The following is a 60,702-nucleotide window of genomic DNA, read 5'->3' as shown; positions in this document are numbered from 1 at the left end:
GTGTGTGTTAATGATCGTGTGTTAACAAGTGTGTTAATGATTGTGTTAATGAGTGTTAATAAGTGTGTGTTAATGAATGTGTGTTAATGAGTGTGTAATGATTGTGTTGAGTTCGTTAATGAATGAGTGTTAATGAGTGTGTTAATAATGTGTTAATGATTTTGTGTTCTGAGAGTGTGTTAATGAGTGTGTGTTATGATTGTGTCAATGAGTCTGTTAATGAGTGTGTTAATGAGTGTGTGTTAATGAGTGTGTGTTATGATTGTGTTAATGAGTCTGTTAATGAGTGTGTTAATGAGTGTGTGATTGTGTTAATGAGTCTGTTAATGAGTGTGTGTTATGATTGTGTTAATGAGTCTGTTAATGAGTGTGTGTTATGATTGTGTTAATGAGTCTGTTAATGAGTGTGTTAATGAGTGTGATTGTGTTAATGAGTCTGTTAATGAGTGTGTGTTATGATTGTGTTAATGAGTCTGTTAATGAGTGTGTTAATGAGTGTGATTGTGTTAATGAGTCTGTTAATGAGTGTGTGTTATGATTGTGTTAATGAGTGTTTATGTGGATGTTTGAGTTTTTTAAAGCTGTGTAGCTCTACTGTTAGCTGTTAGCCGTTAGCGTAGCCACAGGCGGTTTGGTTGATGACATCATCATTGGGTCGGACGAGCCCCTGTCGCCGTCGTCCAGTGAGATAAGTAGGATTTGTTTGTTTTTTTAAGATCACATTTATCTGCTGTAGTCTGCGAATCGACCAATCACAGCCCAGGATTGTGTCAGCACCAGAACAATAAAGTTTTATCCTCAAGAACACCTTTGACTCTTTTGTGTTAAAAAGAAGAAGAGGTCTAAGAATGTGATTGGCTGCATGGATGGAGAGTGGGCGGGGCGTGTAGAAACAGAGACAGTGATTGGTTGTCAGATGTATTTATTCACTGATTCATGCTACAACTTCCTGTCACACTTTCAGAATAAATAAAAAACAATCAAGCACAGACCCCGCCCCTTCATGCACCCATAAATACTAAAAATATTTCAGGTAATTGTAATGATCATTGATCGTTAATATAATTGATCAAAATAATTATTGATCATAATATTGATGACAGCAGTCCCACCCACTCCCACAATGCACCACTACAGGATTACATTCATTAGAATTAAAAAAAATAAATAATAAAAACATTCAGGTGAAAACATGTGAGGCGAGCTTTAATGGACAAAATAAATAAATATTTATACGGTGGCCCAAGAGGTCAGATGCAAAACAATTCATGTAACATAGAAAACAAACTAAAAAATATTTGATTAAAAGGAAAATATTCAAAAAAAAAATGTTCACAAGATGAGAAAAATGTCACATAACACTGAAAACATTTCACTCTGCAAAAGTTTCATAGAATTTAATTTCAGTTTCTTTGATTTTTTCAGTGTTATTATTGAACACTTTTTGAATTATAAAATATTTTCTGTTTGGAAAATATTTTATGATTCATTTTCTATTTAAGAAAATATCTATTTGCTATTTTCTCTTTGTTTTTAGAAGTATTTTTGTTTTTCTCCAAATCTTTTTTTTAGCGTGAACATTTTTTGAGTTTCATGAAATATTTTCATTAAATATTTCCTGAAAGGAAAATATTTTTTTATTTCATTAAAAAATTCATGTTTGTAAAATTTTTCTGTTTTAGTGAAGAGAAAAATGTAATAAACGCTCCCCATAAAAAATATATGTACGGATTAAAAAAAAATTGCATAATTCACAAAAACACTGAACATTTTTTGCATTTTCTCTCTTTTTTTTTTTTTTTTACATTTTCATTAAATGCTTTCATGGAAGAAAACATTTTATAATTTATACCTGTCTTCATTTTGTGTACTTTTTGGTTTTTGCATTTGTGAAATGTTTAAAAAAAAAATTTGTTTAGAAACTTTTAGTGAATCCTAAAATTTTCTTTTTCAAGAATTATTTGTTGTCCAGATATCTTTTAGTGTGAACATTTTGAGTTTCACTAAATATTTTTATCATTAGATATTTTTTTCTAATTGATACACTCCTCGGTTTTACATTTAAATATTCATATTTGTGATTTTTTTTGTTTTGTTTTTTTTCATTTCATGGAATATTCCTCAGTTTCCTCTATGACTTTTTAAAAACGTTTTTTTGTCATGAAAATTTTTGTCCCATTTAATATTTTTACCTTAGGTTAACTGTTTTTGTAGATGTCCCTCAGGGCCACCGTACTACACAGAACAGTGAAATCTGTGTTTAGAGATAATAAATCAAAAACATTTGAACAGGAAGTGATGTCATCATGAAGTATGAATTGGTCCAATAGAGCTCAGCAGTGACGGCCTGTTCACACAATCAATCAGAAAATCAATAATGTTTTTAATCATTGATCTGAGCCAATCAGCTACCTGAACACTCAGACAGAGGAAAGGCTGGACAGGTCTTAATACTGGGAGAGACTGAACTACACATCCCATAATCCTCTGGGATTCCCTTCATTCATATCTAATTATAGTAACCCTCCCCACACTCGTCTTTATCCTGTCATTAATTATCTTTCAGTCTCGTTTGTGTAAAGTTAAAATTCATCAACAGCTGAGGTTCACAGGTGAACGTTTCCATGGTAACCAGCCGAGACACTCTGGGATTATGGGTACTGTAGTTGTTTCTCATACATCCTTAATAAACCAGGTTTTTTTCCTTGTAACCAGGCTGATTCTCACTAAAATCAGCACGCTGGTGGTCAGTCTACCGTCAATGGTTATGACATCACAGCGAACACTCAGATCCAATGATAAACGGTATGTTTACTGCGGCGACCTCGCTGATGAGCTCTATTCAAAGGCACAGAAAACTTTGGCTTGAATTGACCCCGCCCCCTTTTACGAGTCTTTATGACAGAGCCTGAAAAATGATCTGAAAACATTTCAAAGAAAAAGTCCAACTGTTAAAAAAAAAAAAATTAAAAAAATCTGTTTGCCATTCGAAGGGTTAATGTTAGAGATTCTACGGATGCCCGGAGGGGTCACATTCATTTTTCTCTGACCAGTTTCCTCATGAAGACTAAATAGAGGAATAATAAAGCTCAATGTTTGATAAAGTGAAGAACAGATCCATGTTGGATTTAAATGAGATCATATTTATACAGATAAAGGAGGATAAACTAAAACAACAAAACTAAAATAAAGAGAGCTCAGCCTCAGACGTGAACAGAGCGGTGGGACCAGACATGGCGATCTGATTGGACAGTATAAATACATTCATGAGTTAGAAACCCTCCCACCATAAAGAACACAGCACTAGAAATAAAAAACAGTTTGAACTCAGTGGAAATTCTACAAAAGAATCTGAAACCAGTTTAAACGACCCTGACACCACCAAGACGAACACCAAAAACCCAGAAAATAAGGCACACAAGTTCTCAGACAGGAAATCAAAACCAACGAAGAAGAACTGAACAAACCAAAGATTTCAGTCGATTGACAGCGGCAGGAAGTGCCGATGGGAAAGGCACGGCGCTGAGGAGGAAAAGGGTTTGAACTTAGCACTGAGGTCAGACGACACGCTGTAACCATGGTAATAATCACGGTAATAACCACGGTTATAAACACGCTATAACCACGGTAATAACCACAGTAATAACCACGGTAATAACCACGGTTATAAACACGCTGTAACCATGGTTATGACAAAAGTTATAACCGCGCTGTAACCACAGTAATAACCACAGTAATAACCACGGTTATAAACACGCTGTACCGCGCTGTAACCACAGTAATAACCACAGTAATAACCACAGTTATAAACACGCTGTAACCATGGTTATGACAAAAGTTATAACCGCGCTGTAACCACAGTAATAACCACGGTTATAACCACGGTTATAAACACGCTGTAACCACAGTAATAACCACGGTAATAACCACAGTTATAAACACGCTGTAACCATGGTTATAACTAAAGTTATAACTGCGCTGTAACCACGGTAACAAACATGTTGTAACCATGGTTATAACTAAAGTTATAAACGCGCCATAAACATGGTAAAGACAAAAGGTATAAATGCGCTATAACCACGGTAATAACAAAAGTTATAAACATGTTATAACCAATGTTATAAAAGCACTATAACCATGGTAATAACCATTGTAAAAAACAAACATTGGTCGTGTAAATAAACAGACGTTTATAATCAAACGTTGGTCATGTAAATAAACAGAGGCATTTATAAACAAACATTGGTCATGTAAATAAACAGAGGCATTTATAAACAAACGTCGGTCTTGTAAATAAACAGATATTTATAAACAAACGTCGGTCTTGTAAATAAACAGATGTTTATAAACAAACGTCGGTCTTGTAAATGAACAGAGGCGTTTATAAACAAACGGTCATGTGAATAAACAGACGTTTATAAACAAACGTTAGTCTTGTAAATAAACAGACGTTTATAAACAAACGTTAGTCTTGTAAATAAACAGATGTTTATAAACAAACGTTAGTCTTGTAAATAAACAGATGTTTATAAACAAACGTCGGTCTTGTAAATAAACAGAGGCATTTATAAACAAACGTTGGTCGTGTAAATAAACAGACGTTTATAAACAAACGTCGGTCTTGTAAATAAACAGAGGTGTTTATAAACAAACGGTCGTGTGAATAAACAGACGTTTATAAACAAACGTTAGTCTTGTAAATAAACAGACGTTTATAAACAAACGTCGGTCTTGTAAATAAACAGAGGCGTTTATAAACAAACGTTGGTCGTGTAATAAACAGACGTTTATAAACAAACATTAGTCGTGTAAATAAACAGAGGCGTCGGTCTTGTAAATAAACAGACATTTATAAACAAACGTTAGTCGTGTAAATAAACAGACGTTTATAAACAAACGTCGGTCTTGTAAATAAACAGAGGCGTTTATAAACAAACGTTGGTCGTGTAATAAACAGACGTTTATAAACAAACATTAGTCGTGTAAATAAACAGAGGCGTCGGTCTTGTAAATAAACAGACATTTATAAACAAACGTTAGTCGTGTAATAAACAGACGTTTATAAACAAAGGTTGGTCGTGTAAATAAACAGATGTTTATAAACAAATGTTGGTCGTGTAATAAACAGACGTTTATAAACAAACTTTAGTCGTGTAAATAAACAGACATTTATAAACAAACGTTAGTCGTGTAATAAACAGACGTTTATAAACAAAGGTTGGTCGTGTAAATAAACAGACATTTATAAACAAACGTTAGTCGTGTAAATAAACAGACATTTATAAACAAACGTTGGTCGTGTAAATAAACAGACGTTTATAAACAAACGTTAGTCGTGTAATAAACAGACGTTTATAAACAAATGTTGGTCGTGTAATAAACAGACGTTTATAAACAAACTTTAGTCGTGTAAATAAACAGACATTTATAAACAAACGTTAGTCGTGTAAATAAACAGACGTTTATAAACAAACGTCGGTCTTGTAAATAAACAGAGGCGTTTATAAACAAACGTTGGTCGTGTAATAAACAGACGTTTATAAACAAACAGTTGTTTGGAGAATTTTTAAATATAAAAAAATTAAATATCAAATCTCTTCATCATTTCAGAAAAAAAAAATCTGTTACATTTTAAAAGTTCTTCAAATGTAAAAACTGTTTTTCGTTTCCACTCACATTAACTTCCTGCTGGATTCCACTACCCACAATGCACCACCAGGTCTGCTCAGGAATGTGCTCTGTAACCTGTGTTGCCATGGAGACAGCCCGGCTATGTTATCTCCTGTCGCTGTTATGCCAGAGTGTCTGTAGGCACAGAGAGCTCTCCCATTGGACCGTTCCTCCAGGGTCAGATGGTGGACTTGGAGAAGGAGACTCGGAGGTGCTGGTTATGGTCGAGTCGGTGGTCGTGCAGAACGACCAGTGCCTCGATGGCTTCCTCAACAGACGCCAGCTGCATCAGCGCCATCTTCCTGTCTTTCCTGTGAGGGAGGAAGTGACATCATCAGACAGAGGACCACACTGATCAGATATAAATGTAGAGTCCAGAACTGGTACAGAGCAGAAGAGAGCATGGAACCAATGGAAGGAGGTTTCACCACCTGCCTTCAGCGTCTCAGCCTTCAGCCTGGATCCCTCCTACACCTGGAGCTTTCCCAGCCTTCAGCCTGGATCCCTCCTACACCTGGAGCTTTCCCAGCCTTCAGCCTGGATTCCTCCTACACCTGGAGCTTTCCCAGCCTTCAGCCTGGATCCCTCCTACACCTGGAGCGTTTCCAGCCTTCAGCCTGGATCCCTCCTACACCTGGAGCGTTTCCAGCCTTCAGCCTGGATCCCTCCTACACCTGGAGCATTTCCAGCCTTCAGCCTGGATCCCTCCTACACCTGGAGCATTTCCAGCCTTCAGCCTGGATCCCTCCTACACCTGGAGCATTTCCAGCCTTCAGCCTGGATCCCTCCTACACCTGGAGCTTTCCCAGCCTTCAGCCTGGATCCCTCCTACACCTGGAGCTTTCCCAGCCTTCAGCCTGGATCCCTCCTACACCTGGAGCGTTTCCAGCCTTCAGCCTGGATCCCTCCTACACCTGGAGCTTTCCCAGCCTTCAGCCTGGATCCCTCCTACACCTGGAGCGTTTCCAGCCTTTAGCCTGGATCCCTCCTACACCTGGAGCGTTTCCAGCCTTCAGCCTGGATCCCTCCTACACCTGGAGCTTTCCCAGCCTTCAGCCTGGATCCCTCCTACACCTGGAGCGTTTCCAGCCTTTAGCCTGGATCCCTCCTACACCTGGAGCGTTTCCAGCCTTTAGCCTGGATCCCTCCTACACCTGGAGCGTTTCCAGCCTTCAGCCTGGATCCCTCCTACACCTGGAGCTTTCCCAGCCTTCAGCCTGGATCCCTCCTACACCTGGAGCGTTTCCAGCCTTTAGCCTGGATCCCTCCTACACCTGGAGCATTTCCAGCCTTCAGCCTGGATCCCTCCTACACCTGGAGCGTTTCCAGCCTTCAGCCTGGATCCCTCCTACACCTGGAGCATTTCCAGCCTTCAGCCTGGATCCCTCCTACACCTGGAGCGTTTCCACCCTTTAGCCTGGATCCCTCCTACACCTGGAGCATTTCCAGCCTTCAGCCTGGATCCCTCCTACACCTGGAGCTTTCCCAGCCTTCAGCCTGGATCCCTCCTACACCTGGAGCATTTCCAGCCTTCAGCCTGGATCCCTCCTACACCTGGAGCTTTCCCAGCCTTAAGCCTGGATCCCTCCTAGACCTGGAGCGAATCCAGCATTAAGACTGGATCCTCCTACACCTGGAGCTTTCCCAGCCTTCAGCCTGGATCCCTCCTACACCTGGAGCGCGTTTCCAGCCTTTAGCCTGGATCCCTCCTACACCTGGAGCATTTCCAGCCTTCAGCCTGGATCCCTCCTACACCTGGAGCGTTTCCAGCCTTTAGCCTGGATCCCTCCTACACCTGGAGCATTTCCAGCCTTCAGCCTGGATCCCTCCTACACCTGGAGCTTTCCCAGCCTTCAGCCTGGATCCCTCCTACACCTGGAGCTTTTCCAGCCTTCAGCCTGGATCCCTCCTACACCTGGAGCGTTTCCAGCCTTCAGCCTGGATCCCTCCTACACCTGGAGCTTTCCCAGCCTTCAGCCTGGATCCCTCCTACACCTGGAGCGTTTCCAGCCTTTAGCCTGGATCCCTCCTACACCTGGAGCATTTCCAGCCTTCAGCCTGGATCCCTCCTACACCTGGAGCGTTTCCAGCCTTTAGCCTGGATCCCTCCTACACCTGGAGCATTTCCAGCCTTCAGCCTGGATCCCTCCTACACCTGGAGCTTTCCCAGCCTTCAGCCTGGATCCCTCCTACACCTGGAGCTTTCCCAGCCTTCAGCCTGGATTCCTCCTACACCTGGAGCTTTCCCAGCCTTCAGCCTGGATCCCTCCTACACCTGGAGCATTTCCAGCCTTCAGCCTGGATCCCTCCTACACCTGGAGCTTTCCCAGCCTTCAGCCTGGATCCCTCCTACACCTGGAGCTTTCCCAGCCTTCAGCCTGGATCCCTCCTACACCTGGAGCGTTTCCAGCCTTCAGCCTGGATCCCTCCTACACCTGGAGCTTTCCCAGCCTTCAGCCTGGATCCCTCCTACACCTGGAGCGTTTCTAGCCTTTAGCCTGGATCCCTCCTACACCTGGAGCGTTTCCAGCCTTCAGCCTGGATCCCTCCTACACCTGGAGCTTTCCCAGCCTTCAGCCTGGATCCCTCCTACACCTGGAGCGTTTCCAGCCTTTAGCCTGGATCCCTCCTACACCTGGAGCGTTTCCAGCCTTTAGCCTGGATCCCTCCTACACCTGGAGCGTTTCCAGCCTTCAGCCTGGATCCCTCCTACACCTGGAGCTTTCCCAGCCTTCAGCCTGGATCCCTCCTACACCTGGAGCTTTCCCAGCCTTCAGCCTGGATCCCTCCTACACCTGGAGCTTTCCCAGCCTTCAGCCTGGATCCCTCCTACACCTGGAGCTTTCCCAGCCTTCAGCCTGGATCCCTCCTACACCTGGAGCTTTCCCAGCCTTCAGCCTGGATCCCTCCTACACCTGGAGCGTTTCCAGCCTTCAGCCTGGATCCCTCCTACACCTGGAGCTTTCCCAGCCTTCAGCCTGGATCCCTCCTACACCTGGAGCGTTTCCAGCCTTTAGCCTGGATCCCTCCTACACCTGGAGCGTTTCCAGCCTTCAGCCTGGATCCCTCCTACACCTGGAGCGTTTCCAGCCTTTAGCCTGGATCCCTCCTACACCTGGAGCGTTTCCAGCCTTCAGCCTGGATCCCTCCTACACCTGGAGCTTTCCCAGCCTTCAGCCTGGATCCCTCCTACACCTGGAGCTTTTCCAGCCTTCAGCCTGGATCCCTCCTACACCTGGAGCGTTTCCAGCCTTCAGCCTGGATCCCTCCTACACCTGGAGCTTTCCCAGCCTTCAGCCTGGATCCCTCCTACACCTGGAGCGTTTCCAGCCTTTAGCCTGGATCCCTCCTACACCTGGAGCATTTCCAGCCTTCAGCCTGGATCCCTCCTACACCTGGAGCGTTTCCAGCCTTCAGCCTGGATCCCTCCTACACCTGGAGCTTTCCCAGCCTTCAGCCTGGATCCCTCCTACACCTGGAGCGTTTCCAGCCTTCAGCCTGGATCCCTCCTACACCTGGAGCTTTCCCAGCCTTCAGCCTGGATCCCTCCTACACCTGGAGCATTTCCAGCCTTCAGCCTGGATCCCTCCTACACCTGGAGCTTTCCCAGCCTTCAGCCTGGATCCCTCCTACACCTGGAGCTTTTCCAGCCTTCAGCCTGGATCCCTCCTACACCTGGAGCTTTCCCAGCCTTCAGCCTGGATCCCTCCTACACCTGGAGCTTTCCCAGCCTTCAGCCTGGATCCCTCCTACACCTGGAGCTTTCCCAGCCTTCAGCCTGGATCCCTCCTACACCTGGAGCGTTTCCAGCCTTCAGCCTGGATCCCTCCTACACCTGGAGCATTTCCAGCCTTCAGCCTGGATCCCTCCTACACCTGGAGCTTTCCCAGCCTTCAGCCTGGATCCCTCCTACACCTGGAGCGTTTCCAGCCTTCAGCCTGGATCCCTCCTACACCTGGAGCTTTCCCAGCCTTCAGCCTGGATCCCTCCTACACCTGGAGCATTTCCAGCCTTCAGCCTGGATCCCTCCTACACCTGGAGCTTTCCCAGCCTTCAGCCTGGATCCCTCCTACACCTGGAGCATTTCCAGCCTTCAGCCTGGATCCCTCCTACACCTGGAGCTTTTCCAGCCTTCAGCCTGGATCCCTCCTACACCTGGAGCGTTTCCAGCCTTCAGCCTGGATCCCTCCTACACCTGGAGCTTTCCCAGCCTTCAGCCTGGATCCCTCCTACACCTGGAGCTTTCCAGCCTTCAGCCTGGATCCCTCCTACACCTGGAGCTTTTCCAGCCTTCAGCCTGGATCCCTCCTACACCTGGAGCGTTTCCAGCCTTCAGCCTGGATCCCTCCTACACCTGGAGCTTTCCCAGCCTTCAGCCTGGATCCCTCCTACACCTGGAGCGTTTCCAGCCTTTAGCCTGGATCCCTCCTACACCTGGAGCATTTCCAGCCTTCAGCCTGGATCCCTCCTACACCTGGAGCATTTCCAGCCTTCAGCCTGGATCCCTCCTACACCTGGAGCTTTCCCAGCCTTCAGCCTGGATCCCTCCTACACCTGGAGCGTTTCCAGCCTTTAGCCTGGATCCCTCCTACACCTGGAGCATTTCCAGCCTTCAGCCTGGATCCCTCCTACACCTGGAGCGTTTCCAGCCTTTAGCCTGGATCCCTCCTACACCTGGAGCGTTTCCAGCCTTCAGCCTGGATCCCTCCTACACCTGGAGCTTTCCCAGCCTTCAGCCTGGATCCCTCCTACACCTGGAGCATTTCCAGCCTTCAGCCTGGATCCCTCCTACACCTGGAGCTTTCCCAGCCTTCAGCCTGGATCCCTCCTACACCTGGAGCTTTCCCAGCCTTCAGCCTGGTCTGGTGAGTCCCAACAGTTGGTGGATCTCAGCCTACAGGTGAGTCCACAGTCACTGAGTCTTCAGCATCCATCTGGAGATCAGCACTGGCCCACATGCCTAGCCCACACGCCTGTGCATCATCTGGCTGAAGGCCACCAACATCCAATCAGATTGGACCAGAGTCTGCCTTCCTGGGAACCTTCGCTGCAATTTCAGGGTTGGGACCAGAAGCCGATGGTCACTACTTAAGAACCAAGCACTCCTGAAAACCCTGTGGTCCCTCAGCAGCCTCCAGCATCTGTTTATAAGTACATGGTCATTCTCCTTCTTTAACATTAGAATACCAAGCGTGAATCAGGTCTACAGAACCACGATCTAGCAATCATCAAGCTCCAACTGCTGACAAACTCAAGGAGCACTGGGGGGCTCCAGAGCCGGGAGGACCAACCATAGCCCTCCCTGTCAGCGCCAGTGGTAGCATCAAAGTCAGGACCAGGGCATCACCCCTGGGAACAGAATCTACCACCAAGTGGAGTCTGTGTCCAATGCTTACAGAGAGTTCCCTCTCCCCTGTTTGAGCGTAGACCCTGATGAACGAGACCGAGCCCACTGAATGGGGTCTGGCATGTAGTAAACGGTCACTGAACGGCCTGACCTCCAATACCAAGAGGGCCAGTTGGCTCAGAACCACCAGTGCCACCCTCAGCATGGCTAGACCAGGAGTAGGAGTGTCCACCAACACTAGTCTCACCTGAGCCAGGGAGCCTCACCTCAGACAAGGCAGGGAAGATGGTCCCAAGCCTAGTCCGGCTCCCTCCGAGTCCTCCTGAAGAGAAGTCCCGTTCCAGGACCCAGAGAGATCTGCAGCTTTATTATAAACCGTTTTACATTTCCTGACAGACCCACCAGGAGCAGTTTTTTCAGAAAAGTCCCTGAATTCTCTAGATCACTGACCGCCTTAGGAGGGCTGCTTTTGCTGTTTTCTACTCCAGTGTTTTTATTTTTTATTTTATTTAACCAGGAAAGCCTCATTGAAATCAAAAATCTCATTTACAAGCGTGTCCAGGACAAGAAGGGCAGCAGCACCATGAACAGAGTTACAGACATGAAATATTAGAGTTATAAACACGGGTCAAACAGATCGCCGATCACAGAGCACAAAGTCAAAACACCTACAACTTGAAGCATCATCCTCCAACGCCTTCAGTCGACTTTTAAAAAGATTTAAAGAGACCAGCTCCCCAGACATGGAGTCTGCTACAGTAGATTCCAGGCTGCTGAAACTCCTTTTGCCCATGTCAAGACGGACTTTGGGAACAGAAAGATAAGTCAGTAAGAAAAATAAGAGTTGTGACTGAGTCACAGAGTGAAGACTGTAACTTCCAGAACTTTTCACATGAATAAGATCACACAAATATGATGGGAGCAGATTAAGTAAAGCCGTATAAATAAAGACATGCCAATGGTTTAGCCTATGCTGTGATAAAGAAGGCCAGCCAACGCCATCATACAGGGTACAAGGATGAGTTAAAGATTAAGGATGGTTATAAACCTCAGCACTCCATGGTGCACACTATCCAAGGATTTAAGGCATTGAGAAGATGCATGCATGTTTAAATCACCATAATCAGAAACAAGCCTTTTCTTAGCAGTAAATGAAAAACAAGACTTATTTCTGCACCTTTAACTTCTTCACAAGTTGCTCAATGTGAAGCTTAAAAGTCAAAGAATCATCAATCAAGAATCCAAGATATTTATAAGAAGGCACAACCTCAGTCACATCACCCTGAGGCGTGGAACAGACGGCAGGTTCAGGGATTTTCTCTTTGAGTTTGAGAACATCAGTTTGGTTGTTTCAGGATTCAGAACCATTTTAACTCGCAGAGTGTCCTGTACGATATCAGAAGCCCCCTGTAGGCCACAGAGAGCCTGATGCTGTAGGAGCAGAGCAATAAATGACAGTGTCATCAGCATATAAATGAACATTTGAACATTTTGACCCATACTGTTGATATAAAGATTAAACAACAGCAGTCCCAGGACTGAGCTCTGATGCACTCCATTTTTAACTTCAAGATATTTAGAGGTAAATCCCTCAGCCTGCACACACTGGTTTCTGTCTGATAAATCATTTCCAAACCAACAAAGAGAATGTTCAGACAGACCAGTACAGCAGTCTATCTTTCAGACGTGGTCCACAGTACCAAAAGTCTTCCACAGATCAATAAGAAACGCTGCACAGTGCTCCTTATTGTCCAAGGACTCAACATCATTCCCTACTTTCAAGGCAGCAATGGTTGTACTGTGCTTCTTTCTAAAACCTGACTGATAATCAGCTAAGACTGTTAGTGTTAAAAATTCTTTCAGTTGGTCGCTTACTAAAGATTCCAAGGTCTTCGCTAAGACTGAGAGTTTAGAGATCGGCCTGTAATTGTTCCCAAGGGTCAGCCCCTTTAACAGGGGAGAACAAAGGCAGACTTCCAAACATAGGGAATGTTGGTCCAGACCAAGGACAGGTTAGAAAGATAAGCAAAGGTTTAGCAATAAAATCAGCTGCCAGGTTTGGCAGGCCCGCCGGTTTCCCAACATTTAACAGTCTGAGGGCTCGATGCACCTCGCCAACAGGAAACGGCCTAAAAGTAAACATCTTAAAGAGCGAGACCAGCGGCCTGATGTGCAGAACTGATAGATGTTTTTGATGCCAATGATTTATACACAGGACACCCAGGACCAAGAGTGATCCTGAGGCAATAAAATGATCATTAAACAAATTTAACATTGTGGCTTTATCAGTGATTGCTTTAGAATCAAGAACAATACAGGGGGGCAACTCACGACCTTTCTTATTCCCAGAGAGGGATTTTATAGACTTCCAGAAAAGCCTTGGATTGTTCAGGCTGTCTGAAAGTGCTCCGCTTTAGCATTTCTAATCACCCCGCTCCATTTGTTCCTCAGACGTCTAAAATGCATTTAGTCCAGAACCCCTGGCTCTAGCCCAGGCTGCATCTATGTCAGGTCCAAACCCCGGAGTCTCACCTCCTGTTACTCTGAGCTTCTTGAAGGGAGCATGTTTATCAAAAATACCATGGAAACCATCATAAAAATACTTCCATGCACATTCAACACCTTCGATTAGGCCTGCTCAACAAAACGCTTCATATTTCTCCTTAAACGATGCGTGGCTTTGAGGAAGTTTTGTGTTCCTCACTGTGGCGATCATGCAACGATCACTCAGGTCATCTGGAAAGGTCAAAACAGGAGAATCCTTATGAGGAACATTAGTTATTATCAGATCAAGATGATTTCTCAGGACATTTCATATTTGGTCTGGTAGCCTTTTCAACAATTTCATTATAATTCAATTTAGACAAAAATCGGGTCTACAGGGGGCGCTAGGGAGCCAGCGGTAGCTCAGTGATGGAGCGTTCGGACGTAGCTGCTGGTTCCTGTCTGTTACTCACTGGAAAAACTTGAAGGCTTTGACGGTGAATCCAGAGGAGGAGAACAGATCCTTCAGAGCGTCCTCGCCGACCGTGGATCTGCAGAGAGAAGATAAACACGGTCAGACGTGAGGCGATGCGTGTCACCATCAACACAGAGACGGGCTCAGGTGGCGGGGCTTACGGGATGTTGGACAGGTGCAGCGTCGCCGACGGAGGGAAGATGTTGTTAAAGTTTTTGGACCCGGGTTTTTTGAAGCGGTGGAGGGCGGAGCCTGAGAAGTCTCTGGTCAGTACCTGCTCTTCTTGCCCCGCCCCCCCACGAGGGAGCTGGACCACAGGATGTTTGGACAGAGTCACCCGGATCACGTTTCCATGGAGACGCTGGCCGTTCAGGTGACTCATCGCTGTGACAGAAATAGAAAGAGGTGATAAAAACATTTTATTCCATTCAGTTAAAATCATTCCTAATGAAGTCTGAGTTCTCTCAACCTGATGAAGAACATTTAGATTTTCTTGTTTCCTGTCAAACAGCTGAGGTAAAGATTTCAAAATAAAAGCACAGAGAGGTTTCAGACCGAGTTGAGCCTGCGTGGCGTCGCTCATCTGAACCAGAGCGTTTTCCTTCTTATTGAAGAGGATTTTAACTCTCTGAACGTCGCCGTAGACTCCTGGAAACACAGACACGTTCATAACAACACTTTATTTTAACTCTATTAGAACAGTTTTTAAGATATTTAAATGTTTAACAGTGATGGAGATTTCTCACCAAACAGGATGAAGAGGCAGTGAGGGGAGACGCTCTGTGGAGACAAACCGTGTCAATAAAGTTAGTGCAAAAAGCCACGCTCTGATTGGTCGGTTACTGTACGACTGTGTGAAAGAGAGACCTCTGGGTTCAGGTTGGACACCAGCAGCACCGAGTGGACACCAGGGGGCGCTACCTGCAGCGAGACACGAGGAGGAGACAACAACGAGCCGGGGACCGCCGCCATTGACAGACCTGAGGGGAAAAAACTTTATTTAAAACAGACACAGGACAAGAATAAAATAAAGTCTTACACTGAAAACCTTTAAAGTGTACCTGTTTAACCAGGACCGTCCCATTTAACCAGGACCATCCCATTCGACCAGGACCATCCCAATTAACCAGGGCTGTCCCGTTCAACCAAGACTGTCCCGTTCAACCAGGACCGTCCCATTTAACCAGGACTGTCCCATTTAACCTGGACTGTCCCATTCAACCAGGACCATCCCATTTAACCAGGGCTGTCCCATTTAACCTGGACGTCCCATTCAACCAGGACCATCCCATTTAACCAGGGCTGTCCCATTTAACCTGGACATCCCATTCAACCAGGACCGTCCCATTTAACCAGGGCTGTTCCGTTCAACCAGGACCGTCCCATTCTACCAGGACTGTCCCATTTAACCAGGGCCGTCCCGTTCATCCAGGACCGTCCCATTTAACCAGGACTGTCCCATTTAACCAGGACCGTCCCATTTAACCAGGACGTCCCATTCAACCAGGACCATCCCATTTAATCAGGGCTGTCCCATTTAACCTGGACGTCCCATTCAACAAGGACCATCCCATTTAACCAGGGCTGTCCCATTTAACCTGGACATCCCATTCAACTAGGACCGTCCCATTTAACCAGGGCTGTTCCGTTCAACCAAGACCGTCCCATTCAACCAGGACTGTCCCATTTAACCAGGGCTGTCCCGTTCATCCAGGACTGTCCCATTCAACCAGGACCGTCCCATTTAACCAGGACTGTCCCATTTAACCAGGACCGTCCCATTTAACCAGGGCTGTCCCGTTCAACCAGGACCGTCCCATTTAACCAGGACTGTCCCATTTAACCTGGACGTCCCATTCAACCAGGACCATCCCATTTAACCAGGACTGTCCCATTTAACCTGGACGTCCCATTCAACCAGGACCATCCCGTTCAACCAGGACCGTCCCATTCAACCAGGACTGTCCCATTTAACCAGGGCTGTCCCGTTCATCCAGGACTGTCCCATTCAACCAGGACCATCCCATTTAACCAGGACTGTCCCATTTAACCAGGACCGTCCCATTTAACCAGGGCTGTCCCGTTCATCCAGGACTGTCCCATTCAACCAGGACCGTCCCATTTAACCAGGACTGTCCCATTCAACCAGGACGTCCCGTTCAACCAGGACTGTCCTATTTAACCAGGGCTGTCCCATTCAACCAGGACTGTCCCATTCAACCAGGACCGTCCCATTTAACCAGGGCTGTCCCGTTCATCCAGGACTGTCCCATTCAACCAGGACCGTCCCATTTAACCAGGACTGTCCCATTCAACCAGGACGTCCCGTTCAACCAGGACTGTCCTATTTAACCAGGGCTGTCCCATTCAACCAGGACTGTCCCATTCAACCAGGACCGTCCCATTTAACCAGGGCTGTCCCGTTCATCCAGGACTGTCCCATTCAACCAGGGCTGTCCCGTTCAACAAGGACTGTCCCATTTAACCAGGGCTGTCCCATTTAACCTGGACATCCCATTCAACCAGGACCATCCCATTTAACCAGGGCTGTCCCATTCAACCTGGACATCCCATTCAACTAGGACCGTCCCATTTAACCAGGGCTGTCCCGTTCATCCAGGACCGTCCCATTTAACCAGGACTGTCCCATTTAACCAGGACCGTCCCATTCAACCAGGACTGTCCCATTGAACCAGGACCGTCCCATTTAACCAGGACTGTCCCATTTAACCAGGACGTCCCGTTCATCCAGGACTGTCCCATTCAACCAGGACTGTCCCATTTAACCAGGGCTGTCCCGTTCATCCAGGACTGTCCCATTCAACCAGGGCTGTCCCGTTCAACAAGGACTGTCCCATTTAACCAGGGCTGTCCCGTTCAACCAGGACTGTCCTATTTAACCAGGGCTGTCCCATTTAACCAGGACCATCCTATTCAACCAGGACCATCCCAATTAACCAGGGCTGTCCCGTTTAACCAGGACTGTCCCATTTAACCAGGACCGCCCCATTTAACCAGGGCTGTCCCGTTCAACCAGGACCGTCCCATTTAACCAGGACTGTCCAATTTAACCTGGACATCCCATTCAACCAGGACCATCCCATTTAACCAGGGCTGTCCCATTTAACCTGGACGTCCCATTCAACCAGGACCATCCCATTTAACCAGGGCTGTCCCATTTAACCTGGACATCCCATTCAACTAGGACCGTCCCATTTAACCAGGGCTGTCCCGTTCAACCAGGACCGTCCCATTCAACCAGGACTGTCCCATTTAACCAGGGCTGTCCCGTTCATCCAGGACTGTCCCATTCAACCAGGACCATCCCATTTAACCAGGACTGTCCCATTTAACCAGGACCGTCCCATTTAACCAGGGCTGTCCCGTTCAACCAGGGCTGTCCCGTTCAACCAGGACAGTCCCATTTAACCAGGACTGTCCCATTTAACCTGGACGTCCCATTCAACCAGGACCATCCCATTTAACCAGGGCTGTCCCATTTAACCAGGGCTGTCCCGTTCAACCAGGCCTGTCCCATTCAACCAGGACCGTCCCATTTAACCAGGGCTGTCCCGTTCATCCAGGACTGTCCCATTCAACCAGGACCGTCCCATTTAACCAGGACTGTCCCATTTAACCAGGACGTCCCGTTCGACCAGGACTGTCCTATTTAACCAGGGCTGTCCCATTCAACCAGGACTGTCCCATTCAACCAGGACCGTCCCATTTAACCAGGACTGTCCCATTTAACCAGGACGTCCCGTTCAACCAGGACTGTCCCATTTAACCAGGGCTGTCCCGTTCATCCAGGACTGTCCCATTCAACCAGGGCTGTCCCGTTCAACAAGGACTGTCCCATTTAACCAGGGCTGTCCCGTTCATCCAGGACTGTCCCATTCAACCAGGACTGTCCCATTCAACCAGGACCGTCCCATTTAACCAGGGCTGTCCCGTTCATCCAGGACTGTCCCATTCAACCAGGACTGTCCCATTTAACCAGGGCTGTCCCGTTCATCCAGGACTGTCCCATTCAACCAGGGCTGTCCCGTTCAACAAGGACTGTCCCATTTAACCAGGGCTGTCCCATTTAACCAGGACCATCCTATTCAACCAGGACCATCCCAATTAACCAGGGCTGTCCCGTTTAACCAGGACTGTCCCATATAACCAGGACCGCCCCATTTAACCAGGGCTGTCCCGTTCAACCAGGACCGTCCCATTTAACCAGGACTGTCCAATTTAACCTGGACATCCCATTCAACCAGGACCATCCCATTTAACCAGGGCTGTCCCATTTAACCTGGACGTCCCATTCAACCAGGACCATCCCATTTAACCAGGGCTGTCCCATTTAACCTGGACATCCCATTCAACTAGGACCGTCCCATTTAACCAGGGCTGTCCCGTTCAACCAGGACCGTCCCATTCAACCAGGACTGTCCCATTTAACCAGGGCTGTCCCGTTCATCCAGGACTGTCCCATTCAACCAGGACCATCCCATTTAACCAGGACTGTCCCATTTAACCAGGACCGTCCCATTTAACCAGGGCTGTCCCGTTCAACCAGGGCTGTCCCGTTCAACCAGGACAGTCCCATTTAACCAGGACTGTCCCATTTAACCTGGACGTCCCATTCAACCAGGACCATCCCATTTAACCAGGGCTGTCCCATTTAACCCGGACGTCCCATTTAACCTGGACGTCCCATTTAACCAGTGCTGTCCCATTTAACCTGGACGTCCCATTCAACCAGGACCGTCCCATTTAACCAGGGCTGTCCCATTCAACCAGGACTGTCCCATTCAACCAGGACGTCCCATTTAACCTGGACGTCCCATTTAACCAGGGCTGTCCCATTTAACCTGGACGTCCCATTCAACCAGGACCGTCCCATTTAACCAGGAGTGTCCCATTTAACCTGGACGTCCCGTTCAACCAGGACCGTCCCATTCAACCAGGGCTGTCCCGTTCAACCAGGACCGTCCCATTTAACCAGGGCTGTCCCGTTCAACCAGGACTGTCCTATTTAACCAGGGCTGCCCTTTTCAACCAGGACCATCCCATTCAACCAGGACCGTCCCATTCAACCTGGACTGTCCCATTTAACCAGGGCTGTCCCATTTAACCTGGACGTCCCATTAGTGATGCATGATAACTATTTTTTTGAACCGATAACCGATAATTTCCTACTCCTGATGGTCGATAACCGATAATAACCGATATATTTTTTTTCAATTGTTGATTTAACAAAATAAGTTTATCTGATGTGTTTATGCACATCTGGGGGTAAGAAGGGGTTAATATGTAGAGAGCAAAGATATTTATGCCTAATTTTAACTGATATCACTCATGTTTTTCAAAAAACAAAGAACTATTCTGACTTTATAACTGTTATTGTAGTTCACTTTTCTTAGTTAAACATTTGTGTACCAAGTACAGCAGACACAAACAGCTGACAGACGGTTTTCCCCCATAAAAACAAATGATAACAGGCTGTTATGAACAAATGGAGATTTTTGGGGGTCTGGTTTTTTGCTTAAGCCAGAATTAAAGCGAGCTGATGTTTGACATAAAGATTAAAAATACACACTGCCATCAGTCATATCAGAGATAGGTTAAGGATGTGAAATCCACCGTGGTCTGTGGCTAACTTCTGTTCCTAACGTGGATCAGACTGAATGAAACCACGTCAACCAGAGCAGGCAGGTCTACGTCTATGAAAGCAGCGATGGATCAGGGGCCTGTCAGACTGATTTTGTTATTATAGCGTTGGGCCTTTTGGCTCTGGCAAACTTTCTGCAGTTTTCAATGCCTGCTAATGCCCGCTGAGGCTAGTGGCTGCTGCCGTTTTCACGTCGTTAGGATGATGACTATCAGTGACTCATAAGATCCGTCGAGGACTTCTTTCTACTCTGCAACCTTTGCAGGGCAGATTCTACACACACGGTCGTGTTATCCTCCCCGTAAATACTGAATAACGCCACCGTGTTGTTAGCATTTTAGCACAGGGGCTGCTACTTCCTCTTCTTCTTTGGTGCTTTAATAGCAGGTCGTGTACTGCGGCGCCACCTGCTGTTTGGGAATGTGTAGTCTCCTGAGAAAGAAAACAAACGCCAGCACTGCCGTGCTGACAAAAATATAGATGTTATCGGGGCTCGTCGCAATGATATCGGACCGATAAGAATGACGTAATAATTTCCTGTTATCAGCCCGATAGTTATCGTGCACCCCTACGTCCCATTCAACCAGGACCGTCCCATTTAACCAGGACCGTCCCATTCAACCAGGACCGTCCCATTCAACCAGGACCGTCCCATTTAACCAGGATCGTCCCATTCAACCAGGACCGTCCCATTTAACCAGGACCGTCCCATTTAACCAGGACCGTCCCATTCAACCAGGACCGTCCCATTCAACCAGGACCGTCCCATTTAACCAGGACTGTCCCATTCAACCAGGACCATCCCATTTAACCAGGACCGTCCCATTCAACCAGGACCGTCCCATTTAACCAGGACCGTCCCATTCAACCAGGACCGTCTATTTAACCAGGACTGTCCCATTCAACCAGTACCGTCCCATTTAACCAGGACCTTCCCATTTAACCAGGACGTGCCCCTTTCATGATAACAGCAGTCTAACATGTAGGTGAGAATGAGTCAGGCAGTGTTAATGATGCTGTGAAGAAATAAGATGACACACTCATGTCTGCTAGAATGACGCTTAGACACACACACCCACCCACACACCCCCACACACACACACACACCCCAGCAGGTCAGCTGATCTGGAGGAGCCACCACTACAGTGAGGGAAAGGTTAACAAAACCAGACTGCTGCTGCCCCCTAGTGGAGGCAGATCCAGTCTGACGTGTTCTGTCATGAGTGAGGGAGGCTCTCTAGAGAAGGGTGAGAGATCCCCTCTAGTCTGACATCAGAAACACTGCTGCTCATTTTGTTTTCTCCTCTGGTCTCATGCTGTTATCTAAAACCTCCTTCAGGATCAGGATTAAAGTCTGAAGCAGCACCAGCCGGTGACTCTGCAGTCTTTAGTCCATTTTAAGTCACCAGCGCTGGAATTAGAGACACACAACGCCGTTTTAACACGAGTAGACACAAACGCTGATTACAGACAGGAAGTAGGACTGATGGGGGCGGGCTTAATGAGGGGAGATATGACCAATAAACCCTCATGATCCTGGTCACTGGTCTATCCAGCATTAAAGGTGTCTGACTCACCTGTGTGTTGGTGGAAGGTTGGCGGGAAAGCAGCAGCTCCATAGGGAGGAAGAGCCACACCTGAAACACAACCATAAACCACCATCATCATCTTCATCATCATCTTCATCTTCATCACCACCATCATCACCATCACCATCATCATCATCTTCATCACCATCACATCATCATTATCATCATCATCATCACCATCATCACCATCATCATCATCTTCATCAGTGAGTATGGTGTCTAAGCTTCATGTCAGCAGGTGAGTCTGACTGAGATCAGAGATCTGTTAAAGGGACTGAGGATGGGTCCAGGGGCCTCATTCATAAACGCTGCGTCCGCACAAAAGAAAGCGTTCGCCACTTGTAAGCAACATTTTGGATTTATAAAAAACAAACTTGAAGGGAGAATGAGCGCACCTCCATGGCAGGTCTGACCCTGCCGTACGCACAAATTCTGGAGACGGGAAACTGCGATCCCAAGAGTAAGGATGAAATTAAAGACTGCTTTGTGAAATTGATACATTTGTGTGAAATAATCGAATATTTCACATTTCACAACGCATATCATATATAAAGGAGATATTTGCAAAAACAAAGAAAGAGGAAAAATCTACATTGATGCCCCAGGGAGTGTGCGAACACACGCACGTGCATGCGCGCCTACATACAGTAGCCTGTATTATTGAATCAAACATGTTCTGTCATTGTGAAACAAACCCGAGCTACATGTAATTATGACACCATTCACATAAACAATAAGGCGGACAGTAACCGTGTTCCCAAAATGTGCCATACAAATAAAGTTTTACATTTATAATAATTGTAATCAAAATGACAGGATCATTGTGCAAAACTGCTGATCAATTAGGCTATTCAACTTTAAATAAACTATTGTGAATTACGCTCCACATGTGTTTGTGTTGTATGTTCATTTTGCCTCTTTAACAAGAGAATACAACTACCTTCATCTGGTGCTTCTGCCGCATTTGGTGCATCCGTGTCCCCCTCCGCCTCCCCTCCGTCACCACACCGTTCAGGAGGGATTCCCTAATGATCCCTGTGGGGGTGAGCTCCGGTGTGCCCTTTCCCCCACCTGTCACACGGACACTCTTTCTATGGAGAGCGATAACGCCTTTTCACCTCCACTTTTATGTCGGACCATTTCTTTTTACTTCAGCCACAGTCCGACCCTCTGAGGAACGTTATTTACAGCTTCAGGCACATTAATATAGTTTTATAAATGAGGCTTCAGGACAGGAGCAGAAAACCTAAAACCCTAAAACCCCCCTCCAGTCAGACAAACTGCACAGCATCAAACAGGGGGCGGGATCCACCCTTCAAGGTTAGAAAGAGGAGAGGTGGTCCTAGAGTCAGTCTTAGTGACTGAGGACCAGCGGTCCCCCTGAGGGTCAGCTAGGACAGAGACTTCTCTGACTTTAAAGTCTGACGGGAATATCTGAGGTAAGAACTGAGCTGGGGTTAGCATTAGCATTAGCATTAGCATTAGCGTTAGCTGCTCTCACCGAAGGCAGCCGTGGGGTCCAGCTCTCCCGTGGGCAGGTCGGCGCGGGTGAAGTCTCGGCTCTTGTCGTTGTTGTACTTGACGTTGAGCGTGCTCAGTTTGGAGAAGTCGATCCTCAGCGTGCAGCAGCCGTTATAGATGTTCTGACCGTCCAATGACTGAAAGACACAGAGACAGAGCTGACGTCTGATTGGCTCAGAGCTTCAGCGGGGTGTGGTCGGGCTGTCATGGTGTCTAAGCTCTAACCACGGACGTCAGAAACTCCCTGGTTTTAGTGTGGATCATCTAAAGATGGAGGGAAACTCCTGCCTGTGGGCGTGCATGTGACTCACCGCCTTGGCGTGCTGAGCGTGCACGGCGTCGCTGAACTGCAGCAGAGCCTGAAACTGATTGTTTTTGGTGAATGTGATGATTTTCAACACCGAGCCGAACTTACTGAAGATCTGAAACCAAGAGAAATTCAACACAGAAAAATCAGAAAAACAAATACAACACAGAGCTAGAATCAATAACAGATCAATAAAAGCTAGAACATATCAATAACTGATCAATAAAAAGCTAGAACGCATCAATAACAGATCAATAAAAAGCTAGAACGCATCAATAACAGATCAATAAAAGCTAGAACATATCAATAACTGATCAATAAAAAGCTAGAACGCATCAATAACAGATCAATAAAAGCTAGAACGCATCAATAACAGATCAATAAAAGCTAGAACGCATCAATAACAGATCAATAAAAAGCTAGAACGCATCAATAACAGATCAATAAAAGCTAGAACGCATCAATAACAGATCAATAAAAAGCTAGAACGCATCAATAACAGATCAATAAAAGCTAGAACGCATCAATAACAGATCAATAAAAAGCTAGAACGCATCAATAACAGATCAATAAAAGCTAGAACGCATCAATAACAGATCAATAAAAAGCTAGAACGCATCAATAACAGATCAATAAAAAGCTAGAACACATCAATAACAGATCAATAAAAAGCTAGAACGCATCAATAACAGATCAATAAAAGCTAGAACGCATCAATAACAGATCAATAAAAGCTAGAACGCATCAATAACAGATCAATAAAAAGCTAGAACGCATCAATAACAGATCAATAAAAGCTAGAACGCATCAATAACAGATCAATAAAAGCTAGAACGCATCAATAACAGATCAATAAAAAGCTAGAACGCATCAATAACAGATCAATAAAAGCTAGAACATATCAATAACTGATCAATAAAAAGCTAGAACGCATCAATAACAGATCAATAAAAAGCTAGAACGCATCAATAACAGATCAATAAAAAGCTAGAACGCATCAATAACAGATCAATAAAAGCTAGAACGCATCAATAACAGATCAATAAAAAGCTAGAACGCATCAATAACAGATCAATAAAAGCTAGAACGCATCAATAACAGATCAATAAAAGCTAGAACGCATCAATAACAGATCAATAAAAAGCTAGAACGCATCAATAACAGATCAATAAAAGCTAGAACATATCAATAACTGATCAATAAAAAGCTAGAACGCATCAATAACAGATCAATAAAAGCTAGAACGCATCAATAACAGATCAATAAAAAGCTAGAACGCATCAATAACAGATCAATAAAAAGCTAGAACACATCAATAACAGATCAATAAAAAGCTAGAACGCATCAATAACAGATCAATAAAAGCTAGAACGCATCAATAACAGATCAATAAAAGCTAGAACGCATCAATAACAGATCAATAAAAAGCTAGAACGCATCAATAACAGATCAATAAAAGCTAGAACGCATCAATAACAGATCAATAAAAGCTAGAACGCATCAATAACAGATCAATAAAAAGCTAGAACGCATCAATAACAGATCAATAAAAGCTAGAACATATCAATAACTGATCAATAAAAAGCTAGAACGCATCAATAACAGATCAATAAAAAGCTAGAACGCATCAATAACAGATCAATAAAAGCTAGAACGCATCAATAACAGATCAATAAAAAGCTAGAACGCATCAATAACAGATCAATAAAAAGCTAGAACGCATCAATAACAGATCAATAAAAGCTAGAACGCATCAATAACAGATCAATAAAAGCTAGAACGCATCAATAACAGATCAATAAAAGCTAGAACGCATCAATAACAGATCAATAAAAGCTAGAACGCATCAATAACAGATCAATAAAAGCTAGAACGCATCAATAACAAATCAATAAAAAGCTAGAACGCATCAATAACAGATCAATAAAAAGCTAGAACGCATCAATAACAGATCAATAAAAAGCTAGAACGCATCAATAACAGATCAATAAAAGCTAGAACGCATCAATAACAGATCAATAAAAGCTAGAACGCATCAATAACAGATCAATAAAAGCTAGAACGCATCAATAACAGATCAATAAAAGCTAGAACGCATCAATAACAGATCAATAAAAAAATAGAACGCATCAATAACAGATCAATAAAAGCTAGAACATATCAATAACTGATCAATAAAAAGCTAGAACGCATCAATAACAGATCAATAAAAAGCTAGAACGCATCAATAACAGATCAATAAAAGCTAGAACATATCAATAACTGATCAATAAAAAGCTAGAACGCATCAATAACAGATCAATAAAAAGCTAGAACGCATCAATAACAGATCAATAAAAGCTAGAACATATCAATAACTGATCAATAAAAAGCTAGAACGCATCAATAACAGATCAATAAAAAGCTAGAACGCATCAATAACAGATCAATAAAAGCTAGAACGCATCAATAACAGATCAATAAAAGCTAGAACGCATCAATAACAGATCAATAAAAGCTAGAACGCATCAATAACAGATCAATAAAAGCTAGAACGCATCAATAACAGATCAATAAAAAGCTAGAACGCATCAATAACAGATCAATAAAAAGCTAGAACGCATCAATAACAGATCAATAAAAGCTAGAACGCATCAATAACAGATCAATAAAAGCTAGAACGCATCAATAACAGATCAATAAAAGCTAGAACACATCAATAACAGATCAATAAAAGCTAGAACGCATCAATAACAGATCAATAAAAGCTAGAACGCATCAATAACAGATCAATAAAAGCTAGAACGCATCAATAACAGATCAATAAAAAGCTAGAACGCATCAATAACAGATCAATAAAAGCTAGAACGCATCAATAACAGATCAATAAAAGCTAGAACGCATCAATAACAGTTAAATTAATACAAAGAAGGCATAAATAACAGAACCATAAAAGCTCGAACATATCAATAACTGATCAATAAAAGCTAGAACGCATCAATAAAATATCAATAAAAAGCTAGAACGCATCAATAACAGATCAATAAAAAGCTAGAACGCATCAATAACAGATCAATAAAAGCTAGAACGCATCAATAACAGATCAATAAAAAGCTAGAACGCATCAATAACAGATCAATAAAAGCTAGAACGCATCAATAACAGATCAATAAAAGCTAGAACGCATCAATAACAGATCAATAAAAAGCTAGAACGCATCAATAACAGATCAATAAAAGCTAGAACATATCAATAACTGATCAATAAAAGCTAGAACGCATCAATAACAGATCAATAAAAGCTAGAACGCATCAATAACAGATCAATAAAAGCTAGAACGCATCAATAACAGATCAATAAAAGCTAGAACACATCAATAACAGATCAATAAAAAGCTAGAACGCATCAATAACAGATCAATAAAAGCTAGAACGCATCAATAACAGATCAATAAAAGCTAGAACGCATCAATAACAGATCAATAAAAAGCTAGAACGCATCAATAACAGATCAATAAAAGCTAGAACGCATCAATAACAGATCAATAAAAGCTAGAACGCATCAATAACAGATCAATAAAAAGCTAGAACGCATCAATAACAGATCAATAAAAGCTAGAACATATCAATAACTGATCAATAAAAAGCTAGAACGCATCAATAACAGATCAATAAAAAGCTAGAACGCATCAATAACAGATCAATAAAAGCTAGAACGCATCAATAACAGATCAATAAAAAGCTAGAACGCATCAATAACAGATCAATAAAAAGCTAGAACGCATCAATAACAGATCAATAAAAGCTAGAACGCATCAATAACAGATCAATAAAAGCTAGAACGCATCAATAACAGATCAATAAAAGCTAGAACGCATCAATAACAGATCAATAAAAGCTAGAACGCATCAATAACAGATCAATAAAAGCTAGAACGCATCAATAACAAATCAATAAAAAGCTAGAACGCATCAATAACAGATCAATAAAAAGCTAGAACGCATCAATAACAGATCAATAAAAGCTAGAACGCATCAATAACAGATCAATAAAAGCTAGAACGCATCAATAACAGATCAATAAAAGCTAGAACGCATCAATAACAGATCAATAAAAGCTAGAACGCATAAATAAAAGATCAATAAAAAATAGAACGATCAATAACAGATCAATAAAAGCTAGAACATATCAATAACTGATCAATAAAAAGCTAGAACGCATCAATAACAGATCAATAAAAAGCTAGAACGCATCAATAACAGATCAATAAAAGCTAGAACATATCAATAACTGATCAATAAAAAGCTAGAACGCATCAATAACAGATCAATAAAAGCTAGAACGCATCAATAACAGATCAATAAAAGCTAGAACGCATCAATAACAGATCAATAAAAGCTAGAACGCATCAATAACAGATCAATAAAAAGCTAGAACGCATCAATAACAGATCAATAAAAGCTAGAACGCATCAATAACAGATCAATAAAAAGCTAGAACGCATCAATAACAGATCAATAAAAGCTAGAACGCATCAATAACAGATCAATAAAAGCTAGAACATATCAATAACTGATCAATAAAAAGCTAGAACGCATCAATAACAGATCAATAAAAAGCTAGAACGCATCAATAACAGATCAATAAAAGCTAGAACGCATCAATAACAGATCAATAAAAGCTAGAACGCATCAATAACAGATCAATAAAAGCTAGAACGCATCAATAACAGATCAATAAAAGCTAGAACACATCAATAACAGATCAATAAAAAGCTAGAACGCATCAACAACAGATCAATAAAAGCTAGAACGCATCAATAACAGATCAATAAAAGCTAGAACGCATCAATAACAGATCAATAAAAAGCTAGAACGCATCAATAACAGATCAATAAAAGTTAGAACGCATCAATAACAGATCAATAAAAAGCTAGAACGCATCAATAACAGATCAATAAAAGCTAGAACGCATCAATAACAGATCAATAAAAGCTAGAACGCATCAATGACAGATCAATAAAAAGCTAGAACGCATCAATAACAGATCAATAAAAGCTAGAACATATCAATAACTGATCAATAAAAAGCTAGAACGCATCAATAACAGATCAATAAAAAGCTAGAACGCATCAATAACAGATCAATAAAAGCTAGAACATATCAATAACTGATCAATAAAAAGCTAGAACGCATCAATAACAAATCAATAAAAAGCTAGAACGCATCAATAACAGATCAATAAAAGCTAGAACGCATCAATAACAGATCAATAAAAGCTAGAACCTATCAATAACTGATCAATAAAAAGCTAGAACGTATCAATAACAGATCAATAAAAAGCTAGAACGCATCAATAACAGATCAATAAAAGCTAGAACACATCAATAACTGATCAATAAAATGCTAGAACGCATCAATAACAGATCAATAAAAAGCTAGAACGCATCAATAACAGATCAATAAAAGCTAGAACCTATCAATAACAGATCAATAAAAAGCTAGAACGCATCAATAACAGATCAATAAAAGCTAGAACGCATCAATAACAGATCAATAAAAGCTAGAACGCATCAATAACAGATCAATAAAAAGCTAGAACGCATCAATAACAGATCAATAAAAAGCTAGAACGCATCAATAACAGATCAATAAAAAGCTAGAACGCATCAATAACAGATCAATAAAAGCTAGAACATATCAATAACTGATCAATAAAAAGCTAGAACGCATCAATAACAGATCAATAAAAAGCTAGAACGCATCAATAACAGATCAATAAAAGCTAGAACGCATCAATAACAGATCAATAAAAGCTAGAACATATCAATAACTGATCAATAAAAAGCTAGAACGCATCAATAACAGATCAATAAAAAGCTAGAACGCATCAATAACAGATCAATAAAAGCTAGAACATATCAATAACTGATCAATAAAAAGCTAGAACGCATCAATAACAGATCAATAAAAAGCTAGAACGCATCAATAACAGATCAATAAAAAGCTAGAACGCATCAATAACAGATCAATAAAAAGCTAGAACGCATCAATAACAGATCAATAAAAGCTAGAACATATCAATAACAGATCAATAAAAAGCTAGAACGCATCAATAACAGATCAATAAAAGCTAGAACGCATCAATAACAGATCAATAAAAGCTAGAACATATCAATAACTGATCAATAAAAGCTATAACCCATCAATAACAGATAAATAAAAGCTAGAACGAATAAATAACAGATAAATAAAAGCTAGAACGCATCAATAACAGATCAATAAAAGCTAGAACGCATCAATAACAGATCAATAAAAGCTAGAACACATCAATAACAGATCAATAAAAAGCTAGAACGCATCAACAACAGATCAATAAAAGCTAGAACGCATCAATAACAGATCAATAAAAGCTAGAACGCATCAATAACAGATCAATAAAAGCTAAAAACCATCAATAACAGTTCAATAAAAGATTGAACTCATCAATAACAGATCAATAAAAAGCTAGAACGCATCAATAACAGATCAATAAAAGCTAGAACGCATCAATAACAGATCAATAAAAGCTAGAACGCATCAATGACAGATCAATAAAAAGCTAGAACGCATCAATAACAGATCAATAAAAGCTAGAACATATCAATAACTGATCAATAAAAAGCTAGAACGCATCAATAACAGATCAATAAAAAGCTAGAACGCATCAATAACAGATCAATAAAAGCTAGAACATATCAATAACTGATCAATAAAAAGCTAGAACGCATCAATAACAGATCAATAAAAAGCTAGAACGCATCAATAACAGATCAATAAAAGCTAGAACGCATCAATAACAGATCAATAAAAGCTAGAACCTATCAATAACTGATCAATAAAAAGCTAGAACGTATCAATAACAGATCAATAAAAAGCTAGAACGCATCAATAACAGATCAATAAAAGCTAGAACACATCAATAACTGATCAATAAAATGCTAGAACGCATCAATAACAGATCAATAAAAAGCTAGAACGCATCAATAACAGATCAATAAAAGCTAGAACCTATCAATAACAGATCAATAAAAAGCTAGAACGCATCAATAACAGATCAATAAAAGCTAGAACCTATCAATAACAGATCAATAAAAAGCTAGAACGCATCAATAACAGATCAATAAAATGCTAGAACGCATCAATAACAGATCAATAAAAGCTAGAACCTATCAATAACTGATCAATAAAATGCTAGAACGCATCAATAACAGATCAATAAAAAGCTAGAACACATCAATAACAGATCAATAAAAGCTAGAACGCATCAATAACAGATCAATAAAAGCTAGAACATATCAATAACTGATCAATAAAATGCTAGAACGCATCAATAACAAATCAATAAAAAGCTAGAACGCATCAATAACAGATCAATAAAAAGCTAGAACGCATCAATAACAGATCAATAAAAGCTAGAACCTATCAATAACTGATCGATAAAAAGCTAGAACGTATCAATAACAGATCAATAAAAAGCTAGAACATATCAATAACTGATCAATAAAAAGCTAGAACGCATCAATAACAGATCAATAAAAAGCTAGAACGCATCAATAACAGATCAATAAAAGCTAGAACCTATCAATAACTGATCGATAAAAAGCTAGAACGTATCAATAAAAAGCTAGAACGCATCAATAACAGATCAATAAAAAGCTAGAACGCATCAATAACAGATCAATAAAAGCTAGAACCTATCAATAACTGATCAATAAAATGCTAGAACGCATCAATAACAGATCAATAAAAAGCTAGAACGCATCAATAACAGATCAATAAAAGCTAGAACCTATCAATAACAGATCAATAAAAAGTTAGAACGCATCAATAACAGATCAATAAAAGCTAGAACGCATCAATAACAGATCAATAAAAGCTAGAACCTATCAATAACTGATCAATAAAATGCTAGAACGCATCAATAACAGATCAATAAAAAGCTAGAACACATCAATAACAGATCAATAAAAGCTAGAACGCATCAATAACAGATCAATAAAAAGCTAGAACGTATCTATAACAGATCAATTAAAAGCTAGAACCTATCAACAACTGATCAATAAAATGCTAGAACGCATCAATAACAGATCAATAAAAGCTAGAACGCATCAATAACAGATCAATAAAAGCTAATAACGATCAATAAACTCACAATTAAAAGCTAGAACGCATCAATAACAGATCAATAAAAGCTAGAACGCATAGATCAATAAAAAGCTAGAACGCATCAATAACAGATCAATAAAAGCTAGAACGCATCAATAACAGATCAATAAAAGCTAGAACCGATAAATAACAGATCAATAAAAAGCTAGAACGCATCAATAACAGATCAATAAAAGCTAGAACGCATCAATAACAGATCAATAAAAGCTAGAACGCATCAATAACAGATCAATAAAAAGCTAGAACGCATCAATAACAGATCAATAAAAGCTAGAACATATCAATAACTGATCAATAAAAAGCTAGAACGCATCAATAACAGATCAATAAAAAGCTAGAACGCATCAATAACAGATCAATAAAAAGCTAGAACGCATCAATAACAGATCAATAAAAAGCTAGAACACATCAATAACAGATCAATAAAAGCTAGAACGCATCAATAACAGATCAATAAAAAGCTAGAACGTATCTATAACAGATCAATTAAAAGCTAGAACCTATCAACAACTGATCAATAAAATGCTAGAACGCATCAATAACAGATCAATAAAAGCTAGAACGCATCAATAACAGATCAATAAAAGCTAGAACGCATCAATAACAGATCAATAAAAAGCTAGAACGCATCAATAACAGATCAATAAAAGCTAGAACGCATCAATAACAGATCAATAAAAGCTAGAACGCATCAATAACAGATCAATAAAAAGCTAGAACGCATCAATAACAGATCAATAAAAGCTAGAACGCATCAATAACAGATCAATAAAAGCTAGAACGCATCAATAACAGATCAATAAAAGCTAGAACGCATCAATAACAGATCAATAAAAAGCTAGAACGCATCAATAACAGATCAATAAAAGCTAGAACATATCAATAACTGATCAATAAAAAGCTAGAACGCATCAATAACAGATCAATAAAAAGCTAGAACGCATCAATAACAGATCAATAAAAAGCTAGAACGCATCAATAACAGATCAATAACATGATAAAACAGAGGTTTTATGCCTTAATAATAAAATTTTAAAAAATCAATAAATCATGAATCTGTAACACAGAAATAACATATATATGACACAATAAACACAGCACTATAACACAGTAATAACACAGTAATAACAGTAATAACACAGTAATAACACAGTTATAACAGTAATAACACAGTAATAACACAGTTATAACAGTAATAACACAGTAATAACAGTAATAACAGTAAAAACACAGTAATAACAGTAATAACACAGTAATAACACAGTAATAACAGTAATAACACAGTAATAACACAGTAATAACAGTAATAACACAGTAAAAACACAGTAATAACAGTAATAACACAGTAATAACACAGTAATAACAGTAATAACAGTAATAACACAGTAATAACAGTAATAACACAGTAATAACAGTAATAACAAGTAATAACACAGTAATAACACAGTAATAACAGTAATAACAGTAATAACAGTAATAACACAGTAATAACACAGTTATAACAGTAATATCAGTAATAACACAGTAATAACAGTAATAACACAGTAATAACACAGTTATAACAGTAATAACACAGTAATAACACAGTAATAACAGTAATAACAGTAATAACACAGTAATAACAGTAATAACAGTAATAACAGTAAAAACACAGTAATAACAGTAATAACACAGTTATAACAGTAATAACACAGTAATAACACAGTAATAACAGTAATAACAGTAAAAACACAGTAATAACACAGTAATAACAGTAATAACACAGTTATAACAGTAATAACACAGTAATAACACAGTAATAACAGTAATAACAGTAAAAACACAGTAATAACACAGTAATAACAGTAATAACACAGTTATAACAGTAATAACACAGTAATAACACAGTAATAACAGTAATAACAGTAAAAACACAGTAATAACACAGTAATAACACAGTAATAACAGTAATAACAGTAATAACACAGTAATAACACAGTAATAACACAGTAATAACAGTAATAACACAGTAATAACAGTAATAACACAGTAATAACAGTAATAACACAGTAATAACAGTAATAACAGTAATAACACAGTAATAACACAGTAATAACAGTAAAAACACAGTAATAACAGTAATAACACAGTAATAACACAGTAATTACAGTAATAACAGTAATAACACAGTAATAACACAGTAATAACACAGTAATAACACAGTAATAACAGTAATAACACAGTAATAACAGTAATAACACAGTAATAACAGTAATAACAGTAATAACACAGTAATAACACAGTAATAACAGTAAAAACACAGTAATAACAGTAATAACACAGTAATAACACAGTAATTACAGTAATAACAGTAATAACACAGTAATAACAGTAATAACAGTAATAACACAATAATTACAGTAATAACACGGTAATAACACAGTAATAACAGTAATAACAAGTAATAACACAGTAATAACACAGTAATAACAGTAATAACACAGTAATAACAGTAATAACACAGTAATAACAGTAATAACAAGTAATAACACAGTAATAACACAGTAATAACAGTAATAACACAGTAATAACAGTAATAACAAGTAATAACACAGTTATAACACAGTAATAACAGTAAAAACACAGTAATAACAGTAATAACAGTAATAACACAGTAATAACAGTAATAACAGTTATAACACAGTTATAACACAGTAATAACACAGTAATAGCTAATCTAAAAAACAATAAAAAACCTCAGGATGACAGCAATAAAACAGAAACTATCACACAGAGATCCAAAATCAATAAATCAATAATCAGCTATAACTCAGAGCATTAAACAGTTAAACCAGCCCACCTGCTGCAGGACCTCCAGTGTCACCGGGTAAAATAAATTCTCTACGATGATTCTCAGGACAGGACTCTGACTAAGAATTAAGCCCCTCCCCTCTCCTCCTGACGCCATGTTCCCAGAATGCATTGTTGCTGTACTGATGGCCTGCAGCGCTGCTCTCTGTCAAAAAAAAAAAACCTTTATTAATTTAGTGAATAAAATGAAAAATTAGTGGCAGAAAATGGAAAATCCCACTTAAACCACATAAAAGTCTCTAATCTTTATTCAGATGTTTGTAGTAAAAATTAAGGAAACACTTTCTCTCTCATACTTTAACACACTAAATTTTGGACTTTTTAAAAAATAATTTCCAAACAAATTCATGTCAACATTAAATTTTCATAATAAAATAATTTCTATATGAAAGTGTTAATGTGGGCGGGGTTAAGGCTGCTTTTTGTCACCTGATTGGTCAGATTGTCAGTCTTGAGCTCGCGGTGATTTGAATACTGAATATAGATTGGCTGGTTCCTGACGGTGGGCGGGACTGAAGTGTAGTAGTTCACCATGGTAACAGCTGCTTCCTCTGACATCATTTCTAGAAACGCCTGAAAGCCAATCAGACGGATGTGACGGTTATTTTTATTCCATCATAACTAAAGAAACTGTTTTCTGATGTCAGAGCTGGTGACCAAACATGGGCGTATATCCTGGTAGAACGTCTCTTTAACAAAATCTTTCTTTATATTTTTGATAGCATGAAGTGTAAACAGGCGGAGGCTCTGCTACCCCTCTCCAAGATGGCGGCTGGCTACCTGGTTTTTAGTCTTCAGCGTGATCAGCTTACTAACTCGTCCAAAAGGAAGCGCCACAGCAAGCACTTCCTGTTCAGAAACGTCAGGAGGAAGCTGACGCAGATGAAGAACCCGGGAAGGGATGCACTGAGCACGCTCAGAAACACACAGCCTATCAGTGCCATCCACTGTGGAGAGAAACAAACAGACACACCGTTAGCGTGTACAGCTCTCCATGTTAACAGATGGCAAAAAATATATAACATTAAAATGACTTTAAATAAAGTACACAATAAAATTAATCAATACAAATATAACATTAACCCTCCTCTACTGATCCCCTCAGCTACCAGCTGAGCTGCTGGATCGCTCAGTGGGTTACCCTGCTGGGAGGTCTGGGAGGTTAATGGTTCAAATCCTAGTCAAGGTCTAATCTTTGGATAAAAGTGTCTGTAGTACCAGGAGTACTGCATCCATTTCCTGAGAGGGGTGTGGTCAGGGGTGGAGTCAGACAGCTAATTACCATTTAAAGCCACAGACACAGAAACGGCTCGTTCTGAGAAGGGAAATTGAGCGAGTTTTAGATGTACTAAAATCCTATACTGGAGCGTTTTTTCAGCAACAAGCTTCACAGACATGTTTTGGGGACCTCTGGGGCTGATATAAACTTGTCTTAAAAGGGTCAAATATGACTCCTTTAGTACAAACGTTAACACAATAAAGATAATCAATGAAAATATAACATTAAAATAATTTTAATACAGACGTTAACACAATAAAATTAATCAATAATCATTACAACAATACACAGTCACTGATTTATCAATACGCCAAAATTTAAACAAACACTTTTACTGTACTGGACTCACCTGTGGGCAGGTTAGACGTGCTCATGTTCGCAGAGCTGCTGAAGGAGGGAAAGTCTGATTTCTGCAGGAAATAAAACACAAACAGATCAGTGCTGACAGTAATATCAGACTGAGCACAGTCAGATGGTTTCCAGCCTCTAAATGTAAAATAATACAAAGTTAAAGTCAAAAATATTTGATACAGCTGATTCAACAATGCACAAACATGAAAACCTCTACCTGTGTTATTGTGGAGTCTAGCCATGACTGAGGAGTTTCAGTGTTTTATCTAAGTCAGTGTTACTCAACCCTGACCAACCACAGAGCCACACTGGTGAAAAATACCTTCACAAGAGCCACAATCTAAGAGGTGAACACTGGAAAAAACATGGCAAAAAAATTAGAGAAAAGTGACTCAAATGGACAAAAACAGTCAAGGGTGGAAAAATCAGACAAAAGAATAGGAAACCAGTGGTATTTAATGGCAAAAGGTAGCTTAAATGGGTGAAAAATGGTGAATAAGGGCAAAAATGGGATTAATGTGGCTACAAGAAATTGCAAAAATGGGCAAAAAAGGGGAAACGAGTGTTATTTGATGGCAAAAGGCAGCTTAAATTGTGGAAAAATGGTGAAAAGTGGCAAAAAAAACAGCTTGAAATAGCCATAAAAATTTTTTAAAGGGGGCAAAAATGGTCCAAAAGAGGAAAAATGTGACAAAAAAAATTAGAGAAAAGTGACTCAAATGGGCAAAGCAGTCAAGAGTGGCAAAATCAGACAAAAGAATAGGAAACAAGTGGTATTTAATGGCAAAAGGCAGCTTAAATTGGTGAAAAGGGGAAAAGATGGGGGAAAACATGGGCAAAAAGAAGTGGCAGAAATGGGCAAAAATGGCAAAGGTAGTTTAGCTGGGTGAAGAGGGAACAAAACGGTGAAGAGGGGGCAAAAAAAGTCTTCAGTATAAATCTGGGAAACAAACTAATTAATGTGATTAATTTCTGAGGTCAAAGATTTAAGATTAATGTGATTAATTTCTGAGGTCAAAGATTTAAGATTAATGTGATTAATTTCTGAGGTCAAAGATTTAAGATTAATGTGATTAATCTCTGAGGTCAAAGATTAATGTGATTAATTTCTGAGGTCAAAGATTTAAGATTAATGTGATTAATTTCTGAGGTCAAAGATTTAAGATTAATGTGATTAATTTCTGAGGTCAAAGATTAATGTGATTAATTTCTGAGGTCAAAGATTAAAGATTAATGTGATTAATTTCTGAGGTCAAAGATTAGAGATTAATGTGATTAATTTCTGAGGTCAAAGATTAATGTGATTAATTTCTGAGGTCAAAGATTAGAGATTAATGTGATTAATTTCTGAGGTCAAAGATTTAAGATTAATGTGATTAATTTCTGAGGTCAAAGATTAAAGATTAATGTGATTAATTTCTGAGGTCAAAGATTAAAGTGATTAATTTCTGAGGTCAAAGATTAATGTGATTAATTTCTGAGGTCAAAGGTTAATGTGATTAATCTCTGAGGTCAAAGGTTAATGCGATTAATTTCTCAGGTCAAAGGTTAAAGATTAATGTGATTTATTTCTGAGGTCAAAGGTTAATGTGATTAATTTCTGAGGTCAAAGATTAGAGATTAATGTCATTAATTTCTGAGGTCAAAGATTAATGTGATTAATTGCTGAGGTCAAAGATTAGAGATTAATGTGATTAATTTCTGAGGTCAAAGATTTAAGATTAATGTGATTAATTTCTGAGGTCAAAGATTAAAGATTAATGTGATTAATTTCTGAGGTCAAAGATTTAAGATTAATGTGATTAATTTCTGAGGTCAAAGATTAATGTGATTAATTTCTGAGGTCAAAGGTTAATGTGATTAATCTCTGAGGTCAAAGGTTAATGCGATTAATTTCTGAGGTCAAAGATTAAAGATTAATGTGATTTATTTCTGAGGTCAAAGGTTAATGTGATTGATTTCTGAGGTCAAAGATTAAAGATTAATGTGATTAATTTCTGAGGTCAAAGGTTAATGTGATTGATTTCTGAGGTCAAAGATTAAAGATTAATGTGATTAATCTCTGAGGTCAAAGATTAATGTGATTAATCTCTGAGGTCAAAGATTAAAGATTAATCTCTGAGGTCAAAGATCAATGTGATTAATCTCTGAGGTCAAAGGTTAATGTGATTAATCTCTGAGGTCAAAGGTTAATGAGGTTAATCTCTGAGGTCAGAGGTTAATGTGATTAATCTCTGAGGTCAAAGGTTAATGTGATTAATCTCTGAGGTCAAAGGTTAATGTGATTAATCTCTGAGGTCAAAGATTAATGTGATTAATCTCTGAGGTCAAAGGTTAAGGAGGTTAATCTCTGAGGTCAAAGGTTAATGAGGTTAATCTCTGAGGTCAAAGGTTAATGAGGTTAATCTCTGAGGTCAGAGGTTAATGTGATTAATCTCTGAGGTCAAAGGTTAATGAGGTTAATCTCTGAGGTCAGAGGTTAATGTGATTAATTTCTGAGGTCAAAGGTTAATGTGATTGATTTCTGAGGTCAAAGATTAAAGATTAATGTGATTAATCTCTGAGGTCAAAGATTAATGTGATTAATCTCTGAGGTCAAAGATCAATGTGATTAATCTCTGAGGTCAAAGATTAATGTGATTAATCTCTGAGGTCAAAGGTTAATGAGGTTAATCTCTGAGGTCAAAGGTTAATGTGATTAATCTCTGAGGTCAAAGGTTAATGAGGTTAATCTCTGAGGTCAGAGGTTAATGTGATTAATCTCTGAGGTCAAAGGTTCCCTTTTCTGAGGGATAATATTTTAAATGTAGACATTAAAGAGCCACAGGTTGAGCATCTCTGCTCTAAGGGTTCATTCCTTTCCTCCACAGCTGTCTGATTAAAAGGTTTTGTTTTTTATAAAGTTAGGGACGTTTGATGCTGATCAACGTTAACAGTGACTGGGTTATTTTATTTCAGTACAGGGAATATTACCAACCTGTGATACAGGCACTGACTGGTTTGACTTTAATGAGTTCACCTTAAACCACCTTTAAAGGAACATAAGAAGACTACCTTCTAATAAATGTAGTCTTATTTCTGATTTTAAAGCAGCATCCTGATAAATAAACGTGTAGGCTTCATGTTAGAGAACATTTAGTCTTTATCTGATCAGAGGGAACCAGAATGATCCAGAATATCAAACATTTCTGTCAAACAGGATTATATTCAGCAGCCATAACTCTGTACCATCTCTGTACTTTATGTTCACGGAGTTATCGCGATATTTCAGCCAATCAAACCACGTCGCTGAACCGTCACTGTTCTCTCGGACCAAAACAAAAACACAAAGATCAAACACACCGACAAACGGCGCGAGGAGCGGAGATCCGAGCTCAGAAACCCGGGTCTACTGGCGGGAAACGAGTCCGTAAACAAGTAAACAAAAACAACAACAAACAGGAGCGGGAGGTGACGCCGAGGCACGCGCAGGTGCGGCTCAGTCACCAAGGAAACGAGAGAAGGAAGGAGGGAAAAACGGGGAACATTCTGGAAAGGTTGGGGAGGTTTTTCCCGCGCTCACCCGTCCATGGTCCGCGAGGAGGAAGAGGAGGAAGAGCAGTTTTAGGTCCGCGAGCCTCCAGCAGCTCTCAGCAACCACGGAGAACAACGAGATCACTTCCCTATTGGTGACGTCACGAGAAAACATGGCGGCCCTGCAGACACGCCTCTGATCAGAGGGATCGATAAGATCAGCTTCTGGATGGACACAATACACGATCTTTGAAGGGATGACTGACACTGAGGAGGAAAAAAAGACCAAGAAAGACAACAGGAGTTAAAAACAGAGATGAAGATGGAAAAAAACCATTAATGAACTTAAAACTGAAGTGATTGGGTTATTTTATTTTTAATGAAGTTAAGTAACTTCATAAATTTGAGGTTGGCCTGAAAAAATGACAGCAAACACGAGCATGGTGAGAGAAATACTGTCAAAAGAAAATAACTGACAAAAGGCAAGAAATAGGTAATAATAAATAAATGAATTAATAAATGAACGAAAGAATGAAATGATTAAATGAATGAATGAATGAATAAAGGAATGAACGAATGAAGTGATGGAATAAATGAATACACAAATGAATGAGTGAATGAATGATTCTATGAAAATATAAAATATCCTGTAAATTTAAGGTTAAAACCAGGATCCACTAATATCCCCATGCTCGGAGTTAGCGATCTCACAGACCGTGAGAATCTTTGTCTGCAGACCGGAAGTGAGCCAGAGTAGGCTATATCCGGGTGAGTGGATATCTTGAAGTGGGTGAAAGGTGGAGAAGAAGACAGCTTGTCATTCTTCAGGACTAACAGATCCGTTCTCCTGGTTTTTGACCCGCCGTCAGACCCACCATGCTGCAGAACACGGGGTGAGTTTACGGTACCGGACCCGGTCTACGGACCCGGTTTACGGAGCGGTCTGTAGGAGCAGTAGCGCTGACTTTAACCCGGGATACCAGGACTCAACCTGCAGAAAACTCCAGACTAACTTCATGATTATGTGGGTTAAACCGGTTTAGCTCTAGAGGCTGATAGAGCCGATCTAATCAAACCGGATTAACGATTTAAACAGAACCGGGTGTGACTCCAGGTTTAGTGTGTAATGACCTTTGGTCCGGATCAGGATACACTCTCTGGTTTAGTCTCTGGAGTTTGGTCTGAGCAGTCAGGACGTGGTCCAACCACTGTTTCAGTCCTGATCACAGAATCCGGTTTCAGTCCTTCACTCTGTCTGATCCTGATTAAAGACTCACATCACAGCAGGACTCCAGAGTCCAGACCCCTTAGATTAGACTGGATCAGTACTGAATAAAGTAATCCAGATTCCAGACCCCCTATGTGACGCTGGATGAGTGGTGAGTAAAGTCCAGATAGAATCTGGTCTCTGTGGGTCTGGTAGGTCTGTAGTCCTTGTCTCAGAGGTTTGGGGGTCACAGAGGAGTATCTGGTCTCTCTGGTCTGGAGTTATTCAGTACCATTTAAAAACCTCTGTGCTACAACAGTACTGTTTAAATACCTCTACAATACAACAGTACTGTTTAAATACCTCTACACTACAACAGTACTGTTTAAATACCTCTACGATACAACAGTACTGTTTAAATACCTCTACGATACAACAGTACTGTTTAAATACCTCTACACTACAACAGTACTGTTTAAATACCTCTACGATACAACAGTACTGTTTAAATACCTCTACGATACAACAGTACTGTTTAAATACCTCTACACTACAACAGTACTGTTTAAATACCTCTACACTACAACAGTACTGTTTAAATACCTCTACACTACAACAGTACTGTTTAAATACCTCTAGGCTACAACAGTACTGTTTAAATACCTCTAGGCTACAACAGTACTGTTTAAATACCTCTAGGCTACAACAGTACTGTTTAAATACCTCTAGGCTACAACAGTACTGTTTAAATACCTCTACACTACAACAGTACTGTTTAAATACCTCTACACTACAACAGTACTGTTTAAATAGCTCTGCGCTACAACAGTACTGTTTAAATACCTCTGTGCTACAACAGTACTGTTGAAATACCTCTGCGCTACAACAGTACTGTTTAAATACCTCTACTCTACACTACAACAGTACTGTTTAAATACCTCTGTGCTACAACAGTACTGTTGAAATACCTCTGTGCTACAACAGTACTGTTTAAATACCTTTGCACTACAACAGTACTGTTTAAATACCTTAACGATACAACAATCCTTTTTAAATAGCTCTACGCTTCAACAGTACTATTTAGATAACTCTACGCTACAACAGTACTGTTTAAATACCTCTGCGCTACGAAAGTACTGTTTAAAATACCTCTAAGCTACAACAGTACTGTTTAAAATAACTCTACTTTACAACAGTACTGATTAAATAGCTCTACGCTTCAACAGTACTATTTAAATAGCTCTACGCTTCAACAGTACTGTTTAAATACCTCTATTCTGCAACAGTACTGTTTAAAATACCTCTACGCTACAACAGTACTGTTTAAAATAACTCTACTTTACAACAGTACAGTTTAAATACATCTACACTACAACGGTACTGTTTAAAATACCTCTATGCTACAACGGTACTGTTTAAATAACTCTACGCTACAACAGTACTGTTTAAATAGCTCTGCGCTACAACAGAACTGTTTAAATACCTCAACGATACAACAGTACTGTTTAAATACCTCAACGATACAATAGTACTGTTTAAATAGCTCTACGCTTCAACAGTACTATTTAAATTACTCTACGCTACAACAGTACTGTTTAAATAGCTCTGCGCTACAACAGTACTGTTTAAATACCTCTTCTCTATGCTACAACAGTGCTGTTTAAATACCTCTACTCTACACTTCAAAAGTACTATTTAAATTACTCTACGCTACAACACTACTGTTTAAATAGCTCTATGCTACAACAGTACTGTTTAAATACCTCTTCTCTATGCTACAACAGTATTGTTTAAATACCTCTACTCTACGCTACAACAGTACTGTTTAAATACCTCTAGGCTACAACAGTAGTTTTGAAATACCTCTGCAATACAACAGTACTGTTTAAATACCTCTACTCTACGCTACAACAGTACTGTTTAAATACCTGTTTTCTGCAACAGCACTGTTTAAATACCTCTGCGCTACAACAGTACTGTTTAAATACTTCTAGGCTACAACAGTACTGTATAAATACCTCTGCGCTACAACAGTACTGTTTAAATACCTCTACGATACAACAGTACTGTTTAAAATAGCTTTAAGCTTCAACAGTACTATTTAAATAACTCTACGCTACAACAGTACTGTTTAAATACCTCTGCGCTACAACAGTACTGTTGAAATACCTCAACTATACAACAGTACTGTTTAAATAGCTCTAAGCTTCAACATTACTGTTTAAAATAACTCTACGCTACAACAGTACTGTTTAAATACCTGTACGCTACAACAGTACTGTTTAAATACCTCTTCTCTATGCTACAGCAGTACTGTTTAAATACCTGTACTCTAGGCTGCAACAGTACTGTTTACATACCTCTGCACTACAACAGTACTGTTTAAATACCTCTAGGCTACAACAGTACTGTTGAAATACCTCTGCACTACAACAGTACTGTTTAAATACCTACACTCTACGCTACAACAGTACTGTTAAAATACCTCTAGGCTACAACAGTACTGTTTAAATACCTCTGCGCTACAACAGTACTGTTTAAATACCTCTACGATACAACAGTACTGTTTAAAATAGCTCTACGCTTCAACAGTACTGTTTAAAATACCTCTAAGCTACAACAGTACTGTTTAAATACCTCTACGCTACAACAGTACTGTTTAAATACCTTAACGATTTAACACTACTGTTTAAATAGCTCTACGCTTCAACAGTACTATTTAAATACCTCTGCACTACAACAGTACTGTTTGAAATACCTCTGCGCTACAAAAGTACTGTCTAAATACCTCTGTGCTACAACATTACTGTTTGAAATACCTCTACACTTCAGCAGTACTGTTGAAATACCTCTACGTTACAACAGCACTGTTTAAAATACCTCTATGCTACAACAGTACTGTTGAAATACCTCTAGTCTACATTACAACAGTACTGTTTAAATACCTCTGCACTACAGCAGTACTGTTTAAATACCTCTGCGCCACAACAGTACTGTTTAAATACCTCTATGGTACAACAGTACTGTTTAAATACCTCTATGGTACAACAGTACTGTTTAAAATACCTCTGTGCTACAACAGTACTTCTTAAATAACTCTATGCTACAACAGTACTGTTTAAATACCGCTGCACTACAACGGTACTGTTTAAATCCCTCTACACTACAACAGTACTGTTTGAAATAACTCTAGGCTACAACAGTACTGTTTAAATACCTCTGCGCTACAACAGTACCGTTTAAATACCTCTACGATACAACAGTACTGTTTAAAATAGCTCTACGCTTCAACAGTACTGTTTAAAATACCTCTAAGCTACAACAGTACTGTTTAAATACCTCTGCGCTACAACAGTACTGTTTAAATACCTTAACGATACAACAGTACTGTTTAAATAGCTCTACGCTTCAACAGTACTATTTAAATAACTCTAGGCTACAACAGTACTGTTTAAATACCTCTGTGCTACAAAATTACTGTTTGAAATACCTCTACACTACAGCAGTACTGTTTAAATACCTCTACGTTCCAACAGTACTGTTTAAAATATCTCTATGCTACAACAGTACTGTTGAAATACCTCTACTCTACACTACAACAGTACTGTTTAAATACCTCTGCACTGCAACAGTACTGTTTAAATACCTGGGCGCCACAACAGTACTCTTTAAATACCTCTACGATACAACAGTACTGTTTAAAATACCTCTGCGCTACAACAGTACTTCTTAAATTACTTTATGCTACAACAGTACTGTTTAAATACCGCTGCACTACAACGGTACTGTTTAAATCCCTCTACACTACAACAGTACTGTTTAAAATAACTAGGCCACAACAGTACTGTTTAAATACCTCTGCGCTACAACAGTACTGTTGAAATACCTCAACTATACAACAGTACTGTTTAAATAGCTCTAAGCTTCAACAGTACTATTTAAATAGCTCTAAGCTTCAACAGTACTGTTGAAATACCTCTTGTATTTAAACAGTACTGTCTAATCGCTCCTGTTTGATTGCTCCTGTCTGATCGCTCCTGTGTTCTGTTTCAGGAAGTTAGCTGGCTGCACGCTCTTCATCACCGGAGCGAGTCGCGGGATCGGGAAAGCCATCGCTTTGAAAGCAGCTAAAGACGGAGCCAACATCGTCATCGCAGCCAAGACCGCCGAGCCCCACCCCAAACTACCAGGAACCATCTACACCGCCGCCCAAGAGGGTGAGGAGCTAGTAGGCTAACAGACTAGCAGGTTAACAGGTTAGCAGGCTAACAGGCTAGCAGGTTAACAGGCTAGCAGGCTAACAGGCTAGCAGGCTAACAGGCTAGCAGGTTAACAGGCTAACATGGTAGCAGGCTAACAGGCTAGCAGGCTAAAGCACCAGCTAAAGGGTTTTAAGGGTTTGGCTCCACAGAGCTGAAAACAACCTGGAAGTCTGAGAGACCTGGTTCCTGAAGGGGGCTCCTGAGGCCGATGGGTAGTCCCCATGATGAAAATGCTGGCCCAAACTTTAGACCACTGATCATCAACTGGTGGCCTGAGGGCCACATCAGGCCCCCCAAGGCTTCCTGTTCGGCCCCCAGAAGATCATTAAATCCAGAAAAGAAGATTTTGTGGTTTTAAAAGTATCCTTTGGTTTTAAATCTCTGCAGCTGTTAAAATCCACCAAAAACCATTAATATTGAAATAGTTTTAAAACATTTGATCTGTTTTTATAAAAAAACACTAAATATTTTAAAGATATATGAAATAATGGGTTAAGACTGGTGGAAATGTCCCAAAAATGTCCAGATAAAGAGGTGGCAAAGGTTTAGAGACGCAACATGGGACACAGATCGGCAGGAAAAGCTGTGAAAGCAGGTTAAAATGGTAAAATAGGAAAAAAGGGGGAAAAGTATAAAAAAATGTGTTAAAAATAGCAAATACTGTGGACCAAAAGTAATTAAAAAAATGGATAAAACCATGGGAAAAGGTGATGAAACATGAAGGGAATGGGGTAAGTCGGGGTAAAACAATGGCGGGAATTAAGTTAGAGAGGCAAAAAGGGGCAAAAAGTATCAAAAATATGTTAAAAGTGGTAAAAATATAGCAAAAATAGCCTGGCAAAGTAGTGAAAAGGGTTTATAGAGCGGTACACATGGGAAAGAATCGGCAGTAAAGAGGCTAAAAGGGGTTAAAGAGAGGCCAGATGGGTAAAAAGTGTCCAAGCTTGGTTGAAAGTGGCAGAAATGATCAAGATGGGTTAAGAGTGGCAACAAATGATGCAGAACTGGCCGAATGTTGCAGAACTGGCCGAATGTTGCAGAACTGGCCGAATGTTGCAGAACTGGCCGAATGTTGCAGAACTGGCCGAATGTTGCAGAACTGGCCGAATGATGGCGTGAAAAGGGTTAAAAGCATAAAAATGAGTTAATGTTGGTGCTAATCCCAGGTGGGGAGGGCCCTGCTCTCTAAAAGCACAAACGCATTTCTATGCTAATTAGGCCAAAATAAGTCCGGCCCCCAGAGTCTCTGTCAGGACTAAATCTGGCCCTTGTGCAAACGTACTTGACGACCCCTGCTTTAGACCGACCTAGACCTGGGTCTGAGTCCTCCTGACAAACCGCGCCTCACCAGACGACTCTGGACTTGATAAAGACCAGTGGACCAACATGGACCCCAGACCATCACTGACTGTGGAGTCTGGAAACACTGGACTTCAAGACCTGGTAGATTCTGGACCTCTCTGATCCTCCCCCAGACTCTGGGACCCTGATTTACAAATGAAGACAGGACTTTGGACCACTGAGACCACAACGGTCCAGATCTTTGTCTCCTTAGTCCTGGTGAGAGACTGGTGATGTCTGTGGTTCAGGATTGGTTCCGCACCTATAGTCCATGTCATGGATCTGGATCCTCTGACTCCAGTCTCAGTCCAGTCCTTGTGAAGCCCCCCTAAGTTCTTGGATCTGCTTTGTTTGACAGTCCTCTGAAGGCTGAGCCTGTCCCTGTTGGCTGGTCTCTGTTTCTAACCACGCCTCCCTTCAGTCAGCCTTCATGAATCTGCTCTGATCCAGACTCTGAGAACAGCCTGACCTCTCACCTTTGACCCTCTGTGGCTTACCCTCTTTGAGAGAAAGTTGACTTTCTTAAATATTTTGTGTTTTTTCTGAATATTGAATGTGTTTTCTGATATATTAAATGTATTTTCTTTAATACTGAGTGTATTTTCTGACTCTTTTCTGTGTTATTTCCTGTTTTAGTGGAGGCGGCGGGTGGGAAAGCTTTGGCCTGCGTTGTTGACATCCGCGATGAGCAGCAGATCGGAGAAGCTGTTCAGAAAGCCGTGGATAAGTTTGGAGGTAAAACTTTAACTCATTCCTGTCTGAACTGAAAAAGGCCTACAGCTCTGACCTCTATGATAGAAGTGTTTGACAGAGCGGGGCGTCTGAAGAGAGGAACTGAACTAAAACCATCCCTGACACTGAGGCTAACAGTGTTTCAGTAAATGTAGGCCTGTAGAGGTCAGTAACACTGAGCAGCCATGTATGAGCAGTCTCAGAGGTCTCAGAGGGGTCTGGGAGGTTTAGGATTTTAACCTTATTTTAGATTCATGTTTAAAAGTTCATGAAGATCATCTTTATGTCTCCAAACCCAGAATCCTGGATCATCAATACATGTCTAACTCCCTCTCCTCGTCATTCTGAGCTTCCATCCTCCTCCCTCCGCTTTATTTATGTTCCTCTTTTTACATTGATATCTGTTTTACCTGATTATTATCATGACTATTATCTCTGTTCTGTTTTACCTGATTATTATCATGACTATTATCTCTGTTCTGTTTTACCTGATTATTATCATGACTATTATCTCTGTTCTGTTTTACCTGATTATTATCATGACTATTATCTCTGTTCTGTTTTACCTGATTATTATCATGACTATTACCTCTCTCTGTTCTGTTTTCTGAATATCTTTAACCTTTTAAAACCCAGCATGCACATATGTGGACATTTTTGCTTTCCTTCAACAAAGTAATAATTTCTGCTATTAGAATTTTTGAGGCTTTTTTTGTCTAGAATGTCCAATAAAGTTTAAGTCATTATCTTACAATGTTGGGAAACATTACTTTTGGATATCTGGGGAATTTATTTGAAAATTGTCCAGTATTCTAATGAAAACTTAGAGCATACTGGTAGATTCTGGAGAGTTCATTGTAAGATTTGGAGAAAATTGATTTAATTATGGCATTTTCATAGGAATTTGGGATTTTTCTTAATATTTTTTGGGAATTTGATTGGGAACTTTGGGCTAGAGGTTTTCATGGAAATTTCAGGTAATTTATTTGGATGTTTCCAACATTTCATAGAATTTTGGAGAAGGTATTTGTAAATTTTGTTTTGAATTTGCGAGGAAATTTGTGGGGAATTTTCTTTGACATTTGAAAATTTGCTTGAAAATGTTCAGGAATTTGTTTAGAATTTCGAGGTGATTTTTTTATTGGAATGTTTTTTCTCTATGATAAAGCTTCACTGAAAGATTTGAGGATTATTTAAGATATTTTTGACCTACTTCTTAAGGGAATTTCTTTATTTTTTCCAGCGTGATGTTTGAACTTGAGCTCCACACATGAGCTCAGGTCTGAGGAGGTTAAAGTCTTTTTTCTGTAGTTCAGTTCCTCCTGGGGGTCCAGGTTATTCTGGGTCTGGGTTTTTATGGTGTTTTTGTCTTTCTTCTGATGCTCTGACTTCTTGTTGATTCTGATTATTGTCAAAACACTTTGTGAACCTTTTTATAGGTATTATACAAATAAAATTATTATTATGTTTATTATTATTATCAAAAAGCTCGTTTCTGATTGGCAGGAATCGACATCCTCGTTAACAACGCCAGCGCCATCAATCTGACAGGAACTCTGGAGACGCCCATGAAGAAGGTGGACCTGATGCTGGGGATCAACCTGAGGGGGACCTACCTGACGTAAGCTCTTAAGTCAGCCAGCAGCCTTAGATCCTCTGACAGGGTCCTCCTCGTCGTTCCAAAGTCGAGACTTAAACTAAAGGTGACAGGTCCTCTCCATCAGGGCCCCTCGACCTTGGAACGACCTGTCTGAGGACCTACCTGACATAAGCTCTCATATCAACACTAACGTGTGCAGCCACACAGGAACACGCCTCGCCAACACTCCCGCCCACTAGGTGGCGCCCCTAACTCTTCATATTATCGGGTTTTTCAGGTCTAAACTCGTCATCCCTCACCTGCTGAAGAGTCGCAGTCCTCACATCCTGAACCTGTCGCCTCCTCTCAACCTCAACCCCGTCTGGTTCAAAAACCACACAGGTAACCATGGCAACAGAGCAGCCAGCATCCCATCATGCACCCGGGCAGTCAGAACAACTCTGTCTTTATTTTTCCAGCTTACACGATGGCGAAGTACGGCATGTCCATGTGCGTGTTGGGGATGTCTGAGGAGTTCAGAGGTCGAATTGCTGTCAACGCCCTCTGGCCCCGCACAGGTAAGTGGCTAATGCTAGGATGCTAACTGAGCTCTAACATGCTAACAGGCCTCTAATAGGCCCCTCTATGAAGCTAACATGCTAACAGGCCTCTAACAGGCCCCTCTATGAAGCTAACATGCTAACAGGCCTCTAATAGGCCCCTCTATGAAGCTAACATGCTAACAGGCCTCTAACAGGCCCCTCTATAAAGCTAACATGCTAACAGGCCTCTAATAGGCCCCTCTATGAAGCTAACATGCTAACAGGCCTCTAACAGGCCCCTCTATAAAGCTAACATGCTAACAGGCCCCTCTATGAAGCTAACAGGCCTCTAACAGGCCCCTCTATGAAGCTAACATGCTAACAGGCCTCTAACAGGCCCCTCTATAAAGCTAACATGCTAACAGGCCCCTCTATGAAGCTAACATGCTAACAGGCCCCTCTATGAAGCTAACATGCTAACAGGCCTCTAACAGGCCCCTCTATAAAGCTAACATGCTAACAGGCCCCTCTATGAAGCTAACATGCTAACAGGCCTCTAACAGGCCCCTCTATAAAGCTAACATGCTAACAGGCCCCTCTATGAAGCTAACATGCTAACAGGCCTCTAACAGACTCTTAGACTGATCTAGATTGTGGTCTGACCTAGACCCTTATGGTGTGGTTCCACCGTCTCTTCCTGGTTGTTTCACTACATTTGGTAGAGAATAGATCTTGGCTAACAGTACCCATGCTCTGATGGTGCTTTAGTTAACCATCATAGCTCCACCCCTCATGGTCAGATCCGTCCCCTGGTACTCATCGGTAGGGTTCTGGGACCGTAGGACTGTCTGGATCAGGTCTTTTGGTATCTTTTTAAACAGCCTGGTTAGCTAGCACGCTGAACCAACCCTCTCTGACCTGTGTTGTTACCGTAGCGATCCTGACGGCAGCCATGGACATGCTGGGAGGGGAGGGCGTCGGTAAACAGTGTCGTACAGCTGACATCATGGCGGACGCCGCCTACGCCATCCTGTCCCAGCCAACAGACTACACTGGTCAGTTCCTGGTGGATGAGGACGTCCTGAAGGGGCAGGGGATCAAGGACTTTGACCCGTACGCCGTCCAGCCAGGTGCAAACGTGCTAACTGAGCTAACGCTATCCGAGCATGCTCACACAGTCATGTGTGTCTAACTGTGGTCTCTGATTGGTCAACAGGTCACCCCTTGCTGCCAGACTTCTTCCTGGATGAAGCTCCTGAGAGTCTGGCTCAACAGATGGAACAGCACGGTGAGAGATAATCGATCAGCCTGATGATTGATAATCAATATCTCTGTCAGAGTCTGATAACCACGCTGGTCCAGCCAGCGCCCCCTAGTGTCTGATGAAGGCTTCTCCTTTGACTTTTTTACTGTCAGGGGCAACGCCGGCCTTCAAACCACCAGCGTCCTCATCAGCCACGCCTCCCTCCAGTGGACCAATAGAAAGCACCTTTGATGTCATCAGAGGGGTCATCAACGAGGACGTGGTCAAGTCAACGCAAGGCATCTATCAGTTCGACCTATCAGGTAACAGCAGGAGAGTGTGGCCATATAAGGAGATCCTGTAAATGTTTGTGACCATATAAGGAGATCCTGTGAATGTTGGTGACCATATAAGGAGATCCTGTGAGAGTTTGTGACCATATAAGGAGATCCTGTGAATGTTGGTGACCATATAAGGAGACTCTGTGAATATTGGTGACCATATAAGGAGATCCTGTAAATGTTAGTGGCCATATAAGGAGAACCTGTGAATGTTGGTGACCATATAAGGAGATCCTGTGAATGTTGGTGACCATATAAGGGGATTCTGTGAGAGTTTGTGACCATATAAGGATACTCTGTGAATGTTGGTGACCATATAAGGAGACTCTGTGAATGTTGGTGACCATATAAGGAGATCCTGTGAATGTTGGTGACCATATAAGGAGACTCTGTGAATGTTGGTGACCATATAAGGAGACTCTGTGAATGTTGGTGACCATATAAGGAGACTCTGTGAGAGTTTGTGACCATAAAAGGATACTCTGTGAATGTTAGTGACCATATAAGGAGATTCTGTGAATGTTAGTGACCATATAAGGAGATCCTGTGAATGTTGGTGACCATATAAGGAGATTCTGTGAGAGTTTGTGACCATATAAGGATACTCTGTGAATGTTGGTGACCATATAAGGAGACTCTGTGAATGTTGGTGACCATATAAGGAGACTCTGTGAATGTTGGTGACCATATAAGGAGATTCTGTGAATGTTGGTGACCATATAAGGAGACTCTGTGAATGTTAGTGACCATATAAGGAGACTCTGTGAATGTTGGTGACCATATAAGGAGACTCTGTGAATGTTGGTGACCATATAAGGAGATTCTGTGAATGTTGGTGACCATATAAGGAGACTCTGTGAATGTTGGTGACCATATAAGGAGACTCTGTGAATGTTAGTGACCATATAAGGACATCCTGTGACTGTTTGTGACCACATTAAAAGATCCTGTGAATGTTAGTGACCATATAAGGACATCCTGTTGACATGTCCCTGCTGTTGTTTTGTCCTTATAAGGAGAACATGGTGGCGTTTGGTTCCTGGACTTGAAGAGTGGCTCTGGCAGTGCGGGTCAGGGTCAGCCGTCAGCCAAAGCTGATGTCATCATGACCATGGACTCCTCCGACTTCAGCAAGATGTTCGCCGGTAAGTCGTCTCCATGGTAACGGCGCTAACAGCGCTTCACTCAGACTAGCTCTATAGTAAACGTTTGCAGCGGTGGCGTTCCGAGCCTGCCACTCTGTGCTGTCAGAGTTCTGTCTCCATGGTAACGTCTGCGTCTGTTTCAGGGAAGCTGAAGCCGACGATGGCGTTCATGTCGGGGAAGCTGAAGATCAAAGGGGACATGACGCTCGCCATCAAACTGGAGAAACTGATGGGCAAGATGAACAAGGCCAAACTGTGAACGCCAAGCTCCGCCCCCTTCGCTGTACATGATGCCTTAATGAATAACTAATGACTGTAACGTTTTATCAATAAAACCTTCTGATACTAAAACTGTCTGGTTATTAATCAGAACATTTTATCACCAATAAATAATGATCTTAATGTTTAATCAATGAGAGCAGTCAGAGGAAAGGAGTGCGGCAGATTTCCCGGGAGTGTAGAAACATCAGAGACAAACCCAGACTAACTCTGGTCAGCTTTAGTCTGAAGGCTGAAGAACATTTAAGATAAAATTAAAGTTTGTTTGGAAATGTAACGGTGTCACAGCCGCGCACGCGCACGCAGCGGCTCAGTTTCCGGTCATCAGCGTCTAAATATCCGGTGTCCAGGTGCGCGCTCTCATTAGTGCGCAGGTGCGTGGCGTTGTTCTGGTTCAGGATGTGGTCTGGGTCGGCCTGGGTTTGGGTCACTCTGCTGACTCTAGCCCGGCTCAGCACGGAACAGGAGCCCACCAGGGACAGACAGGGAGACCCGGCCGGGCTGGAGGCCCTCCGCCCGGTCCCAGACCCGCAGGAGGAGCCCCGGAGCCGGACCAGCTTCTTCAGGGTGCCCCGGTGGAACTTTGTAGAAGGTAAGGACGGATCCGGACTCATGTCAGAGTTAAAGTCCTGGTCTGGTTCTTCAGGTCCCTGTCAGCAGGAGAACTGCAGATGTAATCCGGTCTAGTTTGAGTCTGATGGTCTAGACCAGGGGTGTCAGACTCAGTCACAGCAGGGGCCGGATTCTGGATTCAGGTCTAACCTGAGGGTCTAACAGGGTCAACATTGAACCAGAACTGTCAGCCTCATTTCACCAGGAATAAAATATAAAAACAGCACTGATGATAAATCATCATCAAACTGATCAGGTTAAAGGCTCAAACCTGAGATAACAATTCAAATTTATTAGTTCAAAAAATCCGAACAGAATATTAAAACTAGAAAAATAATGTTTGAAAAGCAAATGTATGAGGAGAAAGTTAAATCATAAGTTTGAGTCGTAATCTTGAGATGCAAAACGAAAAATATAAAATAAAACACGTTAATTTCTTTCCCCACATTCTGGACTTTTCTGAAATCTTTCTTACTCTTTACTGTTTCAGATTTTTATGTCTTAACAAGGATATTTTAAATAATCAAGCTGAAGTTTCCATTTTTATACTGGAGTAAATCTGCAGACCTCAGGCTGGTGGGACAGTTAGAATACTAATATGATCTGGTGGGCCGGATATAATCGTTCCACGGGCCGGATTTGGCCCCCGGGCCTTGAGTTTGACACCTGTGGTCTAGACTCTGATCCTCCTGAGTGAACATGCAGCTGCTTTAAAACCACATCCTGATTAAAGCTGCTCGATTAATCTCAGATTAAGATTAATCGCGGTCTGACCTGGTCCAGGAGGTCTGGTCTGTGAGCGGATTAAAGACCAGCAGAGACTTCCTCCTCCTGTAAACAGTCTGATGGATGTTTCTAGAACCATCAGGATAAATCAGCTTGATTTAAAAGTGAGCCGTTAAATCATGGCTGAAATAAAGCTGATTATTTAATCCTCCAGAGTCTGGGATCAGGTCCACAGATTCTGGTTTATTAGAGGAGAAATACTTAAAATAATCCCAGATGAATTCAGAGTTTAGAGGAAAACAGCAGTCAGATGATTTTAAAGTGAAATAAATCCTCCAGAGTTTACTGTTCATGATCTCTGCTCTAATACTGCATCATCAAACTGAAATCCTGATCTAATCCTGGTCTAATCCTGATCTAACCCTGATCTAACCCTGATCTAACCCTGGTTTAACCCTGATCTAATCCTGGTCTAATCCTGGTCCAATCCTGATCCAATCCTGGTCTAATCCTGGTCCAATCCTGGTCCAATCCTGATCCAATCCTGGTCTAATCCTGGTCTAATCCTGGTCTAATCCTGATCTAACCCTGATCTAACCCTGGTCTAACCCTGGTCTAACCCTGGTTTAATCCTGGTTTAATCCTGATCTAATCCTGGTTTAATCCTGATCTAATCCTGATCTAATCCTGGTTTAATCCTGGTCTAATCCTGATCTAATCCTGGTTTAATCCTGATCTAATCCTGATCTAATCCTGGTTTAATCCTGGTCTAATCCTGATCTAACCCTGATCTAACCCTGGTCTAAACCTGGTCTAACCCTGATCCAACCTTGATCTAATCCTGGTCTAATCCTGGTCTAACCCTGATCTAATCCTGATCTAATCCTGATCTAATCCTGGTCTAATCCTGATCTACTCCTGATCTAACCCTGGTCTAACCCTGGTCTAACCCTGGTCTAACCCTGATCTAACCCTGATCTAATCCTGATCTAATCCTGATCTAATCCTGGTCTAATCCTGATCTACTCCTGATCTAATCCTTGTCTAACCCTGGTCTAACCCTGATCTAATCCTGGATTAATCCTGATCTAACCCTGATCTAATCCTGATCTAATCCTGGTCTAATCCTGGTCTAATCCTGATCTAATCCTGATCTAATCCTGGTTTAATCCTGATCTAATCCTGGTTTAATCCTGATCTAATCCTGGTTTAATCCTGATCTAATCCTGGTTAATCCTGATCTAATCCTGATCTAATCCTGGTTTAATCCTGATCTAATCCTGATCTAATCCTGGTTTAATCCTGATCCTATCCTGATCTAATCCTGATCTAATCCTGGTTTAATCCTGATCTAATCCTGGTTTAATCCCAATCTAATCCTGGTTTAATCCTGGTTTAATCCTGGTTTAATCCTGATCTAATCCTGGTTTAATCCTGATCTAATCCTGGTTTAATCCTGGTTTAATCCTGATCCTATCCTGATCTAATCCTGGTTTAATCCTGATCTAATCCTGATCTAATCCTGGTTTAATCCTGATCCTATCCTGATCTAATCCTGGTTTAATCCTGATCTAATCCTGATCTAATCCTGGTTTAATCCTGATCCTATCCTGATCTAATCCTGGTTTAATCCTGATCTAATCCTGATCTAATCCTGGTTTAATCCTGATCCTATCCTGATCTAATCCTGGTTTAATCCTGATCTAATCCTGATCTAATCCTGGTTTAATCCTGATCCTATCCTGATCTAATCCTGTTTTACTCTAAAGTTCCTCTGACTCAGCAGGTTAACGGCAGTGAAAGGGTTAAATCTGGTGCTGCGCTCTGATTGGGTGGAGGAGTGTTTGATATGAAAATGTAGCATCCTTCCATCCTGGATCAGAGACCAGAGTCCTGCTAATCTGGTCTCAGCTAAACCAAGTCTGCCCCCTGCTTGGCCCTTAGTGGACTATGTCAGACCTACTGCAGGACTCTGGAATCTGGTTAGACCCTGATCTGGATGTGGAGCGGCCTACCTCAGAAATGTTGGTCTTTACTGGTCTCTACCAGAAATCCTGGGACAGACAGAGGGAGCAGGACCAGATCTAAGGACCAGGATCCACCTGTTTTAGCACCTTTAGAGGTTTTAAGGATCACTTTAAACACTCACCTGTCCCAGTTACCTCACCAACCTTTAACCCTTTAGACCCCGCTCTCACATGCAGACCCCCAGGTAAAGGTTCCAGGGGGGCACAGGTCTCTCAGTCTGGACCAGAGCTCTGGTGGACCTGCCTGAGGACCTCAGACCAGCTGACTCAGTGCCTCCCTCTGTTCTCTCATAGGAAGCCGGGGTGTTTGTCCATGATTGTTGTCTGGTTAAGTCTGGATCTGATTGGTTTAAAGTTGTTAGTGAACCAGGAAGTTCATCAGTGTGACAGACGTGAGAATATCCCAGCATGCATCGGGCCTGGCTGTGGTTAATCACAGATACAGTGTGATCATCCTGAGAGCTCCTTCTAGGGCTGCTCCTCCATGTTTCACTGTTTTTGTCCATGACTATCAGCGTGTGCTGCCGTCTGGTTCTCTGACTGTAGACCAAAAACCAAATCCAGATCAAGCAGGGTGATTTTTAGAGATTGATCTGACAGTTTTGTTATTTCAGTGTGATAGAGCGGTTGTTTTTAGTCCCCAGTGTCACTTCTAATCAGAATAAATGCCTGATGGGAATAAAAATGCTTCATACACTCTCCGAATGAAATCCAATCCGGCTTATTCAGGATGGAATTTCATCCTGAACTAGAGGGGTGGTTCATGTCGATCCTGGTTCAGATCTCTCCATGGAAACAGACGATCTGATCACCTCTCTGTCTGGGGTGTTTTGGTCTTACTGCACATGTCTGCCCCATGTGACACGCTTCCTTAGTCTCCTCCTCTGATTGGACGACAGCAGTATGAACCGCTGAGCTGCTTTAACAGAGGAAGCTCCAGAAACTTCAGAACTGTCTGCAGCGCACCGTAAAGGTCTCTATCTGAGCACAATGAAGTAGAAATAATAATAAATAAAATAATATAAATAATATAAAATAGAATGTAATATAATAATATAATATGATAATATAAAATAAAAAACGAGCGATTGATCTGACGTGTAAAGCAGGGTTCTTTAATTTAACCCCAAATAATTCAAGGTCAGAAAGCCGAGGGCCAGACTGGATTTTTCCATCTTTGATGTTTGAGGATCTAACCTAAACAGGACAGGCATAACTGTGCTGTCCTTGTTTCACACTGTTAAATGTTTGTAGGACCGCTGATGCTAAACGTACAGGACTGGAATATTCAGTATAAATTTAGCTTCTTTCAACAGTTGATGGTTTTTAAACGGCAACCTGCTGTCCACAATACCTGACCTGACCCCGAGATTATTTCACCTGACCTGGGATCAGTGCAGAGTCCAGAGATGTTTCTTTAAAAACAAACATCAAAAGTAGACAGATCAGATGAATCTCCTTCAACATTAAAAATCCTGGGGTCTTATCCGCCTGTTTTTGGCAGCATGTCAGCAGAGCTGAGAGGATGAGCTGGTGTGGGCCTTTTTATGAAGCTCCTCCCCTCCAGAGAGGGTTAACGTTCCTCTCATATTACCACCTTTCCATGCTATAATTATAGACAGACTGTGATAAGTGAGTGGAAATTTGTGTTTGAAATACTTAAATATTGTAAACTAACATTAAAAACCTCCATCTTTATCCCCAAACGTCTCACGGGCCGCCTGCTGGCGCCAGACCTGGCCCGCGGGCCGTCATGTGGGGACGGGGAATGAACTTTAGTAGTCAGAGCTCCAGTTTACCTTCTCCATCCAGTTCATGTTGAAATCTCAGAGTAAAATGTCTTCATTTTACAACAGAAAATCAACAGTCATTCTAAACTTTCTAAACTCTCACCAGCACGATGTCAGATTAAACTAGGACAGAAACATTTTTAAAGAGATATTTGTAACTGTAATGATATTTTTACTCACTCTGCAAATTCAATATTAACCCTCCTATTAAAGGGAATGATCATTTTTATATAATTCTCATATTTAATAAGCAAAAAGTACAAAAATGAAGAAAATGTGACTTTGTTGTTCTCTTTTCTAGAATGACATCAGGATGGGTAACACATAAACTCTCTGCTGCTAAAACCCTCTAAACTCTCGTTTAGACTCAGAGTTCAGGTCAGAGGATGCTGCAGCTTCACTACTGATTTAATCTGGTTTTAGACTAAAATCAGCTCCGACTCAGAGGAACCATCAGAGGTTTCCATCCTGTGAAGGAGATTCTCTGAAACACTGACAGGAGCGTTCATCTGTTCAGACTCTAAAGACCCTCTGATATCTGACAGAGCTCCTCCCCCTTCCTGTGTCACCTGTCTGTCCTGAAGCAGGTGCAAGCTGGGATATTTCTGAGGTTAGATGGTGTGTTCCAGTTAAGCCTGGTCTCAGACAGAAAGAGTCCAGATCTGAGCCCAGCATGGGGCTGAACCATTTACAACAATAATGTCATTGTGATTAATTTTCCAGTATTGTGATTTAAAGTGATTATTTTTAGGTTCCTGTCTAATGTGCTGCTAAACAAACAGGCTATAAATCAGTGTTTATGAGAAAGAGCACCACAGGAGAGAAAGAAACTAAAAACAGAGATTCATATTCAGATGGATAATCTGATACCACTGCTTTATGGAAGGGGATGATCTTTTCTGTCGTTCTTGTTTTAAATAAGAAAACAGAAACATGAGGAAAAGTAGGAAATCTACAACAGAAACTCTGTTTTCATAAAGTGTAGCTCAGTGATCCTGAGGCTCTTTATGTCTAAATTTGACAAAATTTGAGAATTAATCTCTCATTTGAAAGTACATTTATTTACTTCTGCATATTTTAAAGAACAAATTAAAGAAGTTTTATGAATGAAGTCAAAAGTCTGGCGTGGGCTTCATTGGTACCTTAGTACCATTTAAGCCCACCTTGGAAAAAAGACATTTTCTGAAAATATTTCACCCACCCAAACGCTTTTTTGTGTCTTAATTTGAAGATTTATGTAAAATGAATCAGAAAACACTTAGTTTGTGTATTTATCCTGTTTAATCCTTCAGTACGGCTACATGTACTGACTAGTGATTAGCTCGCAACGCTAGCTAGCATGACTCATCTTTTCACATAAAACTAGAAAGAAATGACAGAAACTACGTGTTTATACACAAAAACAAATCAATAATCTCTCAGATTACAAAATATGAATGTACTTAACAAGTCAGGGGCTGAAAATAGATGGAAAGAGGTTTTTCTGATGGTCCCAAAACACCAAAGTTTGGAGGCGACTTTATCTGAGCCTCCTTGATGCTGCACGAATGTAGGCGGGCCTTATTCAGTATCCACAAATGTGATTGGTGCCAAACAAAAACTGACAGATAATTAAGAAATTGTGTGATTGGACAAAATAATGTAAAACATTAGACAGGCCGCTCTTTATTTAAATTGACTTCAAAGTTGCACGTGGGCTTAATGGGTACGCTTACCTTACCTCTTTTTTCCTTTTTTGGGCATTTTCCAACTTCCTTTGCCACTTTTTCACCATGTATTCCACTTTCATCCAATTTTTGCCTGTTTTCACCATTTTGTGCCCACTTAAGCTACCTTTTGCCATTAAATATCACTTGTTTCCTATTTTTCCCGAATTTTAGTCACTTTTCACTCTCTTTTTTTTTTGCTACTTCTAATCCATTTCTCCACGTTTTCTCCCAATTTTCACACATTTTTTTCCTTTGGTCCATTTTTGCCACCTTAAACTGATTTTTATTGCTTCTTCATCTGTTTTTGCCTTTTTCACTCAGATTGTGGCTCTTGCAAAGATATTTTTCACCAGTTTGACTCTTTGGTTGAGTAACACTGGTGTAGAGAATAAACTGGATCTGCTATTCTGACTCACTTCAGCTTAAAGAAATACTGCACTGTCTGTGGCTACAATATGGCAGCAGAGAATTATGGGATTTCATCTCATTTGCGATTAATTGCCCAGATCTGAGTCCAGGAGCAGGTTTTGTACTGATCCAGTATAATTCTGGTATTTAGGTGACCACCAGGCAAGCGTTTGGGTTTAGATGTTCTGTCCCAGACCACCTCAGCCTGGTCCACAGTTTGAAAGTCCAGATGCTGTTTTATGGTGGTCTAGACCTCTAGAGACCTCTAGCTCTGAGAGACGGCGACAGCAGGAGTAAAATAAAATATTTAACCCCGTACAGTGGAGTCCGTCTGATCAGGTCTGTGGAACGCTGGCTTTTATCCTGTTAATGTGAACCTGATCTGTGTCTCAGAGTCTCGGCGCCATGGCGACGCTGGAGGACGGGAGTCAGACATGGGACGGCCTCAGTATCGCTGCAGCGACAGGACGCTGTCCCTTCGCTTCTCACTCGTCCGACACTCAGACCTCCGACTGGAAGGTGACTTTGATTTCTAGAACTTTCAAAATAAGAGTCTTTAAACACCAGAGTCTGGTTAGTCTCAGTCTAGAGCTGAGAACGCAGGGACCTCTGAACCAATCAGCAGTCAGCTCAGACCTGAAGAACCTCCAAGAATCAGGGACCAACCAGACCCTCTTCTAGAGTCTAAACATCATAATGAGTCTACCCAGGATCAGCCAGACCCTCTTCTAGAGTCTAAACATCATAATGAGTCTACCCAGGATCAGCCAGACCCTCTTCTAGAGTCTAAACATCATAATGAGTCTACCAGGGATCAGTCAGACCCTCTTCTAGAGTCTAAACATCATAATGAGTCTACCCGGGATCAGTCAGACCCTCTTCTAGAGTCTAAACATCATAATGAGTCTACCCGGGATCAGTCAGACCCTCTTCTAGAGTCTAAACATCATAATGAGTCTACCCGGGATCAGTCAGACCCTCTTCTAGAGTCTAAACATCATAATGAGTCTACCCGGGATCAGTCAGACCCTCTTCTAGAGTCTAAACATCATAATGGGTCTACCCGGGATCAGTCAGACCCTCTTCTAGAGTCTAAACATCATAATGAGTCTCCCCAGGATCAGCCAGACCCTCTTCTAGAGTCTAAACATCATAATGGTTCACCCAGGATCAGTCAGACCCTCTTCCAGAGTCTAAACATCATAATGAGTCTACCCAGGATCAGTAAGACCCTCTTCTAGAGTCTAAACATCATAATGAGTCTACCAGGGATCAGTCAGACCCTCTTCTAGAGTCTAAACATCATAATGAGTCCACCCAGGATCAGTCAGACCCTCTTCTAGAGACTAAACATCATAATGAGTCTACCCAGGATCAGTCAGACCCTCTTCTAGAGTCTAAACATCATAATGAGTCTACCCAGGATCAGCCAGACCCTCTTCTAGAGTCTAAACATCATAATGAGTCTACCAGGGATCAGTCAGACCCTCTTCTAGAGTCTAAACATCATAATGAGTCTACCAGGG

At 41.2% G+C, this 60,702-nt stretch overlaps 2 protein-coding genes across 5 annotated transcripts; one reads left to right on the top strand and one right to left on the bottom strand.

Annotated features, from left to right (window-relative positions):
• Nucleotides 1-3,122: 3,122 nt before the first annotated feature.
• Nucleotides 3,123-39,720, bottom strand: LOC121525137 (polypyrimidine tract-binding protein 3-like). Of its 4 annotated transcripts, XM_041810961.1 has the most exons (15): nt 39,283-39,378; nt 35,938-36,074; nt 35,719-35,779; nt 34,871-35,037; nt 34,520-34,663; nt 34,080-34,235; nt 23,060-23,170; nt 22,729-22,885; nt 21,216-21,275; nt 14,844-14,956; nt 14,723-14,756; nt 14,532-14,624; nt 14,138-14,360; nt 13,975-14,052; nt 3,123-5,981 (listed from the first exon to the last, which is right to left on the bottom strand). In XM_041810961.1, exons 3-15 carry the CDS (start codon nt 35,741-35,743, stop codon nt 5,849-5,851), a joined length of 1,494 nt encoding a protein of 497 aa, XP_041666895.1. In that variant the 5' UTR covers nt 35,744-35,779; nt 35,938-36,074; nt 39,283-39,378; the 3' UTR covers nt 3,123-5,848. The 4 variants fall into 4 exon arrangements, with proteins under 4 accessions (XP_041666895.1, XP_041666892.1, XP_041666894.1 ...); XM_041810958.1 differs by lacking the exon at nt 35,938-36,074 and having other exon boundaries at nt 39,283-39,719; XM_041810959.1 differs by lacking the exons at nt 3,123-5,981; nt 35,938-36,074 and adding an exon at nt 9,933-13,753 and having other exon boundaries at nt 39,283-39,720.
• A 251-nt stretch (nt 39,721-39,971) lies between these two features.
• On the top strand, nt 39,972-51,976 carry hsdl2 (hydroxysteroid dehydrogenase like 2). Its single transcript, XM_041810963.1, has 11 exons — nt 39,972-40,126; nt 44,494-44,657; nt 46,680-46,778; nt 48,282-48,396; nt 48,653-48,756; nt 48,834-48,932; nt 49,832-50,026; nt 50,113-50,184; nt 50,313-50,462; nt 51,497-51,625; nt 51,769-51,976. Exons 1-11 carry the CDS (start codon nt 40,110-40,112, stop codon nt 51,882-51,884), a joined length of 1,260 nt encoding a protein of 419 aa, XP_041666897.1. The 5' UTR covers nt 39,972-40,109; the 3' UTR covers nt 51,885-51,976.
• The last annotated feature ends 8,726 nt before the right edge of the window (nt 51,977-60,702 follow it).

Source organism: Cheilinus undulatus, linkage group 17, assembly GCF_018320785.1.
Source record: "Cheilinus undulatus linkage group 17, ASM1832078v1, whole genome shotgun sequence".
Taxonomy (NCBI): domain Eukaryota; kingdom Metazoa; phylum Chordata; class Actinopteri; order Labriformes; family Labridae; genus Cheilinus; species Cheilinus undulatus.
The sequence above is the reverse complement of the archived record's forward strand: the minus strand, read 5'-3'. Positions and strand labels throughout refer to the sequence as shown.

Excerpts from the sequence above, each read along its gene's own strand:
- LOC121525137 (XM_041810958.1), bottom strand. The coding sequence starts at position 39,408 with ATGTTTTCTCGTGACGTCACCAATAGGGAAGTGATCTCGTTGTTCTCC. Across the intron at positions 34,236-34,519 it reads CTGACAATCTGACCAATCAG|AGAGCAGCGCTGCAGGCCAT; the intron begins GTGACAAAAAGC and ends TTTTTTTGACAG. Across the intron at positions 14,053-14,137 it reads CTGCACCTGTCCAACATCCC|ATCCACGGTCGGCGAGGACG; the intron begins GTAAGCCCCGCC and ends TTCTCTCTGCAG.
- hsdl2 (XM_041810963.1), top strand. Across the intron at positions 46,779-48,281 it reads AGCCGTGGATAAGTTTGGAG|GAATCGACATCCTCGTTAAC; the intron begins GTAAAACTTTAA and ends TCTGATTGGCAG. Across the intron at positions 48,933-49,831 it reads CGCCCTCTGGCCCCGCACAG|CGATCCTGACGGCAGCCATG; the intron begins GTAAGTGGCTAA and ends TTGTTACCGTAG.